Source organism: Pseudophryne corroboree, chromosome 2 (genome assembly GCF_028390025.1).
Source record: "Pseudophryne corroboree isolate aPseCor3 chromosome 2, aPseCor3.hap2, whole genome shotgun sequence".
Classification (NCBI taxonomy): Eukaryota; Metazoa; Chordata; class Amphibia; order Anura; family Myobatrachidae; genus Pseudophryne; species Pseudophryne corroboree.
This window is the reverse complement of record NC_086445.1, coordinates 1,050,723,136-1,050,795,224: the sequence shown is the minus strand read 5'-3', so window position 1 is coordinate 1,050,795,224 and position 72,089 is coordinate 1,050,723,136. Positions and strand designations below refer to the sequence as shown.

General features: G+C 46.6%; 1 long non-coding RNA gene across 1 annotated transcript; it reads right to left on the bottom strand.

The window, feature by feature from the left end:
- Nucleotides 1-34,333: 34,333 nt before the first annotated feature.
- Nucleotides 34,334-67,740, bottom strand: LOC134988685 (uncharacterized). Its single transcript, XR_010194091.1, has 2 exons — nt 67,374-67,740; nt 34,334-35,100 (listed from the first exon to the last, which is right to left on the bottom strand). It is a non-coding gene; the product is annotated as an uncharacterized LOC134988685 (long non-coding RNA).
- Between the last annotated feature and the right edge of the window lie 4,349 nt (nt 67,741-72,089).

Genomic DNA, 72,089 nt, shown 5'->3' with positions numbered 1-72,089 from the left:
CCTCACTCATCACCAGCATCAGGAACATTGCTTGGCTTACTGCTTCATTGCTTACTCCCATGAATATTACTTTGCTAACGGCTTCATCGTATAATGGGGGTCATTCCGAGTTGTTAGCTCGTTGCCGATTTTCGCGATGGAGCGATTAGGGCATTCGCGTGGTACGCAGTGCGCATGCTCTAAGTATTTTAGCACAAAACTTAGTAGATTTACTCACATCCGAACGAAGAATTTTCATCGTTGAAGTGATCGTAGTCTGATTGACAGGAAGTGGGTGTTTCTGGGCGGAAACTGGCCGTTTTCTGGGAGTGTGCGGAAAAACGCAGGTGTGCCAGGATAAAACGTGGGAGTGTCTGGAGAAACGGGGGAGTGGCTGGCCGAACGCAGGGCGTGTTTGCAGTGGCGGAACTTGTGAGTGGTGGGCCCAGGTGCAAAACTATACTTTGGGCCCCCCTTCTCCATCCCACCCCAAGTTCACAATATGCCACAAGACAGTGGGTGAGATAAAGGGTGACGGGGATGAGGCAGAGGATGATGGGAATGAGGCAGAGGACGACAGGTAGATGGAGAGTTGGTGAAAGGGAGAGGCAATGGGTGACAGGAAAAAGGTGAGAGGGAGAAGCAGTGGGTGCCAGGGTGAGGCATTGGAAGATGGAGAGAGTGACCGGGATAGGGTGACTGGGAGAAGGTGAAGAGGAGAAGCAGAGGATATGAGAGGTCTCTGTAGGAAGGATTAAAGGGAGTAAACTGGGTTGAAAGGGCTCACTGGGACATGAAGGGAAAGTGTCAGTGGGGGAGATAGGCAGATAAAAAAAACAAGCGGCTTTAACATGAGAGCTGAGGAAAGACAATGCTACTGTAGTGTAAGAGGGTGTAGTATGGCTGCCAGGCGGTCAGGAGACCGCCGGTCAGCATGCCGATGCCGGGATCCCGGCGGGGAGGGGTGAGTGCAGCAATCCTATAGTCGCCACGGGTTCAATTCCCACTCTATGGGTGTTGTGAACACCCACGAGTGGAAATAGTCCCTGTTGGTCGGCATGCCGACCATCGGGATTGTGAGGGGGCGGGATTTTGGTGGAGGTCATGTGACCATCAGTCTCCCAACTGCCGGTCACATGAATACCACCCTAGCAAGAGTTTACTAAAGGGACAGAAGAAGAATTATGTTTGGGAAGAGGAGAGATAGTGAGAAGGAGGGAGGGAGAGAGAGACGGAGGAATAGAGGTAGAGGGGTGAAGAGGAAAGAAGAGGTGCAGTGGAACAGAGAGAGAGAGAGAGAGAGAAACAGGAGATGGAGGGAGAGAGAGGAGTGGATACGGAGAGAGGGAGACAAGAGAGAGATACAGAGAGAGACAGAAGGGGGGCGGAAAGAGAGGAGCAGAGACGGAGAGAGAGACTGAGAGGGGGAGATGGAGAGAGAGAGGGAAGATGGAGAGAAGGGGCGAGAGAGGTGAAGAGGAAGGAAGGAAGAGAGGTGCAGGGGAACAAAGAGAGAGACGTAGGGAGAGAGCGGGGGTTGGAGATGGAGATAGAGAGGGATGGAGACGGAGAGATTGAGAAGGGGAAGACCAGTGCCAGATTAAGGTCCATGGGGCCTGGAACTGAAATTTTAAAATTTTTGAAGGGCCTACTGTATCACGTCACAGGGTGTATGACCAGCGCCAGGTGGGTGTGGCTATTGAATATATATATATAAATATGGCCTGGATGTTCGGCACTCACAAATACACATGTGGGTGCCCTCCACAGCGCTGCGACAATGTGCATAAACACGAATAGGCGGCACTCAAAGTACTTTTGATGACGGTTAATTAAAACTGAAACGTTAAGACTACACAAGTTGGAGTGATCTCTGTTCTTGTTTATGCAAAAGTCTGTGAGTGCTGCCTATTCCTGTTTATCTATATCTATATATCTATCTATCGATATATATATATATATATATATATATATATATAAATATCTATATATATTAGAGATGAGCGGGTTCGGATTTACTCGGTTCTTAACGCCAGAATTATTGCAAGTTCTTTTTTTCTGGATTTTTCTTATTGGCTTACCAAAAGACGTGACGTTTGTGAGCCAATAAGGAGATTCGGGTAAATCTGAGTAAAACCGAACCCGCTCATCTCTAATATATATATATATATATATATATATATATAGATATATAGATCTATGCAGATGGGTCACTGCTCATCCTACCCATGAACGGGTCGCTAGTGTGAATTTGCCACAATTGCGAATATTCATGGCAACCTGCAGCACATTCATGGGAGCTTGGACATATTTGCGGGCACAATATTTGCAGAAAACCAGTTGCTGTTGCCACGAATATTGTTTAAGATGAGCAGGAACACATCTGTGAGTGTTTCCGCCCCTCAACCCTAATGCAGGCCCTTGTCTAATTACCCCCCCCACCCCTAATGTATAACATCTAATGACTGTCACCCTTTACGTAGATCCATAACTAATGACCCCCCCTCCTCTAATGTAGACCACTGTCTAATCACCTCCAACCTAATGCAAACATCTATCTAATGATCTTAACCTCTTATACAGACTATACTTTAATGACCTCCACCCCAATGCAAACCTCAATCTAATGCTCCTCACCTCTAATGCAGACCTCTGAATTGGGATTGGGGTAATTAGACATGGGTCTATGTGCCAATAATGACTCTCCAGCACTGCAGCTCAGCACTCAGGCACCAGTAACCGGCTATACCAGAGACCAGTGACCCGCTATTCAGACAGTCTCATAACCCCCTAGCTGGCACATATAGCAAGGTGCAGTCAGTCTGCTGAGCTGGGGGAAAGTATCTGCAGTCAGGGAGAGAGCAAACAGCATGCGGGGTGAGCGAGGTCTTGCAGCTACTATGTGTAGCAGAAGAAGTTCAGTGGAAGAATTTTAAGGATTTCCACCGTAGACTACTGTGTTTGGTGCATTTTAGGAAGTTTTCCCGTGTTAAAAAGGTCCACAATGGAAGCCAAGTGCACAACACAGGGACGTTCAGCAGTCAGGGTTCAGACTGCAGATTTCAGACCCAGGGGGTCAGCTCGGTTAGTAATGTGGGGGAAGTATGGTCCCCACACTGAGACCTTTTGTGATGAATGGACACGAATGACTGTGGGGGATAAAGCACCATTTCCTGGGATAGGTAGTTTTGACTCAGAGGTATTACATAATCTAAGGCTTAAGATCTGTCTGATAAAATCCGGAAAACAGAGGATCAGACACACAAACTGTTTACATTTATGGCAACAAGAGAGTGATATGCAGAGGGAACTAGCTTACACAGCTGGTTCTAACCCTAGCAGGAAACTGATAGCAACCGCACCACCGCCATACATTACAGGAGAGAAAATGGCTACAGAGAATGGCATATATGATAAGAGTGCACTTAATAAATATATTAATGACGATAAGAGTAAATGTAATAAATGTATTAATGACGATAAGAGTAAACTTAATAAATGTATTAATGACGATAAGAGTAAAACTGATAAATGCATAAATTCTAACCCGTGCAAGTTGCACCCCATTTTAAACTTCCCTCAGGATAACAAGTAAGAAAGTGAGCCCAGCACAATGTCGGCACTTTCTCTAGCAGCCACCATACAGGACACCCAGGTGGGCACGGCCCAGTCAGTAAGAGCAGTAGTAAAGCCCCCTAGCGGAGGGTCAGGTAAGGTCGTGTCCACAGGTAAGTACGGTATTGTACATTATGCACAGACAATTGCACCTCACATTGTAGAGTCAACACAAAATGGTGTAATTGAACTAAATCCTGTCAGGGTGATCGCAGTCCCCAATGGGAGGACTGACGTTCAGGGAGTCACTCCCGTCAAGGACATTGCTATGCATTGTCCCTGGTCCCGGGCAGAATTGAGAACAATTATGTCTGAATTTCCCGATCCCAGAAAAGATCTAGCCGCATGTCAGAGGTTTATTAGAGAACTAGGTAATGCCACCGAACCCACAAACAAAGATTGACGAACAGTGCTACGAGTATGTCTACCTTCCAATATTGACCCTGAAAAATGTATTACTAATTGTAAATTAGACGCAGAAGTACCTCTCACTGAGTAGTACACTCAGGAGAATGTACAACAAATCAATCTGCAGTTAGGAGTATATTTCCCAACTGTTGTCAAGTGGAATAAAATCTTCTCCATTAGACAAAAAGAAGGTGAAACTGCTTCTGACTATTTCCATCGAGCACTGCAGGAAATGGCTAGATTTACTGGGATCAAAGACATTAAGGATAATGTGCATCATAGAGAGGTAGCTGTGTCCGTATTAATTAAAGGTTTAAAAGAAATGTTGAGAACCAGGGTACAAACCACTCAACCTAACTAGAGAGGTATCTCGGTGGCTGCATTAAGAGAGTCCGCTATCGAGCATGACCATAATATCCAAAGAACCAGGGAAGCACAGGGAGAGCGGTTGATGGTGATGAGCATCCAAGCACTGGAAGAGGCATCAACTCAACCAAAACCCCAGGCCCCTGGCACATGGAGGAAGCCAAGAGTTTGTTATCTGTGTAAAAGGGAAGGGCATTATGCCAGCAACTATAACAGCACACATAAAGTCAGACCCCCTAGACAAGAACACGAGCAAAGTTATAACACACGTAATTGGGATCAGGGATCATATAGGAAAAATTTTGGGCCGCACCTGTAGTCTGCAGCCAGTGAAGTTAATTGATAGCCTTGGAAGTGAACCTGAGGTTACAGTGAATATAGTTGGTAAATCATACCTTGTAGATACAGGGGCGGCCAGGTAAACTCTGTGATTTATCTTTAAAAATGTTTCCTCTTCATCTCTGACGTTCACCGACAGAACTACAGCTCAAACGTCACATGTCTACTAGAGATGAGCGGGTTCGGTTTCTCTGAATCCGAACCCGCCCGAACTTCATGTTTTTTTACACGGGTCCGAGCGACTCGGATCTTCCCGCCTTGCTCGGTTAACCCGAGCGCGCCCGAACGTCATCATCACGCTGTCGGATTATCGCGAGGCTCGGATTCTATCGCGAGACTCGGATTCTATATAAGGAGCCGCGCGTCGCGGCCATTTTCACACGTGCATTGAGATTGATAGGGAGAGGACGTGGCTGGCGTCCTCTCCATTTAGATTATAAGAGAGAGAGATTTACTGGAGCTTAGGACTAGGAGGAGTACTGTAGAAGTGTAGAGAGTGCAGAGAGTTTACTAGTGAGTGACCACCAGACAGTGCAGTTTATTTAATATATCCGTTCTCTGCCTGAAAAAAGCGATACACACAGTGACTCAGTCACATACCATATCTGTGTGCACTGCTCAGGCTCAGCCCAGTGTGCTGCATCATCTATATATATTATATATCTGTCTGACTGCTCAGCTCACACAGCTTATAATTGTGGGGGAGACTGGGGAGCACTGCAGTGCCAGTTATAGGTTATAGCAGGAGCCAGGAGTACATAATATTATATAGTGAGTGACCACCAGACAGTGCAGTTTATTTAATATATCCGTTCTCTGCCTGAAAAAAGCGATACACACAGTGACTCAGTCACATACCATATCTGTGTGCACTGCTCAGGCTCAGCCCAGTGTGCTGCATCATCTATATATATTATATATCTGTCTGACTGCTCTGCTCACACAGCTTATAATTGTGGGGGAGACTGGGGAGCACTGCAGTGCCAGTTATAGGTTATAGCAGGAGCCAGGAGTACATAATATTATATTAAAATTAAACAGTGCACACTTTTGCTGCAGGAGTGCCACTGCCAGTGTGACTGACCAGTGACCTGACCACACTGACCACCAGTATAGTTAGTAGTATACTTATATTGTGATTGCCTGAAAAAGTTAAACACTCGTCGTGTGACTTCACTTGTGTGTTGTTTTTTTTTTTATTCTATAAAAATAAAACTCATTCTGCTGACAGACAGTGTCCAGCAGGTCCGTCATTATATAATATATAATATATACCTGTCCGGCTGCAGTAGTGATATATATATATATTTTTTATATCATTTATCATCCAGTCGCAGCAGACACAGTACGGTAGTTCACGGCTGTGGCTACCTCTGTGTCTGCACTCGGCAGGCAGTCCGTCCATAATTGTATACCACCTAACCGTGGTTTTTTTTTCTTCTTTATACATACATACTACTACGACATCTCTTTATCAACCAGTCTATATTAGCAGCAGACACAGTACAGTACGGTAGTTCACGGCTGTGGCTACCTCTGTGTCTGCACTCGGCAGGCAGTCCGTCCATAATTGTATACCACCTAACCGTGGTTTTTTTTTCTTTCTTCTTTATACATACATAGTTACATAGACATCTCTTTATCAACCAGTCTATATTAGCAGCAGACACAGTACAGTACGGTAGTTCACGGCTGTGGCTACCTCTGTGTCTGCACTCGGCAGGCAGTCCGTCCATAATTGTATACCACCTAACCGTGGTTTTTTTTTCTTTCTTCTTTATACATACATAGTTACATAGACATCTCTTTATCAACCAGTCTATATTAGCAGCAGACACAGTACAGTACGGTAGTTCACGGCTGTGGCTACCTCTGTGTCTGCACTCGGCAGGCAGTCCGTCCATAATTGTATACCACCTAACCGTGGTTTTTTTTTTTTTCTTCTTTATACATACATAGTTACATAGACATCTCTTTATCAACCAGTCTATATTAGCAGCAGACACAGTACAGTACGGTAGTTCACGGCTGTGGCTACCTCTGTGTCTGCACTCGGCAGGCAGTCCGTCCATAATTGTATACCACCTAACCGTGGTTTTTTTTTCTTTCTTCTTTATACATACATAGTTACATAGACATCTCTTTATCAACCAGTCTATATTAGCAGCAGACACAGTACAGTACGGTAGTTCACGGCTGTGGCTACCTCTGTGTCTGCACTCGGCAGGCAGTCCGTCCATAATTGTATACCACCTAACCGTGGTTTTTTTTTCTTTCTTCTTTATACATACATAGTTACATAGACATCTCTTTATCAACCAGTCTATATTAGCAGCAGACACAGTACAGTACGGTAGTTCACGGCTGTGGCTACCTCTGTGTCTGCACTCGGCAGGCAGTCCGTCCATAATTGTATACCACCTAACCGTGGTTTTTTTTTCTTTCTTCTTTATACATACATAGTTACATAGACATCTCTTTATCAACCAGTCTATATTAGCAGCAGACACAGTACAGTACGGTAGTTCACGGCTGTGGCTACCTCTGTGTCTGCACTCGGCAGGCAGTCCGTCCATAATTGTATACCACCTAACCGTGTTTTTTTTTTCTTTCTTCTTTATACATACATAGTTACATAGACATCTCTTTATCAACCAGTCTATATTAGCAGCAGACACAGTACAGTACGGTAGTTCACGGCTGTGGCTACCTCTGTGTCTGCACTCGGCAGGCAGTCCGTCCATAATTGTATACCACCTAACCGTGGTTTTTTTTTCTTTCTTCTTTATACATACATACTACTACGACATCTCTTTATCAACCAGTCTATATTAGCAGCAGACACAGTACAGTACGGTAGTTCACGGCTGTGGCTACCTCTGTGTCTGCACTCGGCAGGCAGTCCGTCCATAATTGTATACCACCTAACCGTGGTTTTTTTTTCTTTCTTCTTTATACATACATAGTTACATAGACATCTCTTTATCAACCAGTCTATATTAGCAGCAGACACAGTACAGTACGGTAGTTCACGGCTGTGGCTACCTCTGTGTCTGCACTCGGCAGGCAGTCCGTCCATAATTGTATACCACCTAACCGTGGTTTTTTTTTTCTTTCTTCTTTATACATACATAGTTACATAGACATCTCTTTATCAACCAGTCTATATTAGCAGCAGACACAGTACAGTACGGTAGTTCACGGCTGTGGCTACCTCTGTGTCTGCACTCGGCAGGCAGTCCGTCCATAATTGTATACCACCTAACCGTGGTTTTTTTTTCTTTCTTCTTTATACATACATACTACTACGACATCTCTTTATCAACCAGTCTATATTATTAGCAGCAGACACAGTACAGTACGGTAGTTCACGGCTGTGGCTACCTCTGTGTCTGCACTCGGCAGGCAGTCCGTCCATAATTGTATACCACCTAACCGTGGTTTTTTTTTCTTTCTTCTTTATACATACATAGTTACATAGACATCTCTTTATCAACCAGTCTATATTAGCAGCAGACACAGTACAGTACGGTAGTTCACGGCTGTGGCTACCTCTGTGTCTGCACTCGGCAGGCAGTCCATAATTGTATACTAGTATCCATCTCCATTGTTTACCTGAGGTGCCTTTTAGTTGTGCCTATTAAAATATGGAGAACAAAAATGTTGAGGTTCCAAAATTAGGGAAAGATCAAGATCCACTTCCACCTCGTGCTGAAGCTGCTGCCACTAGTCATGGCCGAGACGATGAAATGCCAGCAACGTCGTCTGCCAAGGCCGATGCCCAATGTCATAGTACAGAGCATGTCAAATCCAAAACACCAAATATCAGTAAAAAAAGGACTCCAAAACCTAAAATAAAATTGTCGGAGGAGAAGCGTAAACTTGCCAATATGCCATTTACCACACGGAGTGGCAAGGAACGGCTGAGGCCCTGGCCTATGTTCATGGCTAGTGGTTCAGCTTCACATGAGGATGGAAGCACTCAGCCTCTCGCTAGAAAACTGAAAAGACTCAAGCTGGCAAAAGCACCGCAAAGAACTGTGCGTTCTTCGAAATCCCAAATCCACAAGGAGAGTCCAATTGTGTCGGTTGCGATGCCTGACCTTCCCAACACTGGACGTGAAGAGCATGCGCCTTCCACCATTTGCACGCCCCCTGCAAGTGCTGGAAGGAGCACCCGCAGTCCAGTTCCTGATAGTCAGATTGAAGATGAAGATGTTGAAGTACACCAGGATGAGGAGGATATGGGTGTTGCTGGCGCTGGGGAGGAAATTGACCAGGAGGATTCTGATGGTGAGGTGGTTTGTTTAAGTCAGGCACCCGGGGAGACACCTGTTGTCCGTGGGAGGAATATGGCCGTTGACATGCCTGGTGAAAATACCAAAAAAATCAGCTCTTCAGTGTGGAGGTATTTCAACAGAAAAGCGGACAACAGGTGTCAAGCCGTGTGTTGCCTTTGTCAAGCTGTAATAAGTAGGGGTAAGGACGTTAACCACCTCGGAACATCCTCCCTTATACGTCACCTGCAGCGCATTCATAATAAGTCAGTGACAAGTTCAAAAACTTTGGGCGACAGCGGAAGCAGTCCACTGACCAGTAAATCCCTTCCTCTTGTAACCAAGCTCACGCAAACCACCCCACCAACTCCCTCAGTGTCAATTTCCTCCTTCCCCAGGAATGCCAATAGTCCTGCAGGCCATGTCACTGGCAATTCTGACGAGTCCTCTCCTGCCTGGGATTCCTCCGATGCATCCTTGCGTGTAACGCCTACTGCTGCTGGCGCTGCTGTTGTTGCTGCTGGGAGTCGATGGTCATCCCAGAGGGGAAGTCGTAAGCCCACTTGTACTACTTCCAGTAAGCAATTGACTGTCCAACAGTCCTTTGCGAGGAAGATGAAATATCACAGCAGTCATCCTGCTGCAAAGCGGATAACTGAGGCCTTGACAACTATGTTGGTGTTAGACGTGCGTCCGGTATCCGCCGTTAGTTCACAGGGAACTAGACAATTTATTGAGGCAGTGTGCCCCCGTTACCAAATACCATCTAGGTTCCACTTCTCTAGGCAGGCGATACCGAGAATGTACACGGACGTCAGAAAAAGACTCACCAGTGTCCTAAAAAATGCAGTTGTACCCAATGTCCACTTAACCACGGACATGTGGACAAGTGGAGCAGGGCAGGGTCAGGACTATATGACTGTGACAGCCCACTGGGTAGATGTATGGACTCCCGCCGCAAGAACAGCAGCGGCGGCACCAGTAGCAGCATCTCGCAAACGCCAACTCTTTCCTAGGCAGGCTACGCTTTGTATCACCGCTTTCCAGAATACGCACACAGCTGAAAACCTCTTACGGCAACTGAGGAAGATCATCGCGGAATGGCTTACCCCAATTGGACTCTCCTGTGGATTTGCGGCATCGGACAACGCCAGCAATATTGTGTGTGCATTAAATATGGGCAAATTCCAGCACGTCCCATGTTTTGCACATACCTTGAATTTGGTGGTGCAGAATTTTTTAAAAAACGACAGGGGCGTGCAAGAGATGCTGTCGGTGGCCAGAAGAATTGCGGGACACTTTCGGCGTACAGGCACCACGTACAGAAGACTGGAGCACCACCAAAAACTACTGAACCTGCCCTGCCATCATCTGAAGCAAGAAGTGGTAACGAGGTGGAATTCAACCCTCTATATGCTTCAGAGGTTGGAGGAGCAGCAAAAGGCCATTCAAGCCTATACAATTGAGCACGATATAGTAGGTGGAATGCACCTGTCTCAAGCGCAGTGGAGAATGATTTCAACGTTGTGCAAGGTTCTGATGCCCTTTGAACTTGCCACACGTGAAGTCAGTTCAGACACTGCCAGCCTGAGTCAGGTCATTCCCCTCATCAGGCTTTTGCAGAAGAAGCTGGAGACATTGAAGGAGGAGCTAACACGGAGCGATTCCGCTAGGCATGTGGGACTTGTGGATGGAGCCCTTAATTCGCTTAACAAGGATTCACGGATGGTCAATCTGTTGAAATCAGAGCACTACATTTTGGCCACCGTGCTCGATCCTAGATTTAAAGCCTACCTTGGATCTCTCTTTCCGGCAGACACAAGTCTGCTGGGGTTGAAAGACCTGCTGGTGACAAAATTGTCAAGTCAAGCGGAACGCGACCTGTCAACATCTCCTCCTTCACATTCTCCCGCAACTGGGGGTGCGAGGAAAAGGCTCAGAATTCCGAGCCCACCCGCTGGCGGTGATGCAGGGCAGTCTGGAGCGACTGCTGATGCTGACATCTGGTCCGGACTGAAGGACCTGACAACGATTACGGACATGTCGTCTACTGTCACTGCATATGATTCTCTCAACATTGATAGAATGGTGGAGGATTATATGAGTGACCGCATCCAAGTAGGCACGTCACACAGTCCGTACTTATACTGGCAGGAAAAAGAGGCAATTTGGAGGCCCTTGCACAAACTGGCTTTATTCTACCTAAGTTGCCCTCCCACAAGTGTGTACTCCGAAAGAGTGTTTAGTGCCGCCGCTCACCTTGTCAGCAATCGGCGTACGAGGTTACATCCAGAAAATGTGGAGAAGATGATGTTCATATTAAAATGAATTATAATCAATTCCTCCGCGGAGACATTGACCAGCAGCAATTGCCTCCACAAAGTACACAGGGAGCTGAGATGGTGGATTCCAGTGGGGACGAATTGATAATCTGTGAGGAGGGGGATGTACACGGTGATATATCGGAGGGTGATGATGAGGTGGACATCTTGCCTCTGTAGAGCCAGTTTGAGCAAGGAGAGATTAATTGCTTCTTTTTTGGGGGGGGTCCAAACCAACCCGTCATATCAGTCACAGTCGTGTGGCAGACCCTGTCACTGAAATGATGGGTTGGTTAAAGTGTGCATGTCCTGTTTTGTTTATACAACATAAGGGTGGGTGGGAGGGCCCAAGGACAATTCCATCTTGCACCTCTTTTTTCTTTTCTTTTTCTTTGCATCATGTGCTGATTGGGGAGGGTTTTTTGGAAGGGACATCCTGCGTGACACTGCAGTGCCACTCCTAAATGGGCCCGGTGTTTGTGTCGGCCACTAGGGTCGCTAATCTTACTCACACAGTCAGCTACCTCATTGCGCCTCTTTTTTTCTTTGCGTCATGTGCTGTTTGGGGAGGGTTTTTTGGAAGGGACATCCTGCGTGACACTGCAGTGCCACTCCTAGATGGGCCCGGTGTTTGTGTCGGCCACTAGGGTCGCTAATCTTACTCACACAGCTACCTCATTGCGCCTCTTTTTTTCTTTGCGTCATGTGCTGTTTGGGGAGGGTTTTTTGGATGGGCCATCCTGCGTGACACTGCAGTGCCACTCCTAGATGGGCCCGGTGTTTGTGTCGGCCACTAGGGTCGCTAATCTTACTCACACAGCTACCTCATTGCGCCTCTTTTTTTCTTTGCGTCATGTGCTGTTTGGGGAGGGTTTTTTGGAAGGGACATCCTGCGTGACACTGCAGTGCCACTCCTAGATGGGCCCGGTGTTTGTGTCGGCCACTAGGGTCGCTTATCTTACTCACACAGCGACCTCGGTGCAAATTTTAGGACTAAAAATAATATTGTGAGGTGTGAGGTATTCAGAATAGACTGAAAATGAGTGTAAATTATGGTTTTTGAGGTTAATAATACTTTGGGATCAAAATGACCCCCAAATTCTATGATTTAAGCTGTTTTTTAGTGTTTTTTAAAAAAAACACCCGAATCCAAAACACACCCGAATCCGACAAAAAAAATTCGGTGAGGTTTTGCCAAAACGCGTTCGAACCCAAAACACGGCCGCGGAACCGAACCCAAAACCAAAACACAAAACCCGAAAAATTTCAGGCGCTCATCTCTAATGTCTACTCGGTCTTTTCAGAGGTCTGCCCAACCCCATATATCTCACCAGCATCATTGTGCCTGGCCATGCACAGAGGGTGGAGAGTGGAAATACTGGTGGGGGAAGACTGTGCAGAGATACCGATAGACATGTTGGTGTGACAGCCTGATGGTGAACGGAAATCTGACAATTTTTCTTTTTATTATTCTCTCTCTTTTTGTTTTTTCATGTTCTACGGATGGAATTTCACACAACAGTTAAACACATGGTAATGCAAGATTTATGCTCCCTACAGAAAAGTCGCTGACTCGGAAAGAATATCGTATCACTGGAGTGTCCGTTCCGGGAAGACTGAGAGGCAGCACTGTTGAGATGGCATCTGAGCAAGGAGAACAACAAAACTAGAGGCGGTTATCGTACCAGTTTTCTTTCCCTTCTATTATTTTCTTTACCTCCCATTACCACTCTTTCTTTCTCCTCCTGCAAGATGGACTTACCCCAAGAGACTGCGTTCCGGGTTTTCCTGTTGACCCTGTTGTTGACCAGAGCAGTCTATTTCGGTGAGAGTACCAGAGAGGTCGAGAAAGGATCTGGAATGGCTTCTGATGACAAGGACGGATTAGTAGAATTCCAAAAGCAACACAGTCACCGAGCAAAGGCGAGTATCAGAAAACGATCTGGTAGTCATGACACTAGGAGACATTGTGAAGGATTGTTAGCTGAGGAGAATTGTATCTGTAGAAATTGTAAAAACATAGTTGAGGACGGGTGCATCCAGAGATGTCAGTCCAGCCTTAATATCAACATGGACCGTCATCCATTGAGCGACTATCACTCATTAGTGAGTAAGGTTTTAAACCAAACGGAATGCTGGGTGTGCTCACAAGTACCTCAAGGTCAGAGCAAGTCAGGATTAGTAACGTATCCTTTAACACTAGATGAGGTACTTGAATTAAGGGGTGGGAGACCGGTGGACAAGAAATTTAATATTTCCAGGCCTCCTAGTTTGAAGCTCCACCAATATCATGTGGATAGGTCCTTAATATGTTTTAACATTTCCAATCCCCGAAAGCCGGGAAGTGACATGGGACAACCAAACCATGGCATTTTCACACAGAGCTGATAGAATGCCCTTAGACCCAGAACTTATACGCCAAATAGCCGACGGTGGGAGATATTTTCGGTACAGATATACTCTAGGAAGTAGGACCATGCGGGTTGGAGAAGTATCTCCAGGGTACTGTGCGCATATCATACAGCCTGATACGTGTACTGAACAAATGAGAGAGTTAGGGATAGGATTTTTCACCTGGAAGGTTTGCAATATGGTAATGTCATATTCTGTCCCATATGTTCTCCCCGATGATGCTTATTTCATATGTGGGAGGAAGGCTTATAAGTGGCTTGCCCCAAACTCAGGGGGATTGTGTTACATTGGAAGAGTGTTGCCAGAAGTAATGACCATTACCCATAATAAGATGAAAGACGTTCACCGCAATGCTCAAGCTCCTTACACTCACACTCACTACGAACACATTGTTAAGAGACACCTTATAGATAGGACAGAGCACGCAGCCTATGATTTGATCCACGAATCCACCGGGATTCAATTCATACTCGCGTTAGATATCACCCATACCACCAGAGGAATTATAAATTTTAGGTATATTCATGCGCTAGCGAACCTGATAGATAATATCACCGAGATGTATGATGACACCTTCAGGTATACTGGGAGGGAGTTGCAAGCTTACAAAACGGAACTGATCCAGCACAGGATGGTTCTCAATTACATCACAGCGGTGACAGGCGGGTATTGTGTCACCCTAGCAACTCAGTATGGTGTGAAGTGTTGTACATATATCACAAACAGCACTGATGACCCAACCGAGGTCATAGATCAAAAGATGGACGATATCTTGCAGTTGAAATGGGAGTTCCGAAGAAGACACAACCTTACCCTTGCTGCTGTGAGTAATGAACTGACCGGCTGGGTTTCATGGTTGAACCCACGCAATTGGTTCTCAGGTTTAGGAGAATGGGCTCAAAACGTTATCGTGAATGTAGAAAAGTTTCTCCTTTGTATCCTGGGAGTTGTCATAATGATTGGTTTGATATTTAGATGTGTTCGGATTTTAATGCAGTGCAAGCGCAGTACCAAAGTGATGAGTTTGAGGAGCGAGGGCATTGTTACCCAAACTGATTTAATTTATGACCCATCAATTGAGACAATGTTGTGATAAGACGTGATTCCACGGTCCGTTTCTTTCACCCGTTTCTCCTTTGTTTTTCTCCCAAGCAAAAAGACATCCATTTGGAAGAAGACAAAAGACTTTGATGGAGAAGACTACAGACCTTTGATGGACATTTCTACAGACTTTGAGAGACACTTTAGAGACTTTAAAGACTTTTTATGGACACTTGAAAGACTTTGATTATCACCCACAGCAAGGATACACCTATCCGGACAAGATTTCAACAGACACCCAAGGACAATTGCACACATTATGTGAATGTATTTGTGACATATGTTTCTTATCTTCATCTCTACAACCTTCAGGTAGTGACACACATAGTCGACAGGTGACATAGGTACATATATTAGCATTCACATGTTTCTCCCCCCTGCATGTATCATCAACTAAATGTGCACCCCATTTGTTGGAACAAGAAGCCGAAAAGAGCTCGGTAGTGTTTGTTGGCCCACTTACAGACCCTTAATACGGGATAAGAAGGATTTAATGTATACTTCGCAATACCTCGAAGCTTATCTAGAACATGTACGGCACGATGATACATGCCCCTCAGACATGAATTTCATACATACATGCTTTTACTATCCCACTAGGTCATACATTTCCCGCCTACTCCTCTCCTCCCTCCACCCAATCATTTATAAGTATTTCATTGTATTGTATATTTTTCTGCTTAAATTGTTTAGATAGTGGCAGTTATTGTTGACTGCCAAAGGGTCGACGGTCAAAGTCGAAAAATATTGTTATACATATCCACTGTACTAACCCCTCATCCACCCGGTCCCCAGTGTGTACACATACCCGCAAGTTGCGTAAGAGACGCTCCAGCGACTCATGCGCATGATATGTGTATTTACGGCGGAGTTTGCGAGTGTGTAGCGTGCGACTCGAACGTAGCATATTTAACGAAAATAGTGCATTTTGTAGATATAGACCAGAAAAGAAATATAACCCAAAAGTGCGCAATAAATGTCACAATAGGCAGCCGTTACACATTAACAAGGGAACACCAAATCCCTAAAATACTAGAGCAGGAAAAAGAATTTTTATGTGTACATAGGCGCCTTTTGTGTCAAAGATGACAAATGGCATAAGTGTTTATAAATAAAACACAATTTATTACAGAAATGACATAAAAACATATAAAACATACATGAGGTATATTGCACTGATCCCAAAAAGATATATATGTTTCTCACCCTCTTTTAAATTTGCGGTGGGCAGATAGCTTTTATAGCAAAAAAGCAATCCAGTCCCGGTGGAATTCAGATGGCACCACCGCAAATAAGCTTTTATCTTTAAGAGGTAGAGTAGGGAATCCAGCGATACACTCACAAGCAGGTATCCATATCGTCCAAACGACGCGTTTCGGAGTAATCTCCTTTTTCAAGCTTGGATGACATGGATGAGAAAGAACCAGATATATATACCCTTAACAATTAGTACAATTTAGAGCAATTTCCGCTTCCGGATTCGTCGACCGGAAGTGACGTGTACATTTTGTATAGAACTTCCGGTAATTCTATTTACAATTCTCTCCTAAAGGTGCATAGTGCATATTACTTTTCACACAAAGAGAGAGAGAAAGAAGGTACATCTATACTAGTGGATGTTTCCTCAAACTCCTAGATCGATTGAAGGAGCGCTGGACTTCCGTTTTCGCTGACCGGAAGTGACGTGTGCGTTCCACCGCTGCGTTCCATATCGCGGCCATTTTGAAAGGATCTTTCCATTCATTCAGGAAGTATGACGTGCATTCCACTAGAGATAATCGTATACGAAGGAGCACTTCCACTTTTATAGGTTATATCTTCATATATGAGTTTGATTCAATGAGGATAATTCTGATGCCATATCTCCTCAACCTTCCTTTGCCGTACTTTATATTCCGGGCCAGTCCATCCCTAATACCGGGAGATAGGCATCTTTTGTATCTCCACAGTTATCCTCATGCATAATTAAAAAAAGGAAAAAAAGAAGTAAAAGATTAGAGCGAGTTCCACATATATGTACTAAAATGTTAATAATACAGATAAAATGAACAAACATTTACTCTAAAAACCATCTTAACTCAAAATCTGAGTTATGTCCTTCAGGTTGCAAGGTATTCAGACTAAAAATCCACCTCATTTCACTCTGTGCAAGTTTCTTTTCTACATTTCTATATTTCCAATTGCCCTTAATCAATTGGATACCTAGGAATCTCTTGATTCCTTTTTCACATTTATTGTGAACCAAAGAGAAATGCTCTGATAATGGGTGGGTATTGAGTCCCTTTTTAATGTTATACACATGTTCTGCAGTTCTCATTTTTAGACTTCTTGTGGTCTTACCTACATAGAGTTTACCACAGTTACACTCTATCAGGTAGATCACATTACGTGAGTGACAGGTAATAAATTCTCTTATTTTATATTTTTTCCCCCCTACTTCAAATTGTGTAGTCTTTCTCTCTATCCCATTTTTCGTGGTTGATTTACACATTAAGCACGTTCCACAACGATGGAATCCAATACTTCGTTCGCTGGCCCCCTTTTCATTTTTCAGCGTACTCTGTACTAACATATTCTTAAGGGATGAAGCCTTTTTATAAATAAAACTGGGTTGGTCAGGTATAATATCGCACAAGATCGGGTCATCCTTCAAAATCCTCCAATTTTTTCTTATAATACCTTCTACCTTTTTATGATGGGCACCGTATTTAGTGATATAGGCCCATCCATATCGAGTGTCTTTTTCTGTGGGTTTGGGTTTTTCTTTTAAAAGGTCTTTTCTATCTATAGTTTGAACTTTTTGTTTTGCAGTTTCCAAAAGATGTCTAGGGTATCCTTTTTGAGCAAAGCGTGTAGTCATTTCATTTGTTTGTTCATGAAAGGTGCTTGTATTAGTGCAGTTTCTTTTTAATCTTGTAAACTGGCCCAAAGGAATATTTTCCAGCCACCTTTTGTGATGTTCACTTGATATTTCAATATATGAGTTAGAATCTGTTGGTTTTCTGTGTGTTTTAGTGCATATTAATCCATTTTCTATATATATAACCAAATCTAAAAACGATAAAGATTCTGTACTCTTATTAAAAGTTAATTCTATATTATACGTATTCTGATTAAGACTATGACAAAACGAATTAAAAGACTCTTCCCCTCCCTGCCAGATAAAAAACACATCATCTATGAACCGCCACCAGCAAACCAGGCCTGCCCCCAGAACGGATGAATGAACATCATTCATTTCCCAATAGGACATAAATAAATTAGCGTAGCTGGGGGCAAACCTGGTGCCCATGGCGGTTCCCCTGATTTGAAGATAATAACACCCGTTAAAATAAAAATAATTATTTTTAAGAATAAAATCTATAGACTCTATAATGAAATTTTGGAGATCTTCTGAATAATCACTAGTATTGAGAAAATGGGTGACGGCTTCTTTACCCCGTTCCCATTCAATAATTGTATATAGGCTAGTGACATCAGCACTAACTAGAATACAGTTTTCATTCCAGGATATTTCTTCCAACTTTCTCAACACATCTCCAGTGTCTTTTAAAAAGGAGACTGTTTTGACCACCAATGGTTGTAAAAAGAAGTCTACCATCGCTGAAAGATTGGAGGTGATACTATTCACCCCCGCGATGATAGGTCTCCCTGGTGGTTTAGTGGGGTGTTTGTGTACTTTGGGGAGTACATAGATCGTAGGAATAGTCGGATCCTGGATACATACATATTCCATTTCGTTCTTAGAAAGAATCCCCTTATTGAACGCTTTATTTACCAGTTCAAATAGCTGCTTAGTTACATTTGGGGTGGGGTCACTCCTTAATTTTTTGTATGTTTGTTGGTCTCCCAGTTGTTTATTAATTTCCTGTACATAATCTCCTTTATTCATAATGACAACCCCACCCCCCTTATCTGCTGGTTTGATGATAACTTCATCGTTATTCCGTAAAGATTCTACAGCAGTAAATTCCTTTTTAGTGAGATTTTTCTTCTTAACATTGGTGAGTTTCTTAAGTTCTTTTGTAACGATGGAAATAAAACAATCTATGTTGCCGTTTTTAACGTGTCTGGGGTAGAACTTAGATTTGGGTTTAAAAGGGGTGAGGGCTTCTGTAGTTAGAGTCTCATGATTTCCATCTTCTTTCTGTCTAAAAAACTTTTTTATACTAACCTTCCGGACAAATTTCTGAAGGTCTAAAAACATCTCAAAGGGATTAATCTGAGATGTAGGGGCAAACTTAAGTCCCTTTTCTAACACTGATTGTTCATCATCTGTTAAAGGGTAATCACTCAGATTAAAAACTTTACCTGTTTCTTTGTTCCCATCTATTAAAATGGGAATTTTTTTCTTCTTTTTATGAATATGTTTATTTCCTCCCCTTTTTCCCCTATGGGTTTTTGTATGTACTACTCTCTCCTTGGTGTCCAAGGACCCCAGTTTTAAAAAGAGGGGGAGTTGGGGTTTTGTTTGTGCGGTTGGTCTTTCCTTAATGGATTAAATCTATTTCTCTCTCTATTACCAAACCTTGGATTTCTTCTCCAAATAGCTTGATTTCCTCCTCTCTTTCTCGGATATTCGAAACCATGATTATTCCATTCTCCTGGTTTTGAATAATCAGACCTATGGTCATTACATTCTCTTTGGTAATAATTTGTTTTGAGGTGCATATTAGGGGTTCGCTGAAGATCTCGTCTAGGGTACCTTAAATTGTTATAAGATCCGTTAGGATTATCTATCTGATAGGGACGAGAATGCTTGAAATTCATTCTAACATTCTTTTTTGCCCTATGGGTTAAGGGGGTTTTTCTGGGATTTTCCTCTATTTCACCACTTGTCCCTTTGAGGATTTCTAGATCTCTTTGAAATTTCTTTCTTTTCTTAATTTTTAAGTCTCTAGAGCTCCTCTCTAGTTTAGTGATGATTTCTTTGTCTTTTTGTTTTACTTCCTCTAAATCTATAAATGGTTCGACAAAGGATTTCAATTTTTCTATATCATAATTTATATCTTTTAGATCCTTTTGTCTTTCTTTTAGAATAAGTTCTATTAAGGATAAGGAACAATTGTGTAATATCCTACACCATTCATCCTTAAAGTCTCTTGTGGCTGTTTCAAAAGAGGCCACCTTTTGTATTTGGAGGCCCTTGGGAACCATTTTGTTTTTATAATAATGTTCCAAACTGGCAACCTCCCACCACAGGCGGTTCTCCTTCAACATCAATTTTTCAAGTTTGTTTAATATGGTACTGAGATCCTCATCCTCCATGTCTATATCATTAGATTCTTGAGAGGACAAAAAATTAGTAACCATATTCTTTCTCTGATCTCTATATGCAAACATCTTTGCTGCACTTTAAGATTAATAGGTGTAATAGACGTAGACCAGAAAAGAAATATAACCCAAAAGTGCGCAATAAATGTCACAATAGGCAGCCGTTACACATTAACAAGGGAACACCAAATCCCTAAAATACTAGAGCAGGAAAAAGAATTTTTATGTGTACATAGGCGCCTTTTGTGTCAAAGATGACAAATGGCATAAGTGTTTATAAATAAAACACAATTTATTACAGAAATGACATAAAAACATATAAAACATACATGAGGTATATTGCACTGATCCCAAAAAGATATATATGTTTCTCACCCTCTTTTAAATTTGCGGTGGGCAGATAGCTTTTATAGCAAAAAAGCAATCCAGTCCCGGTGGAATTCAGATGGCACCACCGCAAATAAGCTTTTATCTTTAAGAGGTAGAGTAGGGAATCCAGCGATACACTCACAAGCAGGTATCCATATCGTCCAAACGACGCGTTTCGGAGTAATCTCCTTTTTCAAGCTTGGATGACATGGATGAGAAAGAACCAGATATATATACCCTTAACAATTAGTACAATTTAGCGCAATTTCCGCTTCCGGATTCGTCGACCGGAAGTGACGTGTACATTTTGTATAGAACTTCCGGTAATTCTATTTACAATTCTCTCCTAAAGGTGCATAGTGCATATTACTTTTCACACAAAGAGAGAGAGAAAGAAGGTACATCTATACTAGTGGATGTTTCCTCAAACTCCTAGATCGATTGAAGGAGCGCTGGACTTCCGTTTTCGCTGACCGGAAGTGACGTGTGCGTTCCACCGCTGCGTTCCATATCGCGGCCATTTTGAAAGGATCTTTCCATTCATTCAGGAAGTATGACGTGCATTCCACTAGAGATAATCGTATACGAAGGAGCACTTCCACTTTTATAGGTTATATCTTCATATATGAGTTTGATTCAATGAGGATAATTCTGATGCCATATCTCCTCAACCTTCCTTTGCCGTACTTTATATTCCGGGCCAGTCCATCCCTAATACCGGGAGAATATGCACTAAAACACACAGAAAACCAACAGATTCTAACTCATATATTGAAATATCAAGTGAACATCACAAAAGGTGGCTGGAAATATTCCTTTGGGCCAGTTTACAAGATTAAAAAGAAACTGCACTAATACAAGCACCTTTCATGAACAAACAAATGAAATGACTACACGCTTTGCTCAAAAAGGATACCCTAGACATCTTTTGGAAACTGCAAAACAAAAAGTTCAAACTATAGATAGAAAAGACCTTTTAAAAGAAAAACCCAAACCCACAGAAAAAGACACTCGATATGGATGGGCCTATATCACTAAATACGGTGCCCATCATAAAAAGGTAGAAGGTATTATAAGAAAAAATTGGAGGATTTTGAAGGATGACCCGATCTTGTGCGATATTATACCTGACCAACCCAGTTTTATTTATAAAAAGGCTTCATCCCTTAAGAATATGTTAGTACAGAGTACGCTGAAAAATGAAAAGGGGGCCAGCGAACGAAGTATTGGATTCCATCGTTGTGGAACGTGCTTAATGTGTAAATCAACCACGAAAAATGGGATAGAGAGAAAGACTACACAATTTGAAGTAGGGGGGAAAAAATATAAAATAAGAGAATTTATTACCTGTCACTCACGTAATGTGATCTACCTGATAGAGTGTAACTGTGGTAAACTCTATGTAGGTAAGACCACAAGAAGTCTAAAAATGAGAACTGCAGAACATGTGTATAACATTAAAAAGGGACTCAATACCCACCCATTATCAGAGCATTTCTCTTTGGTTCACAATAAATGTGAAAAAGGAATCAAGAGATTCCTAGGTATCCAATTGATTAAGGGCAATTGGAAATATAGAAATGTAGAAAAGAAACTTGCACAGAGTGAAATGAGGTGGATTTTTAGTCTGAATACCTTGCAACCTGAAGGACATAACTCAGATTTTGAGTTAAGATGGTTTTTAGAGTAAATGTTTGTTCATTTTATCTGTATTATTAACATTTTAGTACATATATGTGGAACTCGCTCTAATCTTTTACTTCTTTTTTTCCTTTTTTTAATTATGCATGAGGATAACTGTGGAGATACAAAAGATGCCTATCTCCCGGTATTAGGGATGGACTGGCCCGGAATATAAAGTACGGCAAAGGAAGGTTGAGGAGATATGGCATCAGAATTATCCTCATTGAATCAAACTCATATATGAAGATATAACCTATAAAAGTGGAAGTGCTCCTTCGTATACGATTATCTCTAGTGGAATGCACGTCATACTTCCTGAATGAATGGAAAGATCCTTTCAAAATGGCCGCGATATGGAACGCAGCGGTGGAACGCACACGTCACTTCCGGTCAGCGAAAACGGAAGTCCAGCGCTCCTTCAATCGATCTAGGAGTTTGAGGAAACATCCACTAGTATAGATGTACCTTCTTTCTCTCTCTCTTTGTGTGAAAAGTAATATGCACTATGCACCTTTAGGAGAGAATTGTAAATAGAATTACCGGAAGTTCTATACAAAATGTACACGTCACTTCCGGTCGACGAATCCGGAAGCGGAAATTGCTCTAAATTGTACTAATTGTTAAGGGTATATATATCTGGTTCTTTCTCATCCATGTCATCCAAGCTTGAAAAAGGAGATTACTCCGAAACGCGTCGTTTGGACGATATGGATACCTGCTTGTGAGTGTATCGCTGGATTCCCTACTCTACCTCTTAAAGATAAAAGCTTATTTGCGGTGGTGCCATCTGAATTCCACCGGGACTGGATTGCTTTTTTGCTATAAAAGCTATCTGCCCACCGCAAATTTAAAAGAGGGTGAGAAACATATATATCTTTTTGGGATCAGTGCAATATACCTCATGTATGTTTTATATGTTTTTATGTCATTTCTGTAATAAATTGTGTTTTATTTATAAACACTTATGCCATTTGTCATCTTTGACACACAAGGCGCCTATGTACACATAAAAATTCTTTTTCCTGCATTTTGTAGATATAGTTCCCTTAGATAATGTCAGCGAGTAATGTTAGTTTAAACAGTTCCTGGACAGAGGGATTCGTCTTTGCATGATAGGAAGGGTCAGACAAAGGTTGGTAGGTGATGTCTGGTATCCAGCTGTAGGGTATTTTAAGGGTAACATTCCGGTGTTAGTTAGGAAAGAATCGCATGTTCCTGCATATAGTTATGTGCAGAAGTAGAATATAGATATAAAATTGTATTTAAAATATATTACGAATGGGGAGGGGACGAGAATGGAACCCAGTCACACATAAATTTCCCACAGACTGAGATACAATGGCCTTGTTTACACTAAACTTTGAGATTCTATGAAGAGGGCATACACCTTTGTTTATGAATAGGGCCAGGTTTCTCTCCAGAATAATGAGTGCTGAGTTGCCATTGTCTCAACTGAAAGGAAGGGACAAACAAGGGTGAACAATGCCGAGGAGCAGAGTATGTTTGGAAGATCAGAAACAATAGCTAACCTCAACAAAACCAGACAGATAGGAATTTAGAATACTAACATTCCTAGTCCAAAATCCATGGAGATAGACGTATTCATTTATATATATTATATATATATATATGTGAATAAATATATAATTCCTAACAAATTGTAATAGCAGGAGTGTGTGTGTATATATATATATATATATATATATATATATATGAATATGTGGATATATGAATATCTTGAAGATTGAGATAGATAGTAATATCATGTGTGGGTTCATATTGTTCAGAGTCACGTGAACATTAATCTGGTGGGAATAAGAACATTGTTAAAACTTACCTCATTAAGATATTAATAATACCGGATTTATGTTTAATGTGATGGGTTTAAACTGATTATGGGGCGGGAACTCCACATCCCAAGTCCTAGCCATCGCCCACTTCTTGAACTAACCAATGGTCCCCAGTGCAGGACATGTCCCACCCCCTAACCAATGGAAGAAAAGCACACAGTGTCTATTGTATTATGTCTTGAGCTACTGAATAAAGAGCGAGCAGCAGGCTAGGTCACTATCAAAGACTCTGAAGGCTTTCTACCTGATAGCTGAGGACTGGTCCAGGAGGCGCTTGCGAACGATTCCCCACGTATGTATATTCTCTGTAGCCATTATTCTCTATTATTCTGTTTAGATTTCCTTGTTAGCCTGTAGTGTATAACTTGTATCTGTATACCCCTTTTCTCTGAATAATCCGCTGTGGTGTTAGAGCCCAGTGGTTTACCACAAACCGGTGTTGTGTTTTCACTTTCCTGCAAAGGGCTTTCTTAGCGTCTTAATCGCTATAAGGTGTATAAGCATTGTTAAGGTGTAAGCACTGCGGGTACTTCATACCACCAGCGCTACTTAAGGTTTTAAAGGTATTACATCGTTGCAGTACTAGGCTGCTAAGGTTTAAAGTATAAGCATATCCTTACATTGTTTCATTACTTAAGGTTTACTGTATATCACTGTGTGCGTCCGCGCCGCGTGTACGTTGTACCCACGGCACGGCGTCTGATACGCTAAGTGCGTATCAATACGTTACTCAGTATGCAAATAGCGTATTTAGTACGTAGTGTGTGTAATAGTGAGTCTAGCGGTATAGCTTTATGTTTTAAGATAATATTTGACATTATCAGTGGAGATGGAGAGAGGGGGAGACAGAGAGAGGGGGGTGGAGATGGAGAGAGGGGGAGACAGAGAGAGGGGGGTGGAGATGGAGAGAGGGGGAGACAGAGAGAGGGGGGTGGAGATGGAGAGAGGGGGAGACAGAGAGAGGGGGGTGGAGATGGAGAGAGGGGGAGACAGAGAGAGGGGGGTGGAGATGGAGAGAGGGGGAGACAGTGAGAGGGGGGTGGAGATGGAGAGAGGGGGAGACAGTGAGAGGGAGAGAGGGGGAGACAGAGAGAGGGGGTGGAGATGGAGATAGGGGGAGACAGAGAGAGGGGGGTGGAGATGGAGAGAGGGGGAGACAGAGAGAGGGGGGTGGAGATGGAGAGAGGGGGAGACAGAGAGAGGGGGGTGGAGATGGAGAGAGGGGGAGACAGTGAGAGGGGGGTGGAGATGGAGAGAGGGGGAGACAGTGAGAGGGGGGTGGAGAGGGAGAGAGGGGGAGACAGAGAGAGGGGGTGGAGATGGAGATAGGGGGAGACAGAGAGAGGGGGGTGGAGATGGAGAGAGGGGGAGACAGTGAGAGGGGGGTGGAGATGGAGAGAGGGGGAGACAGAGAGAGGTGTGTGGAGATGGAGAGAGGGGGAGACAGTGAGAGGGGGGTGGAGATGGAGAGAGGGGGAGACAGAGAGAGGGGGGTAGGTGGAGAAAGAGACAGTGAGAGGGGGGTGAGGGAGAGTGCGCAAGAGAGGACAGAGGGAGGGAGATAGATGGGGGCAAGAGGGAAAGGGTGCCGAGAGGAGATGGGGAGGGAGGGAGAGAGAGAGAGAGAGAGAGAGAGAGAGGGACTGAGCAGCACTTGCCACTTATAGAACTCTTAGATTGTGTTTCTCCTACCTGGCCTCTGTGCTGCTGCACTTGGAGATGGCCAGGCCCTTTGCTTTCCTCCCATGGATGGACTTTTGGCGCCTGGGATGTCAGGGGATGGGGAGAAGTATAAGTGAAGAAGTGGAGAAGCTGAGAGAGGGCCCCTCCTCCCCCCTCCAGTCGGTAGCTCCTCCCCCTCCAGTCGGTAGCTCCTCCTCCCTCCAGCAGTGCAGTCCCACACAGGCAGGCAGCAGCATCACGGAGCAGAGCCGGCCATAGGCATAGGCAAACTAGGCAATTGCCTATGGCATTTGATATGCCTAGGGGCATCAGCAGCTTCTGCTGATTAAAATGATATGCAGCATGCCCATATTCTGTGTGTAGCATTTCATATGCAGATACAGCCACAGTCTCACACAGTATATAGGCATGCTGCATATCATTTTAATCAGTAGAAGCTGCTTGTGCATCCTAGCCACATAGCAATGCAAATAAGATGCATTTTCTTTAAAAAAGGTGCCAGATGTTAGCATTGAGGCAATATTTATGAGGACACATCTGTATCCAAGCAGAGGCAGAGGTCACAGTGTTAGTGGCAGTGTGATTGCTGTGTGCATGTGAGTGAGTTGATTGTGCAGTAGTGTTCGGAATATGTGTAAGGAGCATTATGTGAAAATGCATTAATAATGTGCAACATATGTGTAAGGGGCACTATGCGTGTCATTATGTGTATAAGGGCATTAATAATGTGCGGCATATGTGTAAGGGGCACTATGCATGTCATTATGTGTATAAGGGCATTAATAATGTGCGGCATATGTGTAAAAGGGTACTACTGTATGTGTGTCATTATGTGTATAGGGGCACTAATAATGTGCAGCAAATGTGTAGGGGCACTATGTGTGTCATTATGTGTATAAGGGCATTAATAATGTGCGGCTTATGTGTAAGGGACATTATGTGTAAAAGGGCATTAATAAAGGTTGTCATTATGTGTAAGGCGCATTATGTTTATAAGGACATTAATAATGTGTCTCTTATGTGTAAGGGGCATTACTGTGTGAAATTATGTGTATAAATGCATTACTATTGTGTGGCATTATGTGTATAAGGTGCTCTACTATGTGGCGTTGCATATAGAAAGGGCACTACTGTGTCGTCTAATGTGAATAAAGAGCAATAGGGTGTGATGTAATGTGAATAAGGGGCTCTACTGTGAGGAGTAACGTTTATAAGGTAAAGTGATACTACTGTGGGATGTAATATGAATTATGAACACTATCGCATGATCAAATGTGAATAAAGTTGCAGTACTGTGTGGCGTAATTAGAATTGGGGTTACTATTGTGTGGCCCTGCCCCTTGCCAGCAAAAACACACCCCTTTTTGGGCTGTGCGCCAAATGTGCAAACTGTTCCTATTTAAAATATAGGGGGTACAAACACCAAAATAAGGACTGCTATGTATGAGGGGTGATGGTGCTGGGAAAGAGGTGCAAGGTCAGAGGCGGAACCAGCGGTGGTGCTAGGGGGCACCAGCCAAAATCTTGCCTAGGGCATCATATTGGTTAGGGCCGGCTCTGTCACGGAGTATGGGGTGAGGAGCTGATAGAGGGGGCCCCTCCTCCTTCCAGTCGGCAGCACCTCCCCCCTCCAATCAGGCAGTCCCACACAGGCAGGCAGCTGTATTACAGAGTATGGGGGGAGGAGCTGAGAGCAGCCTCTCATCCCCATCTGGCCAGCCAGTCCCACACAGGAAGTATTAATGACTCTGAGGGGTAGGAGCTGAGACGCGGCTCCTCCTCACAGGGCCGGTGCAAGGTTTCCCAGCACCCTAGGCAAATCATCAGCAACCCCCCCAAAAAAAATAAAATAAAAATAATATATATATATATATATATGTGTGTGTGTAAATGATAAAATAAAAAAATAAATACATGTCACGGAAGTGCCGGGTACCTTTGCTGTATATATATATATATATATATATATATATACATATATACATATAATAGATCATCAATTGAGCTCTGTAAAAGACACAAAACACATCGAGAATACACTTAATGCCTCCCAGGTCCCATCGATGCATAAAGCCAATTACTAGGCACTCAATATGTGCGTGGGACAGCAACCCTTAACTCATGTGAATATAAACAAACAACTGCCAGTGCTCACCTGTGGCGGGATATCAACACACAGCAACAGTGTTTTTGGGTCAACCATCCCCCATCATCAAGATAAATATATAAAGTAGTTTACATACCGTGTTTCCCCGATAATAAGACACTGTCTTATTATTTTTTTTGGACAGAAAAACACCAGAGGGCTTATTTTCAGGGGAGGGCTTATTTTATCCTCCATCATGCCCCCTGAGTTCTTCTTTTATCCTCCATCATGCCCCCTGAGTTCTTCTTTTATCCTCCATCATGCCCCCTGAGTGCTTATTTTATCCTCCATCATGCCCCCTGAGTTCTTCTTTTATCCTCCATCGTGCCCCTTTTATCCTCCATCATGCCCCTTTTATCCTCCATCATGCCCCCTGAGTGCTTATTTTATCCTCCATCATGCCTCCTGAGTTCTTCTTTTATCCTCCATCGTGCCCCTTTTATCCTCCATCATGCCCCTTTTATCCTCCATCATGCCCCCTGAGTGCTTATTTTATTCTCCATCATGCCCCTTTTATTCTCCATCATGCCCCTTTTATCCTCCATCATGCCCCCTCACTCCCGCTTACATACCGGGTTTTTATGTTGTCCTGCCTCAGCTCTCCTCCGCGGCACTGCTCTCAATGGCGCCAGCAAGTAAATCACTGGGGAAGAACAGGATGACGCGCTCACTGCTGCAGCTCTGATTGGATGCAGCTCGGAGCGTGGCGTGCGTTTCACCCGGGGGGGGGGGGGGGGGGGGGGTGGACGGTGCATACAGAGGGTACCGTAATGTCGCGTGTAGCGCAGGGGATCACCTTCACTACAGTAGCAATCTCAATAGGGCTTATTTTCGGGGGAGGGCTTATTTTAGAGGAATCTTACACAGTAAGGGGAGGGCTTATTTTCGGAATAGGTCTTATTATCGGGGAAACACGGTACATACATAGACACACATACACAGAGCATACATACACACAGAGTATAGACATACATACACATATTGCAGAGACAAACACACACCCAAATAACAAAAGGCACAGACCACACCACGCTCACCTCCCCACCCTTCCCGTCGGCTGGGAGATAGTCATTGACTTACTGTTACCCCGGCTCCGCTACCCTGCGCTCACCCGGCTCTGTCACAAAGCCCCACAGATGATTACTGCTGAGAGGAGCTGCGCGCTTCTGCTGCTGCTCCCCCTAATTGCAACTAGCGGCTGCCGCAGGCGCAATTTCCACCATAAAAAAAAAAAAAAAACGGCGGCGGCACCTTCACCCAGGGACGACAGGAAAGGACTTACTCCACTAACTGCAGATCCGTCCCCCTGTACAGCCCCGACCAGCAGCAGCTTACAGTGGCGTAACTAGAAATTTTTCTCCCCCAAGCCAAAAAATTATTCGACAGGAATCGCAATGCCCGTTATACATTATGCTACACACTGCAATGCCCCTGATACATTATAGCACATACAATGTCTGTTACACAGTATGACACACACCGCAATGATCCTGAGACATTATACCATATACCACAATGCCCGTGATATAGTATGCCACACACCGTAATGCCTGTGTCACATTATGACACACACCGCAATGTCCGTGATACATTATGCCACACACCGCAATGCCCATTACACATTAAGTTCTACAGTAAGGCTTCTAATTACTTTTAAATTACCTGCTCGTTGCCAGGGGTTTCATGCTCTTGGTTCCATGCACAGTGCCAGGGATTTTCATGCTCAGGGTGTCATGCTCGTTGCCAGGGGTTTCATGCACTGGGTGTCATGCTCGTTGCTAGGGGGTAGTGCTTGTTGCTAGGGCCGTGCTCCCAGTGCCACATATGCCCCCAGTGCCAGATATTCCCCCACAGTGCCAGGTACATGCCCTCAGTGCCAAATATACCCCCCCAGTGCCACATATGCCCCCAGTGCCAGATATTCCCCCACAGTGCCAGGTATATGCCCCCAGTCCCAGATATTCCCCCACAGTGCCAGGTATATGCCCCCAGTGCCAGATATTCCCCCACAGTGCCACATATGTCCCCTCAGTGCCTGCTCCCCCCAGTGCCAGATATTCCCCCACAGTGCCACATTTGCCCCCTCAGTGCCTGCTCCCCCAGTGCCAGATATTCCCCCACAGTGCCAGGTATATATCCCCAGTGCCAGATATTCCCCCACAGTGCCACATATGCCCCCTCAGTGCCTGCTCCCCCCAGTGCCAGATATTCCCCAACAGTGCCAGGTATATATCCCCAGTGCCAGATATTCCCCCACAGTGCCACATTTGCCCCCTCAGTGCCTGCTCCCCCCAGTGCCAGATATTCCCCCACAGTGCCAGGTATATATCCCCAGTGCCAGATATTCCCCCACAGTGCCACATTTGCCCCCTCAGTGCCTGCTCCCCCGTGCCAGATATTCCCCCACAGTGCCACATTTGCCCCCTCAGTGCCTGCTCCCCCCAGTGCCAGATATTCCCCCACAGTGCCAGGTACATGCCCCCAGTGCCAGATATTCCCCCACAGTGCCACATATGCCCCCTCAGTGCCTGCTCCCCCCAGTGCCAGATATTCCCCCACAGTGCCACATATGCCCCCTCAGTGCCTGCTCCCCCCAGTGCCAGATATTCCCACAGTGCCAGGTACATTCCCCCAGTGCCAGATATTCCCCCACAGTGCCACATATGCCCCCTCAGTGCCTGCTCCCCCCAGTGCCAGATATTCCCCCACAGTGCCACATATTCCCCCTCAGTGCCTGCTCCCCCCAGTGCCAGATATTCCCCCACAGTGCCACATATTCCCCCTCAGTGCCTGCTCCCTCAGTGCCAGATATTCCCCCACAGTGCCAGGTATATATCCCCAGTGCCAGATATTCCCCCACAGTGCCACATTTGCCCCCTCAGTGCCTGCTCCCCCCAGTGCCAGATATTCCCCCACAGTGCCAGGTATATGCCCCCAGTGCGATATTCCCCCACAGTGCCAGGTATATGCCCCCAGTGCCAGATATTCCCCCACAGTGCCTGCTCTCTCCCCCCCCCCCCCCAGGGACACTGAGGGCACAGCGCGCGCCTCTCCCGTGTCCCTCCTGGCTCTCCGGCCGGTCTAATAAAGGAAGTGCCGGTTCGTGAGCCAATCAGAGCTCACGAACGGCACTTCCTTTATTAGACCGGCCGGAGAGCCAGGAGGGACACGGGAGAGGCGTGCGCTGTGCCCTCCGTGTCCCTCCTTTACAGCAGCGGAGGGAAGGAGACCGCAGATTGACATGCGGACGCTCGTCCGCATGTCAATCTGTGCTAAGTCAGTGGCGCCCCCGCAGCCCCTCGCCCCCATGCCACCGCGAGGACTGCGGGGGCAGTAGTTACGCCACTGGCAGCTTATCAGTCAGCCTGGCTCCTCCTGATCACCGCCGGCTGCCTGCTAAAAATATGTGCCTGGCACTCTGACCCCCTCCTCCTGTCCCGCACCTTCTGCTCTTCCAACTGCCGCCGGTCAGGTCGCGCTGCGAGGGGTGACGGATGTGCCGTTAGGGGAAGAAGTCCTTTCCTTCCTGGGTGAATGTGCCGCCCCCGGACATCGGGGCGGGTATGAGAAGGGAGGGGGGGAGTGAGCGACGCAGCAGTAAAGGAGCAGGAGGGAAGACACCTGGTGAGCCGGGACGCGGTGGGCTTACATTGTTTTTTTTTTTTTACTCTGCACCGCCCTTAAAATGCTGGCGCCCATAGGCAGCTGCCTAAAGCTGCCTAGTGGTAGTGCCGGCCCTGAGAAAGGTGCACAATTTGTATGAATGTGCTCATTTGTGGATAGAGCCTGTCAAACACAAACTATATAATAAATCACAATATGAATAGTTTTAAAGATAAACCTATAATAAAAATAACTAAAGAGAAAAGACAGCAAATATAGGGCTAAAGAATAAAAAAAAATAAAAAAAAAATGTATATATACAAATGGAAGATGTGGATCGAACACCCAAAGGGCCAAAAAACACCAGTAACCTCATTCATAGCGGGTTAGCGGTCAAACCAAATGCGCCACCAAACCCGCTAATTGAATGCATGGAATATACAGGCATCTATACTTTACATATAGCTTACATGTCTAACAAAGAATGTGACATATTTAAGCCATTTTATGTGAGTATAGCAGATTCACCAAAGAAGGGAAAAGAATAAAAAATAGTATATTCAAATGATCAAGAGATCTTTGAATTATATCAGATAAATAGGATGAGGATAAAAGGGGAAAATGTAAAACTGAGGAATACAGATAACTGAAGGAAATAAGGCCAGAGAGAGAAACTATATATTAACATAAGTCCAACCTCAGGATATGGGCCTGAGGTTGGGTTCTGTAAAGGTCCAGATTTCGGCCCTATCCATTTTCTTTCAGAAACAATTGGCTGCCCTCCCTGAGGTTCAGACCTTTTTGAAGGGAGTTCTGCATATCCAACCTCCCTTTGTACCGCCTACGGCGCCCTGGGACCTTAACGTGGTATTGCAGTTTCTCCAGTCGGATTGGTTTGAGCCCCTACAGGAGGTAGAGGTCAAGTTTCTTACATGGAAGGCGGTCACATTGTTGGCCTTAGCTTCTGCTAGACGTGTGTCCGAGCTGGGGGCTTAATCCTGTAAAAGCCCTTACTTGATCTTCCACGAAGATAGAGCTGAGCTCTGGACACGTCAGCAGTTTCTTCCGAAGGTTGTGTCGGCATTTTATATCAACCAACCTATTGTGGTGCCAGTGGCTACTGACTCCTCAATTACATCAAAGTCCTTGGATGTCATAAGGGCTCTGAAGATATATGTGAAGAGAACTTCTCGTCACAGAAAGTCCTATATGATCCCAAGAAAATTGTGTGTCCTGCTTCTAAGCAGACTATTTCTCGCTGGATTATGTTCACTATCCAGTACGCTTATTCTATGGCAGGATTGCCGTGTCCAAAATCTGTTAAGGCCCACTCTACTCGTAAGGTGGGGTCTTCCTGGGTGGCTGCCCAGGGTGTCTCAGCAGTGCAACTTTGCCGAGCTGCAACTTGGTCTGGGTCGAACACGTTTGCTAAGTTCTACAAGTTCGATACTTTGGCCTCTGATGACCTGAAGTTCAGTCAATCAGTTCTGCAAGCGCCTCCGCGCTCTCACTCCCGTTCTGGGAGCTTTGGAACATCCCCATGGTACTAATGTGGACCCCAGCATCTTCTAGGACGTAAGAGAAAATAGGATTTTGGTGTCTACCGGTAAATCCTTTTCTCATAGTCCGTAGAGGATGCTGCAAATGTTATTTGGTTCAGTACCACTTCGTTTTCGTTGAGTACTGCATTGTTACTTGGTAAGTAATGTTTCAGCAGTTGCTGAGTGTTCAAGCTACGTTGGCTTGAGGTGCTTGTATGTGTGAGCTGGTGTGAATCTCACCACTATCTGTGTATAATCCTTCTCTTGAAGAATGTCCGTCTCCTCGGGCACAGTTTCTAGACTGAGTCTGGTAGGAGGGGCATAGAGGGAGGAGCCAGCCTACACTCTCAAACTCTTAAAGTGCCAATGGCTCCTGGTGGACCCGTCTACACCCATGGTACTAATGTGGACCCCAGCATCCTCTACGGACTACGAGAAAAGGATTTATCGGTAGGTAACCAAAATCCTATTTTTACCTCAAGGCGCCTGGTATGAACTTAACCCAACGTCCATGGAATAGGCGCTGTGTGCAGCATCTATTCACCACTACTCTATGAGAGGGGCTTCCCAACTCCCCCCACTGTGGGACACAATGGTCTGCGGGTGGGATGGCTGGACAGTATCCAAAAATTGTAACACTGTTCCGCCAAAATCAGGACAGGTGAGAGGTATGCATTAGTGGGGTCACGGTATACCAATATGCCTCCAGCCTGGAGTGACATGTCCCCCCTGCCCCGACCCTGACACCAGGTATACATGTGCTGGTGATATTCCAGACCATTTGGTGCAGCACACGGAAAGGTCATGTAATGTAATATGACTTCATCTATGTGGTAACCTCGGCCCCCAGATCAGCTTCATAGCCTCAGCCGGCAGCTACATCCAGCAGTTGGGGAACCTATGGCAGCCGCAGTGTCTCCATCCGGGTATAGCCTCCTGTGTGAGCAGGTCAGTGCCTGTGTTGGCAGCTGCTTTCACCGACACGCCTGCGGCACTCCCATATACGGCCATAAGCTGGGCCACCTCCCTGCGTGCGCTGAGGCACCTACCTGTCACTGCCAATATAGTGCGTGTGCCTGTAGTAATATCCGTGACTCTGCACACGCGACACATGTGGTGTTACACGCACAGTGTTTCCTCCTCAGTCAGGGAGAAGTTTATAACAGGACTATTTTATATTTCATGAGCTACAATTATTAAGAGTTTGTCATGTATTGTAAAGTGAATTCTTGTGTATGTGCCATGTGTATACTTCAGCAGCTGGTCTGGACCCCCGCCAGGGTCTCCAACAATCCCAGGCACCAGTAGTAAATCCCCCCCCCCCCCCCCCCTTGTCAGCACCCCAGAAAATAAGCAGCGAGGTATAATTCTTCCACAGAGCAATATGGCTTTATTACATGACAAACGCCACATTCCCGCTGCTTACAGGATGTTATATATTCAGGAAGTGACGATTGAGGCTGAGGCAGGAACATACTGTAGGGATTATACAGAGATGCAGCCATTGTGACCCCAGTGACATAGTTGCCTACCCTCCCTCATTCTGCAGGAGACTCCCTGAAATAGTAGCAATCTCCCTCACTCCCTGAATGGTCCCTCAATCTCCCTGAAAAAAAGAAATCATAGATACATACATTTAAATGGTATCATCAGTGCCATTTCCCTGCATTGGTTATAAGGCTACATGCATTGTAAAGGTTTCTCGTGGCCACTTACAGTATATGGCACCTCTTGTAATACACAATACACAAACAAATCCTGCAAAATATCAGTGTCTTTTCTTCAACAAGTAGATCTTAATAACTATGGGGCTCATTTACATGTGGATGTCAGTCATGTTTATGACACGCCTCAGATGTAGCGTTACACGCCCGCGCTGATAGGTGTTATTCTCACATCTCCCGGACAGGCATTTTCAAGAGTAGGCAAGTATGCCCCAGTCACACCCCTTTGTGTATACAGTATCTGTCAGGGAATAGGGACAGCACATGTGGGGTCCGTATCTTGCTCCTCATTACGCCGGTTGTACGTTCTTCTCCGTCACTAACGTCCGCACCATAGAGATCAGCAGAAGGTTGAACATGATGAAGATGACAAACTTACTAGAAAAATGAATGAGCTGCAGGAATGGAGCTGAAATATACAGAGAGATGTCAGTAATGGGACATTCACTAACGACCTGGGGATAAAGCTGCCTTGTTGTTTATTTTTCTGCTGTGGAGTACACTGGGCTCCAAAGGGAATGACATTGGGGTGTAGAGTAGGATCTTTATCTGAGGCACAAACAGGCTCAAAGCTTTGACTGTTTCCAGAATGCATAGCGCCGCCTCCTCTATAACCCCGCCTCCATGCACAGGAGCTCAGTTTTGTAGTTGGTGCCATGCAGTAAGCAGGCACATAACAGGGGGTCTGCTCCAGCAGCCCTGCTGATGTCCAGCATGGGGATAAGGCTTTGACCTGTAGCCCCTCCCCCAGGGCGCCATTTAGAGTAAATGTTCCCGCCCTGGAGCTGGCTCGCTCTCTCTCCCTCACTCCCTGTCAGCGTTTGGGCACCATTATAGCAAGCTGAGCTGATCCTGGGACTGTTTGGGCAAATCCTCCTCTGTAAAGCTGCCTGCATGTCAGCGATGTGCATTTTACAGGACACTTAAGTATTCTACATGTCTGCTGACAGTGTTAGATAAGAAAGAGTGCATTTAGTCAGGGTTATATAGCACAAGTACCCCAGAGCCGGCCCTAACCAATATGATGCCCTAGGCAAGATTTTGGCTGGTGCCCCCTAGCACCGCCGCTAGTTCTGCAAGAGATGCCTGGCATGAGTCAGTTAGCAGCTCTGCTAACGTCGGGCACCTTTTGTTTATGAAAATGCATCTTATTTGCTTTACTATGTGGCTAGGATGCACAAGCAGCTTCTGCTGATTAAAATGATATGTGGCATGCCTATATTCTGTGTGCGACTGTGGCTGTATCTGTATAAAAAAATAAGAATTTACTTACCGATAATTCTATTTCTCATAGTCCGTAGTGGATGCTGGGGACTCCGTAAGGACCATGGGGATTATACCAAAGCTCCCAAACGGGCGGGAGAGTGCGGATGACTCTGCAGCACCAAATGAGAGAACTCCAGGTCCTCCTCAGCCAGGATATCAATTTTGTAGAATTTTACAAACGTGTTTGCTCCTGACCAAGTAGCTGCTCGGCAAAGTTGTAAAGCCGAGACCCCTCGGGCAGCCGCCCAAGATGAGCCCACTTTCCTTGTGGAATGGGCATTTACAGATTTTTGGCTGTGGCAGGCCTGCCACAGAATGTGCAAGCTGAATTGTACTACACATCCAACTAGCAATCGTCTGCTTAGAAGCAGGAGCACCCAGCTTGTTGGGTGCATACAGGATAAACAGCGAGTCAGATTTTCCTGACTCCAGCCGTCCTGGAAATATATATTTTCAGGGCCCTGACAACGTCTAGCAACTTGGAGTCCTCCAAGCCCCTAGTAGCCGCAGGCACCACAAATAGGTCGGTTCAGGTGAAACGCTGAAACCACCTTAGGGAGAAACTGAGGACGAGTCCTCAATTCCGCCCTGTCCGAATGGAACATCAGATAAGGGCTATTTCAGGATAAAGCCGCCAATTCTGACACGCGCCTGGCCCAGGCCAGGGCCAACAGCATGACCACTTTCCATGTGAGATATTTTAACTCCACAGATTTAAGTGGTTCAAACCAATGTGACTTTTGGAACCCAAAACTACATTGAGATCCCAAAGTGCCACTGGAGGCACAAAAGGAGGCTGTATATGCAGTACCCCTTTTACAAACGTCTAAACTTCAGGGACTGAAGCTAGTTCTTTTTGGAAGAAAATTGACAGGGCCGAAATTTGAACCTTGATGGACCCCAATTTCAGGCCCATAGACACTCCTGTTTGCAGGAAATGTAGGAATCGACCCAGTTGAATTTCCACCGTCGGGCCTTACTGGCCTCGCACCACGCAACATATTTTCGCCAATTGCGGTGATAATGTTTTTGCGGTTACATCCTTCCTGGCTTTGATCAGGATAGGGATGACTTCATCCGGAATGCCTTTTTTCCTTCAGGATCCGGCGTTCAACCGCCATGCCGTCAAACGCAGCTGCGGTAAGTCTTGGAACAGACAGGGTCCTTGCTGGAGCAGGTCCCTTCTTAGAGGTAGAGGCCACGGATCCTCCGTGAGCATCTCTTGAAGTTCCGGTTACCAAGTCCTTCTTGGCCAATCCGGAGCCACGAATATAGTGCTTACTCCTCTCCATCTTATCAATCTCAGTACCTTGGGTATGAGAGGCAGAGGAGGGAACACATACCCTGACTGGTACACCCACGGTGTTACCAGAGCGTCTACAGCTATTGCCTGAGGGTCCCTGGACCTGGCGCAATACCTGTCGAGTTTTTCCCAACGGTTTATAATCATGTGGAAGACTTCTGGGTGAAGTCCCCACTCTCCCGGGTGGAGGTCGTGCTGAGGAAGTCTGCTTCCCAGTTGTCCACTCCCGGAATGAATACTGCTGACAGTGCTATCACATGGTTTTCCGCCCAGCGAAGAATCCTTGCAGCTTCTGCCATTGCCCTCCTGCTTCTTGTGCCACCCTGTCTGTTTACGTGGGTGACTGCCGTGATGTTGTCCGACTGGATCAACACCGGCTGACCTTGAAGCAGAGGTCTTGCTAAGCTTAGAGCATTGTAAATGTCCCTTAGCTTCAGGATATTTATGTGAAGTGATGTCTCCAGGCTTGACCATAAGTCCTGGATATTCCTTCCCTGTGTGACTGCTCCCCAGCCTCGCAGGCTGGCATCCGTGGTTACCAGGACCCAGTCCTGAATGCCGAAACTGCGGCCCTCTAGAAGATGAGCACTCTGCAACCACCACAGGAGGGACCCCTTGTCCTTGGTGACAGGGTTATCCGCTGATGCATCTGAAAATGCGACCCGGACCATTTGTCCAGCAGGTCCCACTGGAAAGTTCTTGCGTGGAATCTGCCGAATGGGATTGCTTCGTAGGAAGCCACCATTTTACCCAGAACCCTTGTGCATTGATGCACTGAGACTTGGCTCGGTTTTAGGAGGTTCCTGACTAGCTCGGATAACTCCCTGGCTTTCTCCTCCGGGAGAAACACCTTTTTCTGGACTGTGTCCAGGATCATCCCTAGGAACAGAAGACAAATCGTCGGAACCAGCTGCGATTTTGGAATAGTGAGAATCCAACCGTGCTGCAGCAACACTACCTGAGATAGTGCTACACCGACCTCCAACTGTTCCCTGGATCTTACCCTTATCAGGGAATTGTCCAAGTAAGGGATAACTAAAATTCCCTTCCTTTGAAGGAATATCATCATTTCGGCCATTACCTTGGTAAAGACCCGGGGTGCCGTGGACCATCCATACGGCAGCGTCTGAACTGATAGTGACAGTTCTGTACCATAAACCTGAGGTACCCTTGGTGAGAAGGGTAAATTTTGACATGAAGGTAAGCATCCTTGATGTCCCGAGACATCATGTAGTTCCCTTCTTCCAGGTTCGCAATCACTGCTCTGAGTGACTCAATCTTGAATTTGAACCTCTGTATGTAAGTGTTCAAAGATTTTAGATTTAGAATCGGTCTCACCAAGCCGTCCGGCTTCGGTACCACAACAGTGTGGAATAATACCCCGTTCCCTGTTGCAGGAGGGGTATCTTGATTATCACCTGCTGGGAATACAGCTTGTGAATGGCTTCCAAAACTGTCTCCCTGTCAGAAGGAGACATCGGTAAAGTCGACTTTAGGAAACGGCGAGGGGGAGACGTCTCGAATTCTAATTTGTACCCCTGAGATATCACCTGAAGGATCCAGGGGTCTACTTGCGAGTGAGCCCACTGCGCGCTGAAATTCATTGAGACGGGCCGCCCACCGTGCCTGATTCTGCTTGTAAAGCCCCAGCGTATACTGAGGGCTTGGCAGAGGCGGGAGAGGGTTTCTGTTCCTGGGAACTGGCTGATTTCTGCAGCCCTTTTTCCTCTCCCTCTGTCACGGGGCAGAAATGAGGAACCTTTTGCCCGCTTATCCACGAAAAGACTGCGCCTGATAATACGGCGTCTTCTCATGTTGAGAGGCGACCTGGGGTACAAACGTGGATTTCCCAGCTGTTGCCGTGGCCACCAGGTCTGAAAGACCGACCCCAAATAACTCCTCCCCTTAATAAGGCAATACTTCCAAATGCCGTTTGGAATACGCATCACCTGACCACTGACGTGTCCATAACCCTCTACTGGTAGAAATGGACAACGCACTTAGACTTGATGCCAGTCGGCAAATATTCCGCTGTGCATCACGCATATATAGAAATGCATCTTTCAAATGCTCTATAGGCAAAAATATACTGTCCCTATCTAGGGCATCAATATTTTTAGTCAGGGAATCCGACCACGCCAACCCAGCACTGCACATCCAGGCTGAGGCGATTGCTGGTCGCAGTATAACACCAGTATGTGTGTAAATACATTTTAGGATACCCTCCTGCTTTCTATCAGCAGGATCCTTAAGGGCGGCCATCTCAGGAGAGGATAGAGCCCTTACAAGCGTGTGAGCGCTTTATCCACCCTAGGGGGTGTTTCCCAACGCACCCTAACCTCTGGCGGGAAAGGATATAATGACAATAACATTTTAGAAATTATCAGTTGTTATCGGGGGAAACCCACGCATCATCACACACCTCATTTAATTTCTCAGATTCAGGAAAACTACAGGTAGTTTTTCCTCACCGAACATAATACCCCTTTTTGGTGGTACTCGTATTATCAGAAATGTGTAAAACATTTTTCATTGCCTCAATCATGTAACGTGTGGCCCTACTGGAAGTCACATTTGTCTCTTCACCGTCGACACTGGAGTCAGTATCCGTGTCGGCGTCTATATCTGCCATCTGAGGTAACGGGCGCTTTAGAGCCCCTGACGGCCTATGAGACGTCTGGACAGGCACAAGCTGAGTAGCCGGCTGTCTCATGTCAACCACTGTCTTTTATACAGAGCTGACACTGTCACGTAATTTCTTCCAACAGTTCATCCACTCAGGTGTCGACCCCCTAGGGGGTGACATCACTATTACAGGCAATCTGCTCCGTCTCCACATCATTTTTCTCCTCATACATGTCGACACAAAAGTACCGACATACAGCACACACACAGGGAATGCTCTGATAGAGGACAGGACCCCACTAGCCCTTTGGGGAGACAGAGGGAGAGTTTGCCAGCACACACCAGAGCGCTATATATATACAGGGATAACCTTATATAAGTGTTTTTCCCCTTATAGCTGCTGTATAGTTAATACTGCGCCTAATTTGTGCCCCCCTCTCTTTTTTAACCCTTTCTGTAGTGTAGTGACTGCAGGGGAGAGCCAGGGAGCTTCCCTCCAACGGAGCTGTGAGGGAAAATGGCGCCAGTGTGCTGAGGAGATAGGCTCCGCCCCCTTATCGGCGGCCTTATCTCCCGTTTTTTTATGTATTTTGGCAGGGGTTAAATGCATCCATATAGCCCAGGAGCTATATGTGATGCATTTTTTGCCATCCAAGGTGTTTATTATTGCGTCTCAGGGCGCCCCCCCCCCCCAGCGCCCTGCACCCTCAGTGACCGGAGTGTGAAGTGTGCTGAGAGCAATGGCGCACAGCTGCAGTGCTGTGCGCTACCTTGTTGAAGACAGGACGTCTTCTGCCGCCGATTTTCCGGACCTCTTCTGCCTTCTGGCTCTGTAAGGGGGCCGGCGGCGCGGCTCTGGGACCCATCCAAGCTGGGCCTGTGATCGTCCCTCTGGAGCTAATGTCCAGTAGCCTAAGAAGCCCAATCCACTCTGCACGCAGGTGAGTTCGCTTCTTCTCCCCTTAGTCCCTCGATGCAGTGAGCCTGTTGCCAGCAGGTCTCACTGAAAATAAAAAACCTAAACTAAAACTTTCACTAAGAAGCTCAGGAGAGCCCCTAGTGTGCACCCTTCTCGTTCGGGCACAGAGATCTAACTGAGGCTTGGAGGAGGGTCATAGGGGGAGGAGCCAGTGCACACCAGATAGTCCTAAAGCTTTCTTTAGATGTGCCCAGTCTCCTGCGGAGCCGCTATTCCCCATGGTCCTTACGGAGTCCCCAGCATCCACTTAGGACGTTAGAGAAATGCTACATTACAGTGATTTCCAGGAAAACACTGCAACATAGCATTTCATATGCAGATACAGCCGCAGTCACATACTGAATATAGGCATGCCGCATATCATTTTAATCAGCAGAAGCTGCTGGTGACCCTAAGCATACCAAATGCCCTAGGCTTTTGCCTAGTTTGCCTATGGCTAAGGCCGGCTCTGAAGTACCCTGTGATATACATCCAGTCTTTACTGTGAATTGATATATCTATTCAGTGTATAGCTATACTTAGTACTACTCTGTATTGCTAGTCCAGTGCAGTGTTATTGCATGTCATAATTTCTGCATTGTACAATGTGACTATGTGTGTGTGCATATAGCTGCTGTGGGACCTCCATTTCGTGTATCTCACTCAGATTGCTATCCCTATATTCTATAGCCCGAGGGGGCTAAGTGTGTCAGGTTCAGTGGCGGAACTACCGCCAGTGCAACCAGTGCATTGCACTGTGGCCCGCCACTGTCTAGGGCCCAAAGCAGCGAGCATTTAATGAGTCAAACTGACTCATTACATGCCGCTTTGTGCTATGGGCAACCGCCGTCCGCAGCACACAGCCGCCGCCGAGGACAGGAGAGGAGCAGCGGCTACGGGGGTGAAGGAGGAGGAGGGAGGTGGAGGAGGGAACCGCAGCAGTGCACTGTAATTGGTGGAGGCACTGATGCTGTCCCTTTCCTTCCCCATAGGCTTGCAAAGCTTCAAACGGGCACTAAAAACCCACCTATTCATCAAAGCATGCCCTCCCGATGCATAACCCAGTGCTGAAGCCGCGCCTCCACCCCCCTGCCTCATGCCGAGAACATCTCAGCTTTGCTTGCATACTGCCATCAGGCTACCTCCCACTTGCCTGCACCTCTTGTCATCTGTCTGTCGCCCCTCCCCATTAGATTGTTAGCTCTTCAGAGCAGGGCCCTCTTTCCTCTTGTTATCTAAGCCCTCGTCTCGACACATTTCACTTGCAGCTCTCCCCTACTCAACGACCATCTTTATCCTGCTAGTAAAGGCTCATCTCCATCTATGGCCACCAGCCTCTAGTAGTACGATGATCACTCCCTCACTACTTACATCTTAGCTGTATTATGTCTTGAGAATGTGTGGTGCTCTGTTATCTGTACTCTATTTCTGTTATTTATTTACTGTAATGCCATGTTTTGTCTCCCTGTACTGTCCTTTGTACGGCGCTGCGAAACACATGTGGCGCCTTATAAATAAATAATAATAATAGGCTGTCCTCCGCCGCTGTGAATGCTGGGAAGCGCATCCCAGCATTCACAGCGGCGGAGGACAGCCAATGGGGAAGGAAAGGGACAGCAGCAGCTCCTCCACCAATAACACAGCGCTGCTGCGGCTCCCTCCTCCACCTCCCTCCTCCCCCTTCTCTCCTGCCCGGGATCATCATCTGCCAAAAGCTGCACCGAGGAGCCTGAGCCAGGGGAGACTATAAGTATAATTCTCTTCTTTCTTTCTTTCTTTATATTCTGTCTGCCTCAATGTGTAAAAAGGGGGTCACTATCTGCCGTAACGTGCAAAAAGGGGGTCACTGTCTGCCGTAATGTGCAAAAAGGGGGTCACTGTCTGCCGTAATGTGTAAAAAGGGTCACTGTCTGCTTTTATGTGTAAAAAGGGGGTCACTGTCTGCCGTTATGTGTAAAAAGGGGGTCACTGTCTGCCGTTATGTGTAAAAAGGGGTCACTGTCTGCTTTTATGTGTAAAAAGGGGGTCACTGTATACCGTTATGTGTAAAAAGGGGGTCGCTGTCTGCCGTTATGTGTAAAAAGGTGACGCTGTCTGCCGTAATGTGTAAAAAGGGGACGCTGTCTACTGTAATGTGTATAAAGGGGACGCTGTCAACCGTAATGTGTAAAAAGGGGATGCTGTCTGCCGTACTGTGTAAAAAGGGGACGCTGTCTGCCGTACTGTGTAAAAAGAGGACGCTGTCTGCCGTAATGTGTAAAAAATGGGACGCTGTCTCCCGTAATGTGTAAAAAGGGCACGCTGTCTGCCGTTATGTGTAAAAAGGGGACGCTGTCTGCCGTTATGTGTAAAAAGGGGACGCTGTCTGCCGTAATGTGTATAAAGGGGACGCTGTCTGCCGTAATGTGTATAAAGGGGACGCTGTCAGCCGTAATGTGTAAAAAGGGGACGCTGTCTGCCGTACTGTGTAAAAAGGGGATGCTGTCTGCCGTACTGTGTAAAAAGAGGACGCTGTCTGCCGTAATGTGTAAAAAATGGGACGCTGTCTCCCGTAATGTGTAAAAAGGGCACGCTGTCTCCCGTAATGTGTAAAAAGGGGACGCTGTCTGCCGTTATGTGTAAAAAATGGAATGCTGTCTGCCGTAATGTGTATAAAGGGGACGCTGTCAGCCGTAATGTGTAAAAAGGGGACGCTGTCTGCCGTACTGTGTAAAAAGGGGACGCTGTCTGCCGTAATGTGTAAAAAATGGGACCCTGTCTCCCGTAATGTGTAAAAAGGGCACGCTGTCTGCCGTTATGTGTAAAAAGGGGACGCTGTCTGCCGTTATGTGTAAAAAATGGAATGCTGTCTGCCGTAATGTGTATAAAGGGGACGCTGTCAGCCGTAATGTGTAAAAAGGGGACGCTGTCTGCCGTACTGTGTAAAAAGGGGACGCTGTCTGCCGTACTGTGTAAAAAGAGGACGCTGTCTGACGTAATGTGTAAAAAATGGGACGCTGTCTCCCGTAATGTGTAAAAAGGGCACGCTGTCTGCCTTTATGTGTAAAAAGGGGACGCTGTCTGCCGTTATGTGTAAAAAATGGAATGCTGTCTGCCGTAATGTGTAAAAAAGGGACGCTGTGGTACTATTTTGTGGCCACACCCCTTCCCCACAAAGCCATGCCCCTATATTTTTTTGTGTGCCTACGCCTCGCACTGCCCCTGTTATACATGGAGGTGGGGGGGCTCCGATGCCGTTTCTTGCACACAGTGATGGCACTGTTGCTAGGTATCCATTTCTCTGGCCCTGAGCAGGCCCCCCTCACCAGATCCTCTCCAAGGGTGAGGGGGTGGACTTGGATGGGATGGGGGGCCCAAAGCATTTTGTCGCACCTGAGCCCACCGCTCGCTAGTTCAGCCACTGGTCAGGTTTATCATAATATAGGCAGTTCACAGGATATACTCAGTGTGTATTTTTCTCTGTGATTTTTAGTCACCATATACCTCTTGAATTCCTTGTTTGTGCTGATACACTGCACAGGGGGTTCTTGTCAGGTATTGTGCTGCTGATATTGTACTGTGTTGCCTCGCATTGAGCTTTCAGAAATAAAGGGGAGAGTCCGAATACGGATGTGGGCGCTGATTAATTCAAATGTTAAAAAAATAAATTGATAATGTTTTTTATATTTTATATGATTTTCTACAGAATACTAATTACCCTTCTGGCTGCCCACAATGGTGGACCTGGGTATCCACCGTACTAAACAGAAGGAGAGAAAAAATGATGTGGGCGCTCGGAGGGGATAGTAGTACAACGGCTGCTGGTTTTATAAATATATAAATTTATTTATTGGTAAAATAATTCTAACAAATAGACACTAAATGGCTTGAGTGCCTTTACATTACATATACATAATTAAATAGAAAATAAAAAATAAATAAAACATGATTAAAAATGAATGACTGTGTCCTGGGCCTCAGAACTTGCTGGTATTTGAACACCAAACCTAATTTGTGTTAGTTTTCTTGCATGCATAAGCCAGCTGTTAATGGCTATAAGGGGTTAGTGCATAATAAGCTCAAACTGCACTTTGAGGGAGAGGAGGCTGGTTAGTATTTAATAGAGCCTGTTGATACTTCACCAGTAAGAGCTGATAGACGGAGTGTTCAGTGATGTGGCTAGATATCATATGAGCCAATCCCACGTCTGTCTCATGTCCGTGAAGCTTGCTTGATCCACTCACTGGTTTAGTGGCCGACCGCTCAGCGGCGGTTCCCTTTGGCAGGGCCTGTTGTAGATAGTGCGGTGTGCTGTCAGCTAGCACTGGGCCAGGGTGGGGACAGAGACAGGGAGTCCAATGTGCAAGTCCTGGGTAGCAGGGGACGCTGTGATGCCGCGTTCCGCGGCTTCCGGGTTCGGGTCTTCCGGCTGCGTTCCACCTGCGCTCCACAGTCGTAAATGGTCATCTGACGCGTTTCTCCGCCTCCAAAGTGGGCGGTTTCATCTGATGAAACCGCCCACTTTGGAGGCGGAGAAACGCGTCAGGTGACCATTTACGACTGTGGAACGCAGGGGGAACGCAGCCGGAAGCCCCAAACCCGGAAGCCGCGGAACGCGGCATCACAGCGTCCCCTGCTACCCAGGACTTGCACATTGGACTCCCTGTCTCTGTCTCCACCCTGGCCCAGTGCTAGCTGACAGCACACCGCACTATCTACAACAGGCCCTGCCAAAGGGAACCGCCGCTGAGCGGTCGGCCACTAAACCAGTGAGTGGATCAAGCAAGCTTCACGGACATGAGACAGACGTGGGATTGGCTCATATGATATCTAGCCACATCACTGAACACTCCGTCTATCAGCTCTTACTGGTGAAGTATCAACAGGCTCTATTAAATACTAACCAGCCTCCTCTCCCTCAAAGTGCAGTTTGAGCTTATTATGCACTAACCCCTTATAGCCATTAACAGCTGGCTTATGCATGCAAGAAAACTAACACAAATTAGGTTTGGTGTTCAAATACCAGCAAGTTCTGAGGCACAGGACACAGTCATTCATTATTAATCATATGTTTTATTTATTTTTTATTTTCTATTTAATTGTGTATATGTAATGTAAAGGCACTCAAGCCATTTAGTGTCTATTTGTTAGAATTATTTTACCAATAAATACATTTATATATTTATAAAACCAGCAGCCGTTGTACTACTATCCCTTCCGAGCGCCCACATCATTTTTTCTCTCTAGCTTTCAGAAATGTCAGCTACAGGGGGCGATGGAGCTAGGGCTGATCCCACATTGCGTGGTGGTGACGCTGCAGACACATTTGAGGAAAACATAGCAGCTGAGGGTTCAGGTTTCTGGGGGATCCTTACCCCCAAGTGGGACTGTAGCAATGGGGGTTCAAAATGACCCACCTTGGGCTACCTTCTCCACGCTACTGAATACGCTGGTAACTAGACTAACGCCCCCTATGGGACCTCCTCTGCTGGTACAACCGCTTATGGTTCCCGCGGTTAACCAGCCATGGGCAGATCAACTGTCCGCTCAGTTACAGCAATTGAACCAATCACTGACTACTCAGAAGTCTAACCCTCGCCCGCCTAAGACCAAGGGGTCCTCTAAGCGGGCCATTACTTCCTCACAATCCACCAACATCCCAGACTCCTCGTCTGATGAGGATGGAGTTTATACTGACCCCACAGATTCTGATCCTGATACTTCTGATGGGGAAGCTGTTTCACAGGTGGATGTTCCTGACTTGTTGGAGGCTATCAGGCTTATTCTTCTAATTACTGATGACCCAAAGCCTGATGCTGCCCCTAATAAACCGGACAGGTTTAAACGTCAGAAAGTGGTTAAACAAGTTTTACCTCTTTCTGACCATTTAGTTGACATACGTCAGGAGTCCTGGGAAAATCCAGGAAAGAAATTCACGCCTCACAAGAAGATGCTGGCTCGCAACCCCCTCGCTGTGGAGCTAAGTAAAAATTTTGAAACACCCCCGCCAGTGGATTTGCAGGTGGCGCGGCTGGTGGTATCCTCGGCTCTGCCGGTAACTACCGTCGCGTGTCTGAAAGAACTGACAGATAAGCGTGTGGATGGTTGTTTAAAGGTAATCTACACCCTAACTGGTGCTGTGCATAGGCCCACCATTGCAGCGACATGGGCTGCAGAGGCTGTTGAAGCATGGGCCCAGGAGCTGGAGGCGGAGTTGCCTTCCAATGCTTCTGATCATGCTAGACAATGTCTGTCCTTTATTGCCACAGCTTCTCATTACATTAAGGAGGTGGCTTCTGATGCCGGTATTCTGGCGGCCAAGGCTTCTACTATGTCCATTTTGTCTCGCCGGATTCTCTGGTTATGGTCCTGGTCTGTGGATCTGGACTCTAAGAAAACCCTGGAGGTGCTTCCTTTTAAGGGAGACATTCTTTTCAGAGAAGACCTCAACAAGATAGTGGCGGACTTAGCCTCTGCTAAAATAGCATGTCTACCTAGTACTGCTCCTTCGGTGCAGAAGGCTAAAAATACTCCATTTCGCTCCTTTCGTCCTTCAGTGAAAGCAAAAGGTCAGGCGTACCTGAAACAGGTTTGCACTTCCAAGCCCAATAAGCCCAAACCCAAAAGGGCCTGGACTGCCCGTCAGCCTGCTTCCAAAACTGACAAGCCTGCCGAATGATGGGGCGGGCCTCCCCCTGGGGGATCCCAGGGTGGGGGCCAACTTCTAGGGTATACCCAGGAATGGTTGAGGACCACTTCCGATGCCTGGGTACGGGAAGTCGTCACTCAAGGTTACGCCGTATCTTTCAAGAATCGCCCCCCTCATCGATTTTGCCTGACATACGTCCCTTCGGATCAGGTGAAGGCAAAAACTCTTAATTCGGTGGTACAGTCCCTCCTGGACACAGGAATGGTAGTACAGGTGCCTCTGGCTCAGAGAGGCAAGGGGTACTATTCACAGCTGTTCCTAGTCCCGAAACCAAATGGGTCCTCAAGTCCCATTCTCAACCTCAAGTCCTTGAACAAATTTGTGAGGGTCTCCAAGTTTTGTATGGAAACTCTTCGCTCTATTGTTCTGGCCTTGGAACCTGGGTAGTATATGGTCTCCCTGGACATACAAGATGCTTACCTGCGTATTACCATTGCAGTGTCTCATCAGCAGTACCTGAGGTTTGTGGTTAGAAACCTTCATTACCAATTTCAGGCATTACGTTTTGGCTTGACCACGGCTCCGCGAGTATTCACCAAGGTCATGGCGGTAATGACAACTGTACTCCGCCGTCAAGGGGTCAGTACCCTACCATATCTGGACAACTTGTCGATCCTGGCAAATTCCCCAGAAATTCTCCTACGCCATCTGGCTTTGACTATCCAGTTTCTGCAAGCCCATGGGTGGCTCATCACCTGGAAGAAATCTTCCCTGATCCCTGCTCAGAGCATGGTGCACCTGGGGGCGTTGTTGGACACTCACAACCAGCGGTGGTTGTTGTCTCAGGAGAAAGTCCTGAAGCTTCAGGACAGGATTCAATGCTTCCTATCTCGTCCGCAAGTGTCGATACATTCGGCAATGCAAGTGCTAGGTCTCATGGTGTCGGCTTTCGACATGGTGGAGTACGCTCAATTCCATTCCCGCCCTCTGCAGAAGCTGATTCTTGCAAAATGGAATGGCCTGCCTCACCGGATCAGGTCTCAAATGTTCTCCTTGTCTCCGGAGGTCCATCTGTCACTGAGCTGGTGGCTTCTGGACCAACGATTGAGCAGGGGTTATCCCTTCTGGATCTCCAACTGGGTCCTTCTGACGACGGATGCCAGTCTGAGAGGTTGGGGCACGGTGTTGAAGCAACACTCCCTTCCGGGTCGGTGGACCAAGGAGGAGTCTCTCCTCCCGATAAACATTCTGGAACTGCGGGCGCTGTTCAATGCTCTGAACTTGGCCCAGCAATTAATACAGAACAGACCTGTTCAAGTACAGTCGGACAACGCCACCATGGTGGCGTACATCAATGATCAAGGCGGCACTCGAAGCTGCATGGCAATGAGGGAAGTATCAAGGATTCTTCAGTGGGCGGAACGCCATCTGCCAGCCATAACGCCAGTATTTATTCCTGGGGTCCTAAACTGGGAAGCGGCCTGAGTCATCAGGACGTACACGCTGGAGAGTGGAGCCCCCATCCAGAAGTGCTTCAACTCCTCGTGGACAGGTGGGGCCTTCCAGATGTGGACCTGATGGCGTCTCAACACAATCACAAGGTTCCAGTCTTCGGAGCAAGGACAAGGGATCCTCTAGCAGCGTTCATGGATGCACTGGCAATTCCATGGAACTTTCAGCTGCCATACGTGTTCCCTCTGGTGTCAGTCCTGCCCAGAGTAATAAGGAAGTTCAAGCAAGAAGGAAGAATCCTACTTCTGATCGCTCCCGCGTGGCCCAGACGGCATTGGTTCTCAGACCACTTCCGCAGCACCCAGATTTCCTTTTTCAGGGACCCTGTGTATATCAGGATTTAGCCCGGTTGGCTTTGAAGGCGTGGCTCTTGAAGCTTCCGTTTTGAGGGCCAAAGGTTTTTCTGAGGCGGTCATTCAAACTATGTTGAAGGCCTGGAAACCGGCTTCTGCTCGGATTTACCATAGGGTCTGGATTTCTTACTTTGCTTGGTGCGCATCTCACGATCATGACGCTTACAAGTTTAGTACGGCCAAACTTTTGGCCTTTCTGCAACAGGGCCTGGACTTGGGCCTTCATCTGGCCTCCATCAAGGTTCATATTTCTGCCTTGTCGGTTTGGTTCCAGAGAAAAATTGCGACTTTACTTGATGTACATACATTCACTCAGGGTGTGTTGCAGATTCAACCTCCCTATGTCCCGCCTGTGGCCCCTTGGAACTTGTTGGTGGTTCTAGTGGCATTGCAAGAGTCTCCGTTTGAGCCCCTTGAATCTGCTGACCTTAAGTGGCTTTCCCTTAAGGTATTGTTTCTTCTGGCTATTGCCTCTGCTAGAAGGGTGTCGGATTTGGGTGCCTTATCTTGTAGGTCACCATATCTGATTTCTCACCGTGATCAGGCGGTTCTTAGAACACGTCCCGAGTATTTACCTAAGGTGGTGTCTTCTTTCCACCTTAATCAGGAGATTGTGGTTCCGGCCTTTGCCTCTCCTGAATTGTCTTCGAAAGAGCTGCCTTTGGATGTGGTACGGGCTCTCCTTATCTATGTGAAGAGAACTGCCTCCATTAGGAGGTTGGATTCTCTCTTTGTTGTTTGGTTTTCACAAACGTGGCTGGCCTGCTCACAAGCAGCCCCTGGCCAGATGGATTAGAATGGTGATTGCACATGCTTATGTACAGGCTGGCCTTCCAGCTCCTGCTACCATAAAGGCCCATTCTACTCGTCAGTTGGACCTTCTTGGGCGGCCCGCCGTGGTGCGACCCTTGAACAATTGTGCAAGGCGGCTACGTGGTCCTCAGTGAACACGTTCGTAAGGTTCTATGCCTTTGATACTTCCGCCTCCCAGGAAGCTTCTTTTGGACGCCGGGTTCTTGTGCCCGCTACAGTGCGTCCCCTCCCGTAAGGAACTGCTTTAGGACATCCCCTATGTCTATCCTTGTGGAGCCCAGTGTACCCCGCAGCAGAAAACGAGTTTTATGGTAAGAACTTACCCTTGTTAAATCTCTTTCTGCGAGGTACACTGGGCTCCACAAGGCGCCCACCCTGACGCACTTAGCTTCCTTGGGTTGGTAAGGTATGGCATTAGCCGCTGACACGTCTCCTGTCGTGAGAGTGTGGTGTATGTGGCTACTAACAGTTGTCATCTCTTTTGCCTGCTACTGCATTGGACTGGTTAGCAAAACTGAGCTCCTGTGCAGGGAGGCGGGGTTATAGAGGAGGCGGCGCTATGCATTCTGGGAACAGTCAAAGCTTTGAGCCTAGCAAAAGAAAGATACCAAGAGACGTTTACAGCAGCAGAATAATTGAGGTGATTTATACCATCTGAAGCACCACTAACCCTCTACGCACAAGGAGGACACCGCGCTTTAATGAGGATTCCCAACAGTGGCTGGTTTCAAGCAACCATAAAAAACATTCTCAAGGGACTACACCTCTAGCGGCCTATTGTGGTAAAGTTCATTGTTAGGACTGTGCTGTCAGTCCATCTCCATTTATTCACCCATCTGCATTCCAGTTCATTCTATTTAGGGACGGATTATACTGGTGTAGGCAGTTATAATTGTGACCCTTTAATATATTTTTTCCATTTTTTATTTGATCATCTGTATGTGCTTTAATGCGGTTTTAATTGCATATTTTATTAAATGTGAATAATTTTTATCACTCAATCCTTCTTAGTATATCAATCATAATCACGTTAGCGCTGCTATTGTGTTTTTTTTCCCAAAGCTTTGAGCCTGTTGGTGCCTCGGATCAAGATCCTACTCCACACCCCAATGTCATTCCCTGTGGAGCCCAGTGTACCTTGCAGAAAGAGATTTAACAACGGTAAGTTCTTACCATAAATCTCGTTATTTATTAACAGATTCTTAAATAGTGCAGCAAATTCCTTTGCGCTTAACAATTGGACACAATGATAAAACAAAACTGGGTAATAAACAAACAGTCATAGTGGTAGGAGGGCCCTGCTCGCAAGCTTACACTCTATGGCCCTCATTCCGAGTTGATCGCACATAGCAACTTTTTGCTGCTCGTACGATTAACTAGACGCCGCCTATGGGGGAGTGTATTTTAGCATAGCAGGACTGCGATCGCTTGTGCATGCCTGCTATGCTAAAAAAGTTTCCTGCAAAATAAGACCAGGGTCAGACTTACTTACCCTGTGCGACGGATCCAGCAACGATGGACCTGGGATTGACATCAGACATCCGCCCTCCAAACGCCTGGACACGCCTGCGTTTGGATCTCCACGCCCGGAAAACGGTGAGTAGACCCCCCGGAACGCCTCCCCGCTGTCAATCTTCTAGCAATCGCTTGCAATCACATTCTTCTTTGTTGTAGCCGCTGCCCGGCGACAGCCGTCGCCGGGCAATGACATGCGTGCACATTGCGCCCACCGCGCATGCGCAGTCCGACCTATTCGCACCACAGTGAAGAACCGCTGCGTGTGAACGGGTCAGAATGACCCCCTATAGTTAGTATGAAGCCTTGGCTGCGCACAGTACATATCCCGCATTAGATCAGCAGCTATAATCAGTATAGCTGCCACAGACAGGACTAGGTTATTACAGTATAGCTGCCACAGCCGGGTCTAGGTTATTACAGTATAGCTGCCACAGACAGGACTAGGTTATTACAGTATAGCTGCCACAGCCGGGTCTAGGTTATTACAGTATAGCTGCCACAGACAGGACTAGGTTATTACAGTATAGCTGCCACAGACAGGACTAGGTTATTACAGTATAGCTGCCACAGCCGGGTCTAGGTTATTACAGTATAGCTGCCACAGACAGGACTAGGTTATTACAGTATAGCTGCCACAGCCGGGTCTAGGTTATTACAGTATAGCTGCCACAGACAGGACTAGGTTATTACAGTATAGCTGCCACAGACAGGACTAGGTTATTACAGTATAGCTGCCACAGCCGGGTCTAGGTTATTACAGTATAGCTGCCACAGACAGGACTAGGTTATTACAGTATAGCTGCCACAGACAGGACTAGGTTATTACAGTATAGCTGCCACAGCCGGGTCTAGGTTATTACAGTATAGCTGCCACAGACAGGACTAGGTTATTACAGTATAGCTGCCACAGACAGGACTAGGTTATTACAGTATAGCTGCCACAGCAGGGACTAGGTTATTACAGTATAGCTGCCACAGACAGGACTAGGTTATTACAGTATAGCTGCCACAGACAGGACTAGGTTATTACAGTATAGCTGCCACAGGCAGGACTAGGTTATTACAGTATAGCTGCCACAGCCGGGACTAGGTTGTTACAGTATAGCTGCCACAGACAGGACTAGGTTATTACAGTATAGCTGCCACAGCCGGGACTAGGTTATTACAGTATAGCTGCCACAGCCAGGACTAGGTTATTACAGTATAGCTGCCACAGCCAGGACTAGGTTATTACAGTATAGTTGCCACAGGCAGGACTAGATTATTACAGTATAGCTGCCACAGCCGGGTCTAGGTTATTACAGTATAGCTGCCACAGACAGGACTAGGTTATTACAGTATAGCTGCCACAGGCAGGACTAGGTTATTACAGTATAGCTGCCACAGCCGGGACTAGGTTGTTACAGTATAGCTGCCACAGACAGGACTAGGTTATTACAGTATAGCTGCCACAGACAGGACTAGGTTATTACAGTATAGCTGCCACAGACAGGACTAGGTTATTACAGTATAGCTGCCACAGCCGGGACTAGGTTATTACAGTATAGCTGCCACAGCCAGGACTAGGTTATTACAGTATAGCTGCCACAGGCAGGACTAGGTTATTACAATATCGCTGCCACAGACAGGACTAGGTTATTACAGTATAGCTGCCACAGCCGGGACTAGGTTATTACAGTATAGCTGCCACAGACAGGACTAGGTTATTACAGTATAGCTGCCACAGACAGGATTAGGTTATTACAGTATAGCTGCCACAGATGGGACTAGTTTATCACCGAATAGCTGCCACAGCCGGGACCAGGTTATTACAGTATTGCTGCCACAGACAGGACTAGGTTATTACAGTATAGCTGCCACAGCAGGGACTAGGTTATTACAGTATAGCTGCCACAGACAGGACTAGGTTATTACAGTATCGCTGCCACAGCCAGGACTAGGTTATTACAGTATAGCTGCCACAGCCGGGACTAGGTTATTACAGTATAGCTGCCACAGCTGGGTCTAGGTTATTACAGTATAGCTGCCACAGCCGGGACTATGTTGTTACAGTATTGCTGCCACAGATGGGACTAGGTTATTACAGTATAGCTGCCACAGCCGGGACTAGGTTATTACAGTATAGCTGCCACAGCCGGGACTATGTTGTTACAGTGTTGCTGCCACAGATGGGACTAGGTTATTACAGTATAGCTGCCGCAGCCGGGACTAGGTTATTACAGTAAAGATGCCACAGACAGGACTAGGTTATTACAGTACAGCTGCCACAGCCGGGACTAGGTTATTACAGTATAGCTGCCACAGCCGGGACTATGTTGTAACAGTATTGCTGCCACAGCCGGGACTATGTTGTTACAGTATTGCTGCCACAGATGGGACTAGGTTATTACAGTATAGCTGCCGCAGCCGGGACTAGGTTATTACAGTAAAGATGCCACAGACAGGACTAGGTTATTACAGTATAGCTGCCACAGCCGGGACTAGGTTATTACAGTATAGCTGCCACAGCCGGGACTAGGTTATTACAGTAAAGATGCCACAGACAGGACTAGGTTATTACAGTAAAGATGCCACAGACAGGACTAGGTTATTACAGTATAGCTGCCACAGCCGGGACTAGGTTATTACAGTAAAGATGCCACAGACAGGACTAGGTTATTACAGTATAGCTGCCACAGCCAGGACTAGGTTATTACAGTATAGCTGCCACAGCCAGGACTAGGTTATTACATTATAGCTGCCACAGAGAGAACTAGGTTATTACAGTATAGCTGCCACAGCCGGGACTAGGTTATTACAGTATAGCTGCCACAGACGGGACTAGGTTATTATAGTATAGCTGCCACAGACGGGACTAGGTTATTACAGTATAGCTGCCACAGCCGGGACTAGGTTATTACAGTATAGCTACCACAGCCGGGACTAGGTTATTACAGTATAGCTGCCACAGACGGGACTAGGTTATTACAGTATAGCTGCCACAGCCGGGACTAGGTTATTACAGTATAGCTGCCACAGACAGGACTAGGTTATTACAGTATAGTTGCCACAGCCGGGACTAGGTTATTACAGTATAGTTGCCACAGCCGTAACTAGGTTGCTACAGTATAGCTGCCACAGACAGGACTAGGTTATTACAGTATCGCTGCCACAGACAGGACTAGGTTATTACAGTATAGTTGCCACAGCCGGGACTAGGTTATTACAGTATAGCTGCCACAGCCGTAACTAGGTTGTTACAGTATAGCTGCCACAGACAGGACTAGGTTATTACAGTATCGCTGCCACAGACAGGACTAGGTTATTACAGTATCGCTGCCACAGACAGGACTAAGTTATTACAGTATAGCTGCCACAGACAGGACTAGGTTATTACAATATCGCTGCCACAGACAGGACTAGATTATTACAGTATACCTGCCACAGCCAGGACTAGGTTATTACAGTATAGCTGCCACAGACAGGACTAGGTTATTACAATATCGCTGCCACAGACAGGACTAGGTTATTACAGTATACCTGCCACAGCCAGGACTAGGTTATTACAGTATAGCTGCCACAGACAGGACTAGGTTATTACAATATCGCTGCCACAGACAGGACTAGATTATTACAGTATAGCTGCCACAGCCGGGACTAGGTTATTACAGTATTGCTGCCACAGATGGGACTAGGTTATTACAGTATCGCTGCCACAGCCGGGACTAGGTTATTACAGTATTGCTGCCACAGATGGGACTAGTTTATCACCGAATAGCTGCTACAGCCGGGACCAGGTTATTACAGTATTGCTGCCATAGATGGGACTAGGTTATTACAGTATAGCTGCCACAGCCAGGACTAGGTTATTACAGTATCGCTGCCACAGCCAGGACTATGTTGTTACAGTATAGTTGCCACAGCCGGGACTATGTTGTTACAGTATAGTTGCCACAGCCGGGACTATGTTGTTACAGTATTGCTGCCACAGATGGGACTAGGTTATTACAGTATAGCTGCCACAGCGGGGACTAGGTTATTACAGTACAGCTGCCACAGCCGGGACTAGGTTATTACAGTATAGCTGCCACAGCCGGGACTAGGTTATTACAGTATAGCTGGCACAGCCGGGACTATGTTGTTACAGTATTGCTGCCACAGATGGGACTAGGTTATTACAGTATAGCTGCCGCAGCCGGGACTAGGTTATTACAGTACAGCTGCTACAGCCGGGACTAGGTTATTACAGTATAGCTGCCACAGCCGGGACTATGTTGTTACAGTATTGCTGCCACAGATGGGACTAGGTTATTACAGTATTGCTGCCACAGATGGGACTAGGTTATTACAGTATAGCTGCCACAGACAGGACTAGGTTATTACAGTATAGCTGCCACAGACGGGACTAGGTTATTACAGTATAGCTGCCACAGACAGGACTAGGTTATTACAGTATAGTTGCCACAGCAGGGACTAAGTTATTACAGTATAGCTGCCACAGCCGGGACTAGGTTATTACAGTATAGCTGCCACAGCCGGGACTAGGTTATTACAGTATAGCTGCCACAGACAGGACTAGGTTATTACAGTATAGCTGCCACAGATGGGACTAGGTTATTACAGTATAGCTGCCACAGACAGGACTAGGTTATTACAGTATAGCTGCCACAGACAGGACTAGGTTATTACAGTATAGTTACCACAGCAGGGACTAAGTTATTACAGTATAGCTGCCACAGTCGGGACTAGGTTATTACAGTATAGCTGCCACAGCCGGGACTAGGTTATTACAGTATAGCTGCCACAGACAGGACTAGGTTATTACAGTATAGCTGCCACAGATGGGACTAGGTTATTACAGTATAGCTGCCGCAGCCGGAACTAGGTTATTACAGTATAGCTGCCACAGACAGGACTAGGTTATTACAGTATAGCTGCCACAGCAGGGACTAGGTTATTACAGTATAGCTGCCACAGCCAGGACTAGGTTATTACAGTAGAGCTGCCACAGACAGGACTAGGTTATTACAGTATAGCTGCCACAGCAGGGACTAGGTTATTATAGTATAGTTGCCACAGATGGGACTAGGTTATTACAGTATAGCTGCCACAGCCGGGACTAGGTTATTACAGTATAGCTGCCACAGCCGGGGCTAGGTTATTACAGTATCGCTGCCACAGACAGGACTAGGTTATTACAGTATAGCTGCCACAGACAGGACTAGGTTATTACAGTATAGCTGCCACAGACAGGACTAGGTTATTACAGTATAGCTGCCACAGACAGGACAAGGTTATTACAGTATCGCTGCCACAGACAGGACTAGGTTATTACAGTATAGCTGCCGCAGCCGGGACTAGGTTATTACAGTATAGCTGCCACAGACAGGACTAGGTTATTACAGTATAGCTGCCACAGCAGGGACTAGGTTATTACAGTATAGCTGCCACAGCCAGGACTAGGTTATTACAGTAGAGCTGCCACAGACAGGACTAGGTTATTACAGTATAGCTGCCACAGCAGGGACTAGGTTATTACAGTATAGTTGCCACAGATGGGACTAGGTTATTACATTATAGCTGCCACAGACAGGACAAGGTTATTACAGTATAGCTGCCACAGCAGGGACTAGGTTATTACAGTATAGCTGCCACAGCCAGGACTAGGTTATTACAGTAGAGCTGCCACAGACAGGACTAGGTTATTACAGTATAGCTGCCACAGCAGGGACTAGGTTATTACAGTATAGTTGCCACAGATGGGACTAGGTTATTACAGTATAGCTGCCACAGCCGGGACTAGGTTATTACAGTATAGCTGCCACAGCCAGGGCTAGGTTATTACAGTATCGCTGCCACAGACAGGACTAGGTTATTACAGTATAGCTGCCACAGCCGGGACTAGGTTATTACAGTATAGCTGCCACAGCCAGGGCTAGGTTATTACAGTATCGCTGCCACAGACAGGACTAGGTTATTACAGTATAGCTGCCGCAGCAGGGACTAGGTTATTACAGTATAGCTGCCACAGACAGGACAAGGTTATTACAGTATAGCTGCCACAGCAGGGACTAGGTTATTACAGTATAGCTGCCACAGCAGGGACTAGGTTATTACAGTATCGCTGCCACAGACAGGACTAGGTTATTACAGTATCGCTGCCACAGACAGGACTAGGTTATTACAGTATAGCTGCCGCAGCCGGGACTAGGTTATTACAGTATAGCTGCCACAGACAGGACTAGGTTATTACAGTATAGCTGCCACAGACAGGACAAGGTTATTACAGTATAGCTGCCACAGCCAGGACTAGGTTATTACAGTATAGCTGCCACAGCAGGGACTAGGTTATTACAGTATAGCTGCCACAGCCAGGACTAGGTTATTACAGTATAGCTGCCACAGCCAGGACTAGGTTATTACAGTATAGCTGCCACAGACAGGACTAGGTTATTACAGTATAGCTGCCACAGCAGGGACTAAGTTATTACAGTATAGCTGCCACAGCCAGGACTAGGTTATTACAGTATAGCTGCCACAGCCAGGACTAGGTTATTACAGTATAGCTGCCACAGACAGGACTAGGTTATTACAGTATAGCTGCCACAGCAGGGACTAGGTTATTACAGTATAGCTGCCACAGACAGGACTAGGTTATTACAGTATAGCTGCCTCAGACAGAACTAGGTTATTACAGTATAGCTGCCACAGACAGGACTAGGTTATTACAGTATAGCTGCCACAGACAGGACTAGGTTATTACAGTATAGCTGCCACAGCAGGGACTAGGTTATTACAGTATAGTTGCCACAGCTGGGACTAGGTTATTACAGTATAGCTGCCACAGCCGGGACTAGGTTATTACAGTATAGCTGCCACAGCCGTAACTAGGTTATTACAGTATAGCTGCCACAGCCGGGACTAGGTTATTACAGAATAGCTGCCGCAGCCAGAACTAGGTTATTACAGTATAGCTGCCGCAGCCGGAACTAGGTTATCACAGTATAGCTGCCGCAGCCAGGACTAGGTTATTACAGTATAGCTGCCGCAGCCGGGACTAGGTTATTACAGTATATAGCTGCCGCAGCCAGGACTAGGTTATTACAGTATAGCTGCCGCAGCTGGGACTAGATTATTACAGTATAGCTGCCTCAGCCGGGACTAGGTTATTACAGTATAGCTGCCACAGAGAGGACTAGGTTATTACAGTATAGCTGCGTAGCCGGGACTAGGTCGTTGCAGTATAGCTGCCGCAGCCGGGAGTAGGTTATTACAGTATAGCTGCCGCAGCCGGGACTAGGTTATTACAGTATAGCTGCCACAGACAGGACTAGGATATTACAGTATAGCTGCCACAGAGAGGAATAGGTTATTACAGTATAGCTGCGTATCCGGGACTAGGTTATTTCAGTATAGCTGCCACAGACAGGACTAGGTTATTACAGTATAGCTGCCACAGGGAGGACTAGGTTATTACAGTATAGCTGCCGCAGCCGGGACTAGGTTATTACAGTATAGCTGCCGCAGCCGGGACTAGGTTATTACAGTATAGCTGCCACAGGGAGGACTAGGTTATTATAGTATAGCTGCCGCAGCCGGGACTAGGTTATTACAGTATAGCTGCCACAGCCGGGACTAGGTTATTACAGTATAGCTGCCACAGAGAGGACTAGGTTATTACAGTATAGCTGCCACAGAGAGGACTAGGTTATTATAGTATAGCTGCCGCAGCCAGGACTAGGTTATTACAGTATAGCTGCCGCAGCCGGGACTAGGTTGTTACAGTATAGCTGCCACAGAGAGGACTAGGTTATTACAGTATAGCTGCCGCAGCCGGGACTAGGTTATTACAGTATGGCTGCCAGGACTAGGTTATTACAGTATAGCTGCCGCAGCCGGGACTTAGTTTTTACAGTATAGCTACCACAGCTGGGACTAGGTTATTACAGTATAACTGCCGCAGCTGGGACTAGATTATTACAGTATAGCTGCCTCAGCCGGGACTAGGTTATTACAGTATAGCTGCCACAGACACGACTAGGATATTACAGTATAGCTACCACAGGGAGGACTATATAATTACAGAATAGCTGCGTGGCCGGGACCAGGTCATTGCAGTATAGCTGCCGCAGCCGGGACTAGGTTATTACAGTATAGCCGCCGCAGCTGGGATTAGGTTATTACAGTATAGCTGCCACAGAGAGGACTAGGTTATTATAGTATAGCTGCCGCAGCCGGGACTAAGTTATTACAGTATAGCTGCCCCAGCCGGAACTAAGTTAATACAGTAAAGCTGCCGCAGTCGGGACTAAGTTATTACAGTATAGCTGCCGCAGCCGGGACTAGGTTATTACAGTATAGCTGCCGCAGCCGGGACTAGGTTATTACAGTATAGCTGCCACAGTCGGAACTAGGTTATTACAGTATAGCTGCCACAGCCGGGACTAGGTTATTACAGCATAACTGCCACAGTCGGGACTAGGTTATTACAGTATAGCTGCCGCAGCTGGGACTAGGTCAGACGGGACTATGTTATTACAGTGTAGCTGCCACAGCCGGGACTAGGTTATTACAGTGTAGCTGCCGCAGCCGGGACTAGGTTATTACAGTATAGCTGCCGCAGCCGGGACTAGGTTATTACAGTATAGCTGCCGCAGCCGGGACTAGATTATTACAGTATAGCTGCCACAGCCGGGACTAGGTTATTACAGTATAGCTGCCACAGAGAGGACTAGGTTATTACAGTATAGCTGCCACAGAGAGGACTAGGTTATTATAGTATAGCTGCCGCAGCCAGGACTAGGTTATTACAGTATAGCTGCCGCAGCCGGGACTAGGTTGTTACAGTATAGCTGCCACAGAGAGGACTAGGTTATTACAGTATAGCTGCCTCAGCCGGGACTAGGTTATTACAGTATAGCTGCCACAGACAGGACTAGGATATTACAGTATAGCTACCACAGGGAGGACTAGGTTATTACAGTATAGCTGCGTGGCCGGGACTAGGTCATTACAGTATAGCTGCCGCAGCCGGGACTAGGTTATTACAGTATAGCTGCCGCAGCCGGGACTAGGTTATTACAGTTTAGCTGCCACAGAGAGGACTAGGTTATTACAGTATAGCTGCCGCAGCTGGGACTAGGTTATTACAGTATAGCTACCACAGCCGGGACTAGGTTTTTACAGTATAGCTGCCACAGAGAGGACTAGGTTATTACAGTATAGCTGCCGCAGCCAGGACTAGGTTATTACAGTATAGCTGCCCCAGCCGGAACTAAGTTATTACAGTATAGCTGCCGCAGCCAGCACTAGGTTATTACAGTATAGCTGCCAAAGCCGGGACTAGGTTATTACAGTACTTGGTGACTCATCGCGCCCTAAGGTCGCTCTTCACACCGTCGCAAGGGGCTACACCCCCTTAACCGCCGCACACATTTCTGGAATGCAATATTTGTATTACATGGAGTATTACCTGCATTCCTAGTTTTGGTTAGTGGTTAAATATTGCACGACAAAAGGGCGTCCGATGGGGAAGGGGGCGTAGCCGTTTTGTGAGTGGGGGCTGCGGATGGGGAGGGGGTACGGAGGTGCTGTGGGTGGGGCAAGGGTAGGTGTGGAGCTGTTGTGGATGGGGGAGGGGTCCCGGAGGCACTGCGAGTGGGGAAGGGGCAGGTGCCGCGGGTGGAGTAGGGGGTCCAGAGGCGCCGCAGGTGGGGGTGGGGCATGTGAGGGGATGTGGCGGATAGGGAAGGGGGTCCATAGGCATTGTGGGTGGTAGAGAGGTGGGTGTGGGGGTGGCGCCGGTGGGGTAGGGGGTCCGGCGACCCAGCGGGTGAGGGAGGGTTGGGTGCGGTGGTTTTTACATGCAGACACTGGCACACTCCCCCCCATCCCCCCCCAAAAAAGACAATACAATCCTCTGTGACAACCACCCCACCCCCCACTTCCAAACAGTGTGAAGTACAGCCTCTGTCTCCCACACCACAGCTCACAGCCGCCACCCCCAAGACAATGCTGGCATGGTGACACACTAATCTAGATGCCAGTTCCGCCTGTCTGAAGCCCTCTCTCGCCCCCAGAATACTGCAGCAAATAGCAAAGTCTCACCTCACCCCCCCCTAAACCCCCAGGCGCAGACAGCATACTCCAGTCCTCACCCCACTACATGCTGCCCTCGGGACACACTACTCTACTTCCCGGCAACAGGTGGCACATTCTCCGGCCCCCAGCCATAGAGAGCACACTGAGAGGAACTCCCCATCTCCTGTAAGCTGCAGCCGCTGAAGGGAGGCGTCCACAGTCAGTGCAATGGCAGGCGCCGAGGGGAGAGCGGGTCCCGGGAACTTGCAGCGGCCGGGTGAGTGTGTGGGTTGCCGGGCGGGGGAGCTCCGTGACAGCCGTCGGCCGGGCGCTGGGTGGGAGAGCGGGTCCCGGGAAGTTAAAGGCGGCGGCTGAGTGAGCGGGTGGAGGGGCGGGGGAGCTCCGTGACAGCCGCACAGCCGTCGGGCAGGTGCTGGGTGGGAGAGCGGGTTCCGGGAAGTTGCAGCCGCCGGGTGTGTGAGCGGTGGAGGGGCGGGGGAGTTCGGTAGAGTGTGTGTGGGTGCCCCGAGACTGTCGCCCCTGCTATAATCCGGCTATGCCTGCCCTCCATAGACTATGTGACTGCATTTAGGGGTTTGGCCAGATCTGTGACTCTGACTCCGCCCAGCGTTACTGCCAGGCACAGAGTCACAGATTTGGGCTATTATATAGGAGATAGCTGCTGCAGCCGGAACTAGGTTATTACAGTATAGCTGCCGCAGCCGAGACTGGGTTATTACTAGTGATGAGCGGGTTCGGTTCCTCGAGATCCGAACCCCCCTGAACTTCACCCATTTTACACGGTTCCGAGGCAGACTCGGATCTTCCTGCCTTGCTCGGCTAACCCGAGCGCGCCCGAACATCATCATCCCGCTGTCGGATTCTCGCGAGATTCGTATTCTATATAAGGAGCAGCGCGTCGCCACCATTTTCACTCGTGCATTGGAGATGATAGCGAGAGGACGTGCAGCGTTCTCTCAGTTGTGTTCAGTGTGCTGCAAATATCTGTGCTCAGTGTGCTGCAAATATCTGTGCTCAGTGTGCTGCAAATATCTGTGCTCAGTGTGCTGCAAATATCTGGGCTCAGTGTGCTGCAAATATCCTTGCTCAGTGTGCTGCAAATATCTACGTTCTCTGCCTGAAAACGCTCCATATCTGTGCTGCATTGTAGTATATAGTAGGAGGACAGTGCACAATGTTGCTGTGACCACCAGTATATATATAGCAGTACGGTACAGTAGTCTACTGCTCTGCCTCTGTGTCGTCAAGTATACTATGCATCCATACCTGTGCTGCATTTTAGTTGTGCGCAGTATATAGTAGGAGGGGACAGTGCAGAATGTTGCTGTGACCGCCAGTATATATATAGCAGTACGGTACAGTAGTCCACTGCTCTATCTCTGTGTCTTCAAGTATACTATGCATCCATACCTGTGCTGCATTTTAGTTGTGCGCAGTATATAGTAGGAGGACAGTGCAGAATTTTGCTGACCACCAGTATATATATATAGCAGTATGGTACAGTAGTCCACTGCTCTACCTCTGTGTCGTCAAGTATAATATGCATCCATACCTGTGCTGCATTATAGTTGTGCGCAGTATAAAGTAGGAGGACAGTGCACAATGTTGCTGTGACCACCAGTATATATATAGCTGTACGGTACAGTAGTCCACTGCTCTACCTCTGTGTCGTCAAGTATACAATCCATCCATACCTGTGCTGCATTTTAGTTGTGCGCAGTATATATAGTAGGAGGACAGTGCACAATGTTGCTGTGACCACCAGTATATATATAGCAGTACGGTACAGTAGTCCACTGCTCTACCTCTGTGTCATCAAGTATACTATGCATCCATACCTGTGCTGCATTTTAGTTGTGCGCAGTATATAGTAGGAGGGGACAGTTCAGAATGTTGCTGTGACCACCAGTATATATATAGCAGTACGGTACAGTAGTCCACTGCTCTACCTCTGTGTCGTCAAGTATACTATGCATCCATACCTGTGCTGCATTTTAGTTGTGCGCAGTATATAGTAGGAGGGGACAGTGCAGAATGTTGCAGTGACCACCAGTATATATGTAGCAGTACGGTACAGTAGTCCACTGCTCTATCTCTGTGTCGTCAAGTATACTATGCATCCATACCTGTGCTGCATTTTAGTTGTGCGCAGTATATAGTAGGAGGGGACAGTGCAGAATGTTGCTGTGACCGCCAGTATATATATAGCAGTACGGTACAGTAGTCCACTGCTCTATCTCTGTGTCGTCAAGTATACTATGCATCCATACCTGTGCTGCATTTTAGTTGTGCACAGTATATAGTAGGAAGGGACAGTGCAGAATGTGGCTGTGACCACCAGTATATATATAGCAGTACGGTACAGTAGTCCACTGCTCTACCTCTGTGTCGTCAAGTATACTATGCATCCATATCTGTGCTACATTTTAGTTGTGCGCAGTATATAGTAGGAGGGGACAGTGCAGAATGTTACTGGGACCACCAGTATATATATATATATATATATAGCAGTACAGTACAGTAGTCCACTGCTCTACCTCTGTGTCGTCAAGTATACTATGCATCCATACCTGTGCTGCATTTTAGTTGTGCGCAGTATATAGTAGGAGGGCACAGTGCAGAATGTTGCTGTGACCACCAGTATATATATAGCAGTACGGTACAGTAGTCCACTGCTATACCTCTGTTTCGTCAAGTATACTATGCATCCATACCTGTGCTGCATTTTAGTTGTGCGCGGTATATAGTAGGAGGGGACAGTGCAGAATGTTGCTGTGACCACCAGTATATATATAGCAGTACGGTACAGTAGTCCACTGCTCTACCTCTGTGTCGTCAAGTATACTATGCATCCATACCTGTGCTGCATTTTAGTTGTGCGCAGTATATAGTAGGAGGGGACAGTGCAGAATGCTGTTGTGACCACCAGTATATACATAGCAGTACGGTACAGTAGTCCACTGCTCTACCTCTGTGTCGTCAAGTATACTATGCATCCATACCTGTGCTGCATTTTAGTTGTGCGCGGTATATAGTAGGAGGGGACAGTGCAGAATGTTGCTGTGACCACCAGTATATATATAGCAGTACGGTACAGTAGTCCACTGCTCTACCTCTGTGTCGTCAAGTATACTATGCATCCATACCTGTGCTGCATTTTAGTTGTGCGCAGTATATAGTAGGAGGGGACAGTGCAGAATGTTGCTGTGACCACCAGTATATATATATATATATATATATATATATATATAGCAGTACGGTACAGTAGTCCACTGCTCTACCTCTGTGTCGTCAATTATACTACAAAAGTTCCGTAAAATGACCCAAAAATCAAAATTAAAAGCGTCTGATGAGAAGCGTAAACTTGCCAATATGCCATTTACGACACGGAGTGGCAAGGAACGGCTGAGGCCCTGGCCTATGTTCATGGCTAGTGGTTCAGATTCACATGAGTATGGAAGCACTCATCCTCTCGCTAGAAAACTGCAGTGCCACTCCTAGATGGGCCAGGTGTTTGAGTCGGCCACTTGGGTCGCTTAGATTAGTCACACAGCTACCTCATTGCACCTCTTTTTTTCTTTGCATCATGTGCTGTTTGGGGACTATTTTTTAAATCTGCCATCCTGTCTGACACTGCAGTGCCACTCCTAGATGGGCCAGGTGTTTGTGTCGACCACTTGGGTCGCTTAGCTTAGTCACACAGCTACCTCATTGCACCTCTTTTTTTCTGTGCATCATGTGCTGTTTGGGGACTATTTTTTAAATCTGCCATCCTGACTGACACTGCAGTGCCACTCCTAGATGGGCCAGGTGTTTGTGTCGGCCACTTGGGTCGCTTAGCTTAGTCACACAGCTACCTCATTGCGCCTCTGTTTTTCTTTGCATTATGTGCTGTTTGGGGACTATTTTTTTTTTAATCTGCCATCCTGTCTGACACTGCAGTGCCACTCCTAGATGGGCCAGGTGTTTGTGTCGGCCACTTGGGTTGCTTAGCTTAGTCACACAGCTACCTCATTGCACCTCTTTTTTTCTTTGCATCATGTGCTGTTTGGGGACTATTTTTTAAATCTGCCATCCTGTCTGACACTGCAGTGCCACTCCTAGATGGGCCAGGTGTTTGTGTCGGCCACTTGGGTCGCTTAGCTTAGCCATCCAGCGACCTTGGTGCACCTCTTTTTTTCTTTGCATCATGTGCTGTTTGGGGACTATTTTTTAAATCTGCCATCCTGTCTGACACTGCAGTGCCACTCCTAGATGGGCCAGGTGTTTGTGTCGGCCACTTGTGTCGCTTAGCTTAGTCACACAGCCACCTTGGTGCACCTCTTTTTTTCTTTGCATCATGTTCTGTTTGGGGACTATTTTTTTTAAGTGCCATCCTGCCTGACACTGCAGTGCCACTCCTAGATGGGCCAGGTGTTTGTGTCGGCCACTTGGGTCGCTTAGCTTAGTCATCCAGCGACCTCAGTGCAAATTTTTAGGACTAAAAATAATATTGTGAGGTGTTCAGAATAGACTGGAAATGAGTGGAAATTATGGTTATTGAGGTTAATAATACTATGGGATCAAAATGACCCCCAAATTCTATGATTTAAGCTGTTTTTGAGAGGTTTTTGTAAAAAAAAACCCGAATACAAAACACACCCGAATCCGACAAAAAAATTTCAGGGAGGTTTTGCCAAAACGCGTCCGAATATAAAACACGGCCGCGGAACCGAATCCACAACCAAAACACAAAAACCGAAAAATGTCCGGTGCACATCACTAGAATTAAGTGAAGGTTCTGGAGTGGCCATCTCAGTCTCCTGACATCAATATCATTGAGCCACTCTGGGGAGATCTCAAACGTGCAGTTCATGCAAGACAGCCCAAGAATTTACAGGAACTGGAGGCTTTTTGCCAAGAAGAATGCGCAGCTTTACCATCTGAGAAAATAAAGAGCCTCATCCACAACTACCACAAAAGACTTCAAGCTGTCACTGATGTTAAAGGGGGCAATACATGGTATTAAGAACTGGGATATGTAAACTTTTGATCAGGGTCATTTGGGTAGTTTCTGTTGTCATTATGATTTAAAAAGAGTAAACACAGTTGTTTGACAATAAATGGCTTCACCCAACCACTAACCATGAGTGACAGAAAAGTTTGTGAGTTATCATTCATATTCTCTGACAAATGGCCAGAAAATCACATATTCTGCTAGGGTATGTAAACTTATGAGCACAACTGTATTACAACACTCTACACATGTATGTTTACAAGTGCTTAGCAGCCCCCGTCCCCTGCACAAGGTAGTCAGTCCTGCACCCACAATTCCGCAGCCTGATGATCAGCAATGCATCAGGAGGAAAAAAATTTTTTAAAAAATCTCAGCTTTGCCGATTCTGTTTTTGGACAGATTGGGGAATCAAGATATTTAAGCTTGTTTACACTTGTGTTGGGGGATCGGGAATTTGGGGCAATTCATTGCTAATGTATGGGGGCTTTTATTCTGGGATCCATTGGCCTACAGCCACGGAGTATAAACCCCACCCTCACAGCAACAAGCCGCAGCCCCTTTCTGGCCCCTCTGTGGTTCTGTGGTGAGGAATAAATGAGAGTTAGTGATATAATACACTACGATACTTACCCTGTACATGCAGCGTATAATTAGCTGTTATTATAGTTGTTCCCGTTGATCGCCTGGTGACAATGACCATATAATCTCCAGCATTCTCCCTGGTGACATTATATAGGGTCAGATTCCCATCCACAGATACATTATAGTTATGAAATGATGCACTGTTCTCTATAGTCACTGTACAGTTTTTATTGTAAGCCAGTCTGTATTGTGCTGATGAATAGGACTCAGGCTGCGCTGTTACATCTCTGTATCTCCAGTCAAACACATCACATTTCTGCGGGTCCTGATGATGTATAGTCACTGTGTGTCTCATGCTGAGGGTGATGTTGGATCCAAGACGGGCGATGATGATCTCTCTCAGGTCACCGGGAGATTCTCCTGCACACAGAGAGAGAACATGTTACACTATAGGATAATGTGTACATACTGTAAGTATAATATATACAGTACCCCTGAGCTGTGCTGATCTCGTATTCTCCCAGCAGTGATCACTGATCTTACGTTAGCATTTTTTATAATGAAATAAAATGTAAAATACTGGGGGGCGTGGCTTGTGGCCTGACTGGGAGGACGTGTACCTGGAGAGCTCCTGCTAGAATAAATCCTTATAACCCCTTTCCACAGCCATAACCCTGCCTGTCTCTCCCCTATACCTTCCCACAGCAGCCCTTGCTAACTTGTGCATCTGGGGAGTGAGCTGCGGAGCCGGAGCACAGGCCTGTCCTGTGCTTGCAGGTTGCGGCCTTCCCCCAGTAGTGAAGCCGGGGCCAAATTTGACGTCACCCCCGCCCGAGATCTGACGAATTCCGGGACGCTGCGCGCTGCTGCACGGCCTGCCCCGCTACATACTCCTTACCTGGGGTGACCCGGACAGGGAGCCGAGACGGCTGCAAGTGCCCCTGGAGCTGCGGGACCGGAGCTGAGCCGAGTAGCGGAGGTCCGGTGGCAGCGGCCATCTTGGATGAGGCGCCAGGTGGAGCATAGGCACTGCACCGCTCAGATCAGCCCACTAACAACGGTATCTTGCTGAGGGGGGCAGGCTGAAAGTGCTGGGGGGACAGGTGGAGCTCTAGGCCCCTGATAACATAGCTGAGAAGGTCCTTGGAGGAGCACCTTAAACTCTGCTGACGGCGGCCATCTTGGAGGTGGCAGGACAAGCTCCTCTTCTCTGCACTATGCTGCCCCTGCTGGACTCGTGAGGAAACGAGTTCCCTATCTCAGCAGGGAATCAAACCAGAACCCCAGCCCTGCAGCTGCTGTTATTTACTTATCTCTTATACTACATTTCACCTACCCACGGAACGGTGGGTTGTGAATCAGGATGCTCTCCTGTGGACCCCTTTCACTGTTTTAAAAGATTAATGGGACCTAGGCCCTTTAAATGATGTGATCTCACAAATGCCTGACTTCCCCCCCACCCGGACCAACTGCTGAACACGTACCATCCCGGTGGACCTTTCTTATTACCACTCCCTAAACGGGCGTTTTTATCTCACCAGATATTATGAGCAGAGCGAACACCCGAGCAAAAAAATCAGGAGCTTCACAGGATATTTCGCAGCACTTTTCGCGCCGGGAAAAACCAGCTGAAGTTTTATCTCCATCCTCACAGCTGTCCACCCCCATCATGGATCCGACGGATACACCCTCAACCAAGGCGGATATTCAATCCCTTCAGAATATGATATTAGACCTTAAGAGTTCCTTCACAACAGCTCTCCAGTCAGCGATTGGTGAATTAAAATCTGATATGGCGGCTCTGGATTCCCGCACAACCGCGCTGGAATCACGGGTGGAACCCCAACAAGATTTTCACAAACAAGTGGGTGAGGACATGAGCTATCTATCCGGCGAGTTGGAACTCCTTAAAGACAGAGTTGAGGATAGCGAAAATCGCGAGAGGCGGAATAATCTACGCATTCGCAATGTCCCTGAATCTGTTTCGGCCTCCAATCTGGAACCATACCTTCAACGCCTGTTTCTATACCTGGTCCCGTCGCTCTCAGATTCTGTCATTTCGATAGAGCTCACCGCGCCCTGAGGCCTAAACAAAAGGACTCGGATCCTCCCCGCGACGTTATCCTTCGGTTTTTGTCTTTCAAGATTAAAAATAGTATCACGTTGGCGTGCAGAAATTCAACTTCAATTTTATTTGAAGACTCTCGGATTCAGATCTACCAAGACTTGTCACCGGTGACCATTGCTAAACGACGCGATCTACGCTCTGTTACCTCTACACTGCGCAACAATGGTTACAAATATCGCTGGGGCTTTCCTTTTCGCCTCATTGTGGAGATCGATGGCAAAGTTCACACCATCCGCTCTCCTGATGACGGGGACAAGTTACTCCGAAAGCTGCAGCTGTCTCCTGCTGCTACTTCTCAGATATGAAGCTCCTTACGTTTAAATTCTGTGTTTTCGTAACGTTTAGTTTACTTAATTTTGTTCTCAACCCTGCTCAACTGTTATGTAATCCCTGTTTTAGGTACCGTTTCAACCACGAATGTCCACTTACTTCCTTCTCAAATTTTGTTATTGGCGGACCTGTATACTTCACGTATTGCTATGTTTTTATCTCGCTGTCCTGGTCGATGGCTCGGAGACACTGCCTTATAGATAGGGTACTGAATTAGATCCTTCTCCGATGCCCTGGGGCATGTCTCTGGCTACCGACCTGTTCTGCGACTTTGCCATTTGCTCTATTGTTATTACTATATTGATTTTGTTTGCTATATAATCACTTTTTCTTTAGTATTCCGTATTTAGGACTGTCCCGCCCCTGTGGTGGGTCTTAATTTACTACACAACAGTCCATCCTCTTTGTTTACTATTGGCTCTGGGTGGGGGGCGTCAGTGCCTTGACCTGACACTTCCTCCCCCAAAATCTAGGGATTAAAGATATTTCCAAACGTAGTGGGTCAATACCCTCATCTGTTATATTGCATTTGTATCCCACCAGCGAGCTCTTTTTTTTTTTTTAGAGCTCAATCTTGGCAGTCGAGTATCCTGCCTACGGGATACTACGTCTGCTTTTTTTTCTTTTTTCTTCTTCTTGATTTTTTTTTTTTTTCTCTCTTTCTCTCCTCCTTTTTTAGACCCCGGTTACAGTACATGTGCAAGTTGACATTTCTGTATTCACAGACAGATAGATCCATTTATCTAGTATTGTTCGTATATAGAATTATACATTTCTATTTTTCTCTTATTCTTCTTTCTTTCTTTCTTTCTTTCTCTCTCTCTCTCTCATCCATCCTAGCAAAGTCCGGGTCCCTAAAGATTTCCAGCGACTTACTCCCTCTTTCATCTTCAACCATGCCGCTAACATGCCTATCCATTAATGTCAAGGGGCTGAACACCCCCCAGAAGCGCTCTCATCTCCACAGGTCTCTTAAAACTTTAAGAGGTGACGTGATTTTTTTACAGGAGACACACTTGAAATCAGCCTCCCATCCCTCCCTGACATCTAAACAATTTCCCATGGCCTGGTACTCCAATAATACAGCAAAAAAGCAGGGGGTGGCTATCCTAGTCAGAGGGTCTGTTCCTTTCCAATTCCTAGACTGTAAATGCGACAATGAAGGTCGTTATGTGATGGTGAGGGGAAAAATTGGACACGAGGAGGTTACCTTGGCTAATCTGTACGCTCCAAACACTGCCCAATCCAAATTCTTCCGCAAGTTTTTTCACGACCTTTACTCATATAGACGAGATAAGACACTTGTCGGTGGTGATTTCAATATGGCTCTCACGTGCATGGACAGGTCCGGCACCTTACGTAGTAGTCAAACCCCTAACTCCTCAGTACTACACAGGAGTATGGCCGAGGCTGGTTTGTTCGATGTATGGCGTTTCCTTAATCCGACCACCAGGGACTATACTTTCTATTCCAATCCGCATGATGTGTACTCTCGCATTGATATGTTTTTGAGCTGTGCACCTCTCTCCCGGACAGCTCGCTCCTCCTCGATAGTCCCACTTACTTGGACTGACCACGCGGCCTTAGCTGCGACATTTGACATATTTGATATCCCTGACGGTAGACCGACATGGAGACTTAACGAAACGCTACTGAAGATCCCTAAGTTTCAGGACTTAATTAAAACTAAGCTTCAGGAATATTTTGCGGTTAATGTAGAAGACGACTGCAGTATAGCCACCATTTGGGAAGCCCACAAGGCAGTTATCAGAGGATCCATTATTCAATTTGCATCCCGCCGTAAGAGAAACCGGGAATATCAAATTGCTCTATTAACAGACAACATTGCAACATTAGATCAGGAACACAAACGCACACGCTCCAAGAAAACAGTAGCCGAACTTTCTAAAGCACGTGATGACCTACAATCTCTTTTGGCGGAGAACATTGAGCGCTCACTTCGGTGGGCTAATCAATCGTTTTACGACAAAAGCAACAAGGCACATACTTTGTTGGCTAATCGCTTACGTGCCAAGAAGGCTAACCAATGCATCCATACTATTAGAAAACCTTCAGGCAACATTACCTACGACCCCAAGAAAATTAATGGTATTTTTTTTGACTATTATAAAGCGCTCTATAACCTTGATCCCCCGTCCGACCCCTTGGCACAAGCCGACCAGGCACAGCAGTATCTAGACTCGTGCGCTCTTCCTCGTTTAAACGAGGAAACTAACTCTGCTCTCAATGCTGATATTTCTGCTGAAGAGATTGAGATTGCACTAAAAACCCAGAAACCTTCTAAG